The sequence below is a fragment of the Vipera ursinii genome, assembly GCF_947247035.1.
Source record: "Vipera ursinii genome assembly, chromosome: 5".
NCBI lineage: Eukaryota > Metazoa > Chordata > Lepidosauria > Squamata > Viperidae > Vipera > Vipera ursinii.
In genome coordinates this window covers 23,107,252-23,179,340 of record NC_139518.1, presented here as the reverse complement: position 1 = coordinate 23,179,340, position 72,089 = coordinate 23,107,252, and the positions used below count along the sequence as shown (strand labels likewise).

General features: G+C 37.5%; 1 protein-coding gene across 1 annotated transcript; it reads left to right on the top strand.

The window, feature by feature from the left end:
* Positions 1 to 12,721: 12,721 nt before the first annotated feature.
* Positions 12,722 to 58,856, top strand: LEKR1 (leucine, glutamate and lysine rich 1; the record flags this gene model as incomplete). Its single annotated transcript, XM_083364877.1, has 11 exons — positions 12,722 to 12,730; positions 13,469 to 13,683; positions 17,848 to 17,967; positions 18,673 to 18,848; positions 20,226 to 20,411; positions 34,595 to 34,676; positions 38,223 to 38,300; positions 38,983 to 39,186; positions 49,232 to 49,325; positions 54,879 to 55,196; positions 58,664 to 58,856. 10 exons carry the CDS (start codon positions 12,722 to 12,724, stop codon positions 55,182 to 55,184), a joined length of 1,470 nt encoding a protein of 489 aa, XP_083221003.1. The 3' UTR covers positions 55,185 to 55,196; positions 58,664 to 58,856.
* Positions 58,857 to 72,089: the final 13,233 nt, after the last annotated feature.

Below are 72,089 nucleotides of genomic sequence, written 5' to 3'. Positions count from 1 at the left end.
TGCACCATTGTTTCATGTAGGTAGATATATTTCTTTGGTTTCTCATGACCCCCCCCCCACTTGACTTCCCATTAATTATATTTTTTATTTATTTATTACACTTTTATGCATTTAATACTCTAAGAACAAAAGACACAATCTTCTTTCTCTGTTGCCTGTATTATTTAATTATTTTTGCTGTTGGATGCTCTTTACTTATCAATGCACTGATTTTTATTATTGCTAGTGCTTAGGGAGAACGATTAACACAAAGTCACCAACTAGCTTCTGTTTATAAAAGACGATTAGAACCTGGATCTCTCTGCTCCTAGCAAATTAAAGACTATATCATAGTGGTTCTCTTTTTTATAATATAATCCATTCTAAATAAACATTTATCAGAAGTACAGAGGAAGCCAACACAGACTTCTGAAGATACAGTTTATAGAGTAAAAGTATAAGTACAACAGTTTGTAAAAATACATAATAAAATGGACCACGGTGGTTTCAAATTATATTGAATATATTAATATTCTAAAGGATTATCTACTAACATTTATCACTCATGTTAATTTACCATGGTACCAAAATGACATTCCTCTTATACAGCAACCACATACTTCTGACTTGTCAGTTGTCAGATGTGCAACAATTAAAGGAATCACTCCCTGGTTCCTGTTCCATGTTTCCTCAGGTCAGTCATATTTCCACAAGTGCATTTTTATTTAACTTGAATAACAATTATCATCCCATGTAAGCCTATTTTGGTTAGAGAGGCAGGCAAATGGACAAATAATTTAAACTTGCTGATAGGAAAGAAATTAGTTGAGATACATGTTAATACTTTGAAAAGGAAGCCTTATTCAAAAATAAATTAAGGTGGAACATCATCAAAATAATCACATTTTGCTTGATTGTGCAGATCTGTATATATTTTCATCCACTATAATGTGGCAGTGAGACAGACAATCGCATCCTACTAATACTTGTCAAGTAACCAGTGATTCCTGCATTGTTCTATTGGACAGTTCACTGACAAAACTGAACTGCTGTTTCTTTAGTGTGTGAAGTAGCTCAAGGTCTATCTATGCTGATTATTGAGTTTTATTCAGAAACTATCATAAGAAGCTAGCATTAAATGCTATAGCAAAATGCAATTTTTAGCATTTCGAATCATACTATATTCAGTCTTATAGCACAGAGATACACTTTTATCTTCTGTATAATAAAATATACATGGGGAAATATTATCTTGATAATAATGTATTCCAATTATTCTATATCATTTGCTTTATGTGAGTTTGTGAGCATCCAGAGAAGGCAAAATAGGTTTTTTTGAAAGAAATATAGATGACCACATGGTTCTATTTCTTACCGGTAGTTGAAAGTTATTTTGGCTGGTAACACTAAATGTGTCTTACTCAGGCTTGAGTTTATTATTTTCAGATTATCTATATAGGTTCCAAACAGAATTGCTTGCTATCCCAAACTTCTCCCCATCCAGTTTGGTATCTTGCTGAAAGTAGATACATACATTGGAATGTCTGAAATTGTTTATTTTGAAATACAAAAGACGTGGTGCTACAAGAAATCACAGTGTTCTTTTTAGGATAACAGTCTCTCCTTTTCTTTCATGTTACAGTTCAGTTTGTCCTTTTTCAATAAGTAATTTTAGTACTTTGGAGCCTTATGGTATTTATTCTGAATAATAGTTTCATATTCCTGGGCACAGGTTGTTACTGCCAGGAAAAATATAATTAATTTTTCATTTCCTTCAGAGCCATTGTAACTATGATCAGGCTTCATGAGGCAAAGAAGAGTTAGGAGAAATAAAGCCAAGCATAGCAAACATGTATCCAATATCACAGGTACACACTTTATTAGAAAATTGTTAATACATATTTGAGACATGCCAATTAATTTGATTATGGCTTGTCTCAAATAAACATGATTAGTGTTCATTATTTGTCTTTTTCAAAACAACTTGATTTTCATTTTTAACCTTTTGGTAGTATTTGCATATCTTTGCTTTCCTTTTCTCAAGAAAGGTTGTTGTTTAATATCCATCATATCCATTCCCATTTTTTGTTATTTTCTCCTACTCTCTTCTCATAGTTTAAAGGCTTCAGTGTAATATATGGCATGGGTCCGGGTTATCTTAGGGAGCACCTGCTGCCAGCATCAACCTCCCATCGTCCTGTGCGCTCCCACAGGGAGGGCCTCCTCAGGGTGCTGCCGGTCAGGGAGTGCCGGTGGGCAATCCCCAGGGTGAGGGCGTTCTCTGTGGGCGCGCCTGCCCTATGGAATCAATTGCCGGTGGAACTCCGGATCGCCCCCGACCTTCGTTCGTTTCTCCGGGACCTAAAAACCTGGCTTTTTGAGTTATCTGGCCTGCACTGTTTTTAATGTTTTTTAAATTCTAATTTTAAACTTTTTGGGGCTATTGATTTAATTTAATTTAATTTTAATTTTTATATTGTACTGTTTTAATTTTGCCCTGTAAACCGCCCTGAGTCCTTCGGGAAAAGGGCGGTATATAAACTGAATTAAATAAATAAATAAATAAATAAATAAATAAATAAATAAATAAATAAATAAATAAATCATTAACACAATTGTAGTACAATAAACATGTTTCGAGAAAATGTAACAGATGATATTTAATTTAATTTTAATTTTAATTCCATTTATATCCCGCCCTTCTCCGAAGACTCTTTTATATACATTTTGATAATTTGATGAGAAGCACTTTAAATGTGTTTTGAAAGAAAGCAAATACCATTATTTCATTTTAGTAAATCATCAGTGTCTTAATATGTTGTGCAGTGAGTTAGATAGATTAGATTACCCTGTGATGCCCACTGGTTATTTTAAAAGAACATGGCATAGAACTGCCAGCATAGATTACAGTATTACAGCATAGTGGGGAAATTTAGCTGCTGGTACTTGACATAGCCATGAAACTCACTGGGTGACAGGATTTAATATTGTGTTTTAGTCCATCTCTATCTATCCTTCCCTTAGGAGGCAAGAGATTTGTTTGGAAGATAAAATTCAGAGCAAAAGAGACAAATATATTTATTTAAAATATTTGCATTGCTATGCTGCTGCTCTTCATGTTAGAAAAAAGACAGGTATGCAAATAATACATAAAGTCAAGAATCACTCAAGTTGGATTGTTTTGTACAAGGCTCTCGGTGGTGCCTACTTAAATCTTGCTTTTTTCTGTTGCTATCCTATGTGTCATGTCTAAAATCTAATAACTGGGCTTTTTGTCAATTTTAGGTAGCTTTTTCTATCACCTCTATACTATATATCTCATACTGCCCTTCACTTAACTGATTACAACTTGAATTAAACTTTAAATGAGGAGTCATACTTGGCAGCAGAAGATTAGTACAATGATTTTATTATATAACTCAGAAGAATCTCCCTGTTCAGAGGAAAGTTACTTTTCTTTGCCAGTTGCTGCACAAAAAAGCAGTTAACATTACTAACTTCATTCACCTCTTAAAGTGAAAATCATACACTCAGACCCCAGGTCCATATGTATCTAATGTGAACGTGCCCCATCCCTCATCAGGGGTCTGTCACATTGAGAGGTAGGATTCAAGAAAGTCTGCGTGCTCAAATTGGCATATAGTAACCAAGCCAGTATTCATATCAACCTATCCATGTTTAAAAATATATGAAGAGGATTACAGTTATGTTTATAAACTTTCAGAAGAATCTCTCTGACAAGTGAAAATGTAAGCTAATAGCATAGTTGAGTTTCTTTTAAGAATATTTAAATTTATCTTTTTCGCGTATGTTATTTTATAGGTTTCTATGTCACCTTCATTTCATTGTGTAATTCAAGTTGCCATACATGGGATTTTCTAATGGTCAAAGCTATACCCTGTTTAACTTTAGCAAGACAGTTGCAACACTCATCTTTAGACCATTTTCACCATTCTATAATTTGAAAAAACATTGTTAAAAGTTTGGGAAATGTTAATTTAATTTTTATGTGTTGTATGTGCCAATAGTTTTCATTGTAATTGGGTTTGTTTTTGTTTTTTTGGAGTTTAATTTTTATTCATTGGAATTCTTTTTTCCCCTCTTATCCCTGTGTTATTTTTTCCCATATATTTTATTGATTTTTTAAAAAACATAAATCACTTAATAGTTGGTAAACTGTGTTTGCTGGGTTTACATTTGTAAAGAAAAATCATTAACAATTGGTTTCTATAATCCATAATCCACATAGTACATTTAGTTGATTTCCCCTTTTCCCCAAAATATCTTCTTTGCAAGCCTTGAAATAATATACCGTAGTTCTTATTATTTTGATAAGTAACAGTTACATATATGATTTTTCCCTAATATTCCTAGAAATAATCACATCAATATAATATTTCTTTTCTATCTAATCATTCTGGTTGCCTCATATTATATCCTGTTACAGTCCTTATTTAGATTTGTTTCTCCCATAAAGTTCAAAGTATTCTTGCTGGTTAAGATTTTCTCAACAGTTAATTACATTTAAAGATTTAAATCCATTTTTCCCATATAAACCATCTCAACACTTTTACATTTCTTAAAGAATAAGTAAAAACAGTAAATAAAAGGAAAAGAGAGCAAGAGTAAAGAAACATAAAAAGTAAAATACTACTTAAAATATATATTTCTCCTAAGCTAATATATATTCATTCCCAAATGTCTTATTCTTTTTAACCATAATTAAAATATATTTAATCTTTAAATATTCCATTTAATGTGTCTAGTCATCTAAACCCTTAACTCTTATTCAAAATATTTTTTCTTTTTTATACATTATAATTTCCCTAAATTTGAACACATTTAATTATCTAAAACATTTCTTTCATCTAAGCCATTTCAACAGTATTATATTTGTAATGTATTGGGCTTGCTTGTAATACCATGTGGTAACGACTGGTAGGCTGTTTAAGCTGGGAGCTAGCTAACAACTCCCAGCACATCAGACAACCTGTCTCCAGTGCTGCTATTGGTTGCCCCTAGGCAGCAATGGGTTGCTTCAAACCTTTTGGCTGCCACCTAGGGGCCAGGGTATAAATTGCTGCATCTGCAGCCCAGCTCTCTAGTTCAGATCCTGCAAGAAATAAACCATGCTCTTGCTGAACTCACTCACTTCATTCCTGCGCAACGAACCCAGTGCACAACACTGGTGACGAAGGTGGGATCCTGCTTCTTTGTTGGAGCTGAAAGTCACTAGGGGAGAGGCAGCGCATGCCTGGCGGGAAAAGCAATTTCCCCCCCCCCCACAGTCAGCTAGCAAGCCACACTAGTGACCACGCGCTCAGAAGACCAGTCCCTGAGCAATGGAGAGGCAGGATTGGAAGAAGCAGAAGCCAGCCGCGAAGACCAGCAGAATGCCCAAGGTCAGAAGGCTGCGAGAGTTCGACATCAAGAAACCAGAAGGATGGCCCTCGTACCTGTCCCAGGTCAAGACCTACCTTCAGGCGAACCAGGTCGCAGAGGATGGACTAAAGGCTGGCACACTGCTCTCTGTGTGCAGCCCAGCAATGTTCAATCTGGCCGAAAACCTGTTCGCGCCCATGCCATTGGAATCCATCTCCTATAACGAAATGAAGAAGAAGCTCGGAGAACACTTTCAACCGAAGATGTCGGTGATTGCATGGCGCTACGCCTTCGAACAACGAATACAGCAGCTGGGAGAAACCGCATCCGAATACATCGCGGCCTCAAGGCAAGCCGCACGCCTATGCCGATTTTCAGAAGCGACTTCGAGATTGGCTCGTCTGTGGCCTCCACAATCGAGAGCTGTAGCAAAAACCTTTTGCCAGAGAGGTCCTGTCATTCGCAGATGCCCAGAACGAGGTCATGGCAGACAACGCTGCTGGTGGAGCCATCCAAACGATCCGGCCTGCCAAAACGACGCAATGCGAAGAAACCGTCCACCACAAGGACGCCAAACTCACCAAGGAGTCAGAAGAAGACGCCGAAGTCGACTAGCTGCACAGACAGCCCGACCCACAGCACCACAACAGCAAGCAGCAAGAGACTAATTACAAGGCAGATCCCTTACCTAGATGTCCAGGTTGTGGCGGCCGCCACCAACGCTCGGACTGCAGGTTCTGGACAGCCACGTGCCGGGCCTGCGGGAAAACCAGCCACATCGCAGCAGTTTGCAGAGGTCGCCAGAGGGACCGGCCATCGCATCGCCAGTTGGACGATCCGACCAGGAGAGGTACCGGGGCCCTGGGGCCGTTCAGTGTGGGTTTTTGCTCAAGCCACAGAAGTGTATGTTGCACTGGGGCCCGATGCCCCCTTAAACCCAAGTATAGACTCCAGGTGGAGCTGCAAGGGGTCCCCTGTAAGATGGAGCTGGACACAGGTTCCACCATTTCCATTATTTCTCTGCACACATTTAATTCCGTGTGCAGTCGCAATAGGAGATGGGCCAAGCTGAGGCCCTCTGACATACTTTTAACAGATTTCCAGAACGCAAAAGTTGTAGTCAAGGGTGAAGCCATCTTGGCCGTTAAATTTAAAGGGCTTTCAGGGCACCTGGATGTTGTTGTAGTAGGGGGCCAGAGAACAAGCCTAATTGGGCTCGATTGGTTTGATGCACTAGGCATCCAAGTAACCGGTATCAACCGGACACAAGTTGGGAGCCTAGCATCAGTTTGCGAGGACTTCGCAGACGTATTTGATTCAGCCCTAGGAACTTACACAGGCCCGCCAATAGCATTTAAACTAGACCCAAATGTGGTTCCCATCAGGATTAAGCCTCGCAGGGTCCCCTTTGCCCTCAAGCACAAAATTGACACGGAACTAGACAAGCTTGTGGAACAGGGTGTGTTGCAACCAGTAGATGGTGGGGAGTGGGAAACTCCTGTTGTAACACCACTTAAAGCCAACGGGGAAGTCAGAATATGCGCAGACTACAAATGTACACTTAACCGGGCCCTTAAACAGCACGCATACCCAGTCCCAGTGGTGAGCCACATCCTGGCATCTTTGCAGGGTGGCACCACTTTTGCAAAATTAGATTTGGCGCAGGTCTATCAGCAACTACCTGTTGATGAGGCCATGGCTGCAGCACAGACAATTGTGTCCCACAGGGGGGCTTTCAGAGTAAAGCACTTGCAATTTGGGGTCAGTGTAGCCCCGGGCATTTTTCATGGAATCATGGAACGCACACTCAAAGGTATCCCAGGGGTTTGCTCCTATTTTGATGACGTGCTTATTGCCGGAGAATCCACAGAAGTGCTAGCAAGGAGGCTCAGAGCTGTCCTGCAGAGGCTGCGTGAAGCAGGCCTCAAACTAAAAAAGAGCAAATGCAGAATTGGGGTTCCCTTGACTGAATTTTTGGGTTTTTGTATTGATGCCAATGGCATCCACCCAGCTGAGTCCAAAGTAAAGGCCATTCAGATGGCACCTATCCCTAAAACAAAAGGAGAGCTGCAAGCATTCTTGGGCCTCCTCAACTTCTACCACACGTTCCTTCCTAACAAGGCTGCAGTGGCAGAGCCACTTCATAGGCTCTTAGATAAAAAAGCTTCTTGGAAGTGGACCAGCATACACGAAAAAAGTTTTCAGGACCTGAAGGCACTTCAGTCAGTTCCACTATCACTCATTTCAGGGAGTCTAAACCAGTCTGTTTAGCATGTGACGCATCCCCATATGGGGTGGGGGCAGTCTTGAGTCACTTAGAGAAAGATGGAACCCAGGTTCCCATTGCATTTTATTCGAGGACACTGTCCTCTGCTGAGCATAACTACGCTCAAATTGGCCATTGTAGCTGGAGTTAAAAAATTCCATGACTACTTATATGGCAGGGACTTCACGGTCTTCACAGACCACAAACCATTATTGGGGTTATTCACCACAGACAAACAGACACCCCACATATTATCCCCTAGAATGCTGAGATGCTCTATTTTTTATCATCTTACACGTTTAAGATGATTCACAAACCCGGCAAAGAAATGGGCCATGCAGACGGCCTGAGTAGGCTTCCACTGCCACAGATTGAACCAGATCCAGCCCCAGCGGTCCGCATATTATCCATTCAGGATTGGCCAGAGTTTCCCCTCCATGCTGGGGACATAGCTGAAGAAACAACAGCTGATAAGACACTAAGTAGAGTGCTTTCTTGGGTGCACACAGGGTGGCTAGATAAGAGCCCAGGCCCTGAATTTCAGAGTTATTTTACTAGAAGACATGAGCTATCAGCTCACAAGGGTTGTATCCTATGGGGGAACAGGGTCATAGTCCCCACCTCACTAAGAGACAGGGTCTTGCAATCACTGCATGAAGGTCATCCGGGTATTGTCCGTATGAAAGCTTTAGCTAGAAGCTACTTATGGTGGCCAGGTTTAGACAAGGCCATTGAAGCCCAGGTGCATGGATATTACACATGCCAGCAATGAAGGCCTGAAATTCCACATGCTCCAATTCACAGGTGGGAGGAGACTCACACTCCCTGGTCTAGAATTCACATAGACTTTGCTGGGCCCTTTCAGGGACAGCTCTTCCTTATAGTGGTCGACAGCCACTCTAAATGGCTTGAAATAATTCCAGTTGCTAACATGACTACTGCTAGGACCATCCAGGTGCTTAGGAAACTCTTTGCCACACATGGGCTGCCAGACATCATAGTATCTGACAATGGAGCCCAATTTACAGCGGCCGAATTTCAGGCATTTCTGAGAGCAAATCTCATCAGGCACGCAACGTCAGCCCCATTTCACCCTTCTTCTAATGGTCAAGCCGAACTGATGGTCCGGACCACAAAAGAGTCATTGAAGTGTATAGTGACTGGGGACTGGCATCACAGATTGGCAGATTTTTTACTTTGCCAGCATTCCATACCCTGCACGGCTACAGGGAAAAGCCCAGCAGAGCTGCGTTGGGGGAGGTGGCTGATCACGAAACTGGATAGGTTACATCCAGATAGGGTGGCAGCAGAAGCTTCGTGTCCAAAACCCCTGAGGGGGCTGAAAGTGGGCGATGCAGTGTGGGCCAGGAACTATGGGCATGGGAATCTGTGGGTACCAGGAAAAATTACTAAAACTTCAGGCCCCCTCTCTTACGAAGTGGGGCTGGAGGGTGGGCGAGTTGTCAGGCGCCACATTGACCAACTCAGGAAACGTTTTCCAGAATGGCCACTAAGGGAGGACTACGTCATTAGTCCTTACCAAGGCTCACAAACCGGCAGCCAAGCCGGCCCATGCATAGACGCTGAAGGCTCATGTAGCCCTAGCAACGAGGAGTTGGCCGTAGAGGAGGGGAGTCCGGAAGTGCAAAATGGGTCCCCTGATGGAGAAAGCCAACCAGAATTTTATAGCCCCTGTGCTAACTCTGCTAAACAAATGGACTCTGGGGTGGGCCAACCGGGAAAGGCCAGCCAGAGAAACCCAAGCCAGCCTGAATCAATTGAACTGAGAGACACTGGCCTACAGAGCCCAGCGGGCAAGCTGGTAGGCCAGGAAGTGCCTGGGTCCTCCAGGCGTTCCACAAGGGCATGCAAACCTCCTGCTTTTTTGCAAGATTATGTGCTGAAACAATAAAGCTATAATGTTGTATGTACTTGTGTTAACTGCTGACCTACAAGATTGTATTGAACAATGGAGCTATAATGTTAAGTATTGTATTATGCTGCTAAGTGGAACCTATTCACACTGGGGTTAAGTCTTTGTAAATTGTATTACTGTAATCACTTTCTGTGTTGCTATAATGTTGTTTGTTCTAAGGGGGGAGGGTTGTAATGTAGTGGGCTTGCTTGTAATACCATGTGGTAACGGCTGGTAGGCTGTTTAAGGTGGGAGCTAGCTAACGACTCCCAGCACCTCAGACAACCCGTCTCCAGCGCTGCTATTGGTCGCCCCTAGGCGGCAATGGGTTGCTTCAAACCTATTGGCTGCCGCCTAGGGGCCAGGGTATAAATTGCTGCATCTGCAGCCCAGCTCTCTAGTTCAGATCCTGCAAGAAATAAACCATGCTCTTGCTGAACTCACTCCCCTCGTCTTCATTCCTGCGCAACAAACCCAGTACACAACAATATTACTCATATCAAGAAATAAAATTAAAAGGGAAAAAAGCATATAGTATTATTTAAGGAATTCATCCCTCTTAGAATGACATTCAGAATCTTTTCTATTTCTTTAACCATATTCAAACAAATGTTTCTATTTTAAATATTCTCTCTGTTAGATCCCATCATCTATTTTCTTAAGTTTCACTTTGATCTTTTTCCTTTGACCAGTGTCTTTCTTGATCAATGTGTTTTGCTGAATCAAAATGTTTTTCCATATATTCATGACTGTTGCTGTAGGTATAAGTAAATCGAATAAAGTGTCTTTATATGAAGCTTTTGCCTTTCCATGTTTCTTGAAAATCTTTTTCTTTTTCTCCTTTGTTTCTCTTATCACTTCCTTTCTCTCTGATGTTTTCAACATCTCTACATTCCATTTTATTCAATCTGTTTTTTTGTCCTCAGTTTTATTTTGTAGTCTTAAGGGATGAGTTTTTTCCATTTCTTGTACATTTTTCCCCACTAGGATTAAATCATATTTTCTTGCTTTGTTAAGTTCGTCTTTGAGTCTCTATTTTTAATTTTATGTCCGCTTATTTGTTTTGTTTGCTCCTTCTCTGTTGTTGTTTCCTGGAAGTTTTTGTTGTTGTTGTTGTAGAGTTAACTTAGAAATAGATTGATTTATATTTTCAGAGTTATTTTGGATTTCTTTGTGATTTGAATTTAGTGTTATTTGAATTAATTGCAGTATACTATATATCTCCTCCTGAGAGGTATTTATGTTTTCTTGGTGTGTTCTATCTACATGTCTCTGATCCATGATGGACAAAAGTTGAAGTTTTCCTTCATATCTGCAAATAGCTTTAGAGTCTCGGTTAAATAGATATTTGTATTTTTTTTAAAGTTTATAATTCTCTCTTTATCTGCAGCCCAGATTGTTGTCTTTTTTATCACAGCTGTTCTTTGTTATTAAACCTTTGAAGGTCACAAACACAGATTAGCTTTTCCCAGGTTTTGGCAAGTTCTCTATGGAAATCATAACTCTCATAATCTTCATCCACCACTAGGTGTTAGCATCTATTTAGTTTTTAATATGAACAATGGTCTTTAAAATGAAAGTCTTAACCAGTCAACAATTTTAAGCTTGTCCAAAGTTAAATTTTAGCTTTCAAGTTTATAAATTTATTTCACTACCATATATTTTGATCCTCCATGGAAATTTTAATTCGCCGCTTCCATTAGTAAAAGGGTGGGGCAGAAGTCCCCCTCCTTCATGTTTGGAGGTATTTTGCTTCTTGGGGATCTTTTCCAGGAAATTTAAGTGTAGAATAGAAAAGGGAAAATCAGATTCCTCATGCAGTTTCAAGCACACTGTTTACTGTTGTGCTGGTTAGTTCTTTTGGACTTCAGTTGCAAGTAGCTTGGGCTGATCAGTGAAATACAGCCTTTCTCCTGTCGGGTTAGAAGGCTTTCCCCAAGATGAACAGAATGACTGCTGTCATTCCAGAGTTGCCAGTGCACCCTTCTTTCTTTGCCGCCTCTCCAGGGCGTCTTGGGCCCATTAGGGTCTCCAGGCAGGATGAAAATTAGCCGCAGGGGTACGGCGGTCCACAAGCCCATGACCAGTCACTACCGCGCAGGTCCGGAAGTCCTCATTGGAATTCTCCCCTGAGCTGCTTTTATCTCTCTGTATTTGTTTGTTTGTTTAGAGTAGGTTGCAAGAAAACAACAACCAAAGTTGAACTTTTTGGCAATTATAACAAATTATATCTGCTTCTCTGCTTGTTTTCTGTCCTTAGTTCACTAGAACTATGACACCAATATTCTTGGCATTAGTCCTGTGTGCTTCATTAATATTTCAACATATTTTATTGTACATGCTTCCAAGTAGGAATAATCAAAGCATTTGTGATTTATTGGAGGGAATTAACAAAATGGACACTGTATAAAATTGACAGAGCCTGGGAATGAAGTCTGCCTCTTTTTCTGCAATGCAAATTCAGGTTCACTCAAACATGTATTTGTTTCCTCGAATGTATCTTGTTTAAGATTAATAATCACATATCTACCAAACTGTGTGACTCCTGACTCTGTGTGGCTTTTCATCATGTGATATTTTCTTCAAACGTTATAATCTGTTTATTTTGAGGATAACACATTTCAAGATGGTGGTTATAACAGTTTCTTTATTATAAATCATTTTTAAGTTTGGAGTTACAGTTACTGGAAGGAGTCATAGTATAGAATGTTTAATAAATAATTATGTCATCAAATGATAGTATTTCATCCTTTAAGATATAGGATGAATAAAGAATTGATGGAGAAATTTCCATAATTTCTGATTCCTTTTAGCCAGGATTAAAGATATGTTTCTGTCCCCTTACTGTATGAATGTCTCTGTGGTTCTATTTTTTTTTGGCCATCTTTTCCTGCTTTTTTATGACAACTCACAGGTGTTGAAACTAGACAGAAGACTAGATTGTGTATTCAGTATAGAAATTGCTTTTCCTATTCCAGCTCATCAGCATTCTAATTAATACTGCCACTGAACTGTAGATTATCATAGCTTGTAATAAAAATAATAGGCCTACAAAACCTATTTAATTTTATAAAGAACAGATTTCTGCACAGATATTCTTTGATACTCATAAGAACAGATGTTATTTCTATATAGATCTTAACCTAGTTACTTTTTTTGAAAATAACAAATATTCCACTATGTCAAGAGTAAATATCTGTGATTTTCATTTTGTCCCCTAAGGACATTATATCCATTTGGCCCATTTGGAGAATATAAATTTTGCCTAAATTTCCAGGGAGAATGGTAAAAATGATTTTGTGAATAATTCAAGAGTAGATTATTTTGTACTTTAAGGTACGTTGAACCACACATGTTAGAAATTCCATCCAGTATAAGTAATAATAAAGAATTATACAATTGTAACATAAAGGGACGCAGTGGCTCACTGGGTTAGGACGCTGAGCTTGTCGATCAGAAGGTCGGCAGTTTGGCAGGTTGAATCCCGAGTGCCGCATAACAGAGTGAGCGCCTGTTACTCATCCCAGCTTCTGCCAACCTAGCAGTTCGAAAGCATGTAAAAATGCAAGTAGAAAAATAGGGACCACTATGGTGGGAAGGTAACAGCGTTCCGTGCTCCTCTGGCATCTAGTCATGCCGGCCACATGACCACGGAGACGTCCTCAGACAAGCGCTGGCTTCTTCGGCTTTGAAACGGAGATGAGCACTGGCCCCTAGAGTTGGAAACGACTAGCATGGATGTGCGGGGGAAACTTTACCTTTACCTATACAATTGTAACTTCAGACTCCGTGCTGAAACATTGGTTGTCCACCACTGGAATAATGTGCTAAGTGGACATTATTCTGAATCCATATAAAAAGTTGCTTTAATTAATTTTTTTAAAGGATCAGGGTTTTTTTTTCACATGTTGCTTATTTTTTTTTAGATGTCCCGAGATGAAACAAAATGTAAATATTGTGGAGTCAGTTATTTGGTGCTTCATGAATTTAAGCTACTGGATGAGAAAGTAAAAGCAATGGAAAAGAAGATGAAGTTTTATGAGGGCAGTGTGGAACGGGAGAAAATACTGCAAGAAAAACTACAGTGTCTAAGTCAAGATTTTGAACAATGCACAGCAGCTAGTGAATCAAAAACAGAAAGGTTGGAACTTACTAGCCATTCTTGCTTTTCAAATTAATATGTCTATTAATATCATTCGGAGGCAAGCATGCTTTAGCTCTTTTGCCAGATTTAGCTTGCATTAGGTATAATTTCCAGATGAATTCATGTTAATCAGTCATAGTTTGAGCTACAATTTATAAGCCACTATTTACTTCTTAAAGAAACAAGTGTAATATAAGCTGTGTTATTTCCAGTACTGAAATGATAGCTTAATATGATGCACAAACCAGACAATTATAATTTATAAAACATGCTTTATAATTTGGTTCATATATAATGAAGCCACCATAGTTTCTTCTGTAAACCATGGCTTAATATAGTGCATGAACCGCCATTTTGTTTATCATAATAAGATATGGATGTAACTCCGTTACAACATCAGATTCTAAAATAAACTTTTGATGATAGAGAAGATTTGCTATCCCATAAGCAATAAAAGTCCAGAGTGTACAGAGCACTTTATTTTTTTTAGCAGTCCTTAAAACATGTCTGTAAAGTAAGATTATATTATGAATAATTCCTCAGATTGCCTTTCTAACCTAATTCTAACGTAATTTCTAATTCTTTTTTTCCTGGAGTATGTTAGGTTGCTATCTGATTTTTAAACTTAATTTAGCTGCTTTGATATCTTAATCTAGAGAAATAATACCATCAAAAATCTTTGAGGAAGCAAGAGAGAAATAGCATAAATTTACATATCATTGACTCTGCTGTGTGCATGCAAAACAGGAATTGCAGGGCATTAATATGTAAAGAAGAAAAATTATAAATAATAAATAAGTTTTGTATACATAAGATAAGAGGTTATTGATCAGTTTTCTTGAATATTCAGTATTGCAATTCCAAGTGTTCGAATAAGGTGTGGACTTTTTTCCAATTCTCAAAAAAAAATAACCAGCTTGAAAGTCTTTGATGCAAATAATACATGAAGCTTGTGTTAAAAATATTGAGGTGAAGAGGTGATGGGTATAAAAAGAATTCGGGAAAGAAAGGGGCAGATGGTAAGAGATAAAATAAATGTGGTTGAAGCTGGCTAGCAATGGAGGGTTTGTTTGTACTTCCATTCTCAAAACAAACCTCTGATTACATTCATAGTAGTTGGATTAGATGGTGAAGCATAATAAGAGTTTGCATATCTTGAAGCCATAGTGGGATACTTATTAGCTTTTGGTTGAAATACTTTAAAACTAATGAATCTAAAGATAATTTAAGACTGATTCAGTTATGGGCTGGATCAAGTTGAAGACAGTCTTATTGGGCCTGGGGCACAGTCTGATGCTTCCAGAGCATGTATTGCACAGTGTTAAAGTGGGGGCAGGAGTTTAGAATGCATATTGGCTTCTCTGATGTTTCCATTTCATTATTCTTGTCTCCCCTCACACCACCCCCTTGATTTCTCCTCTGTTGAGTGTATAACCGTATTTTGGCTGTGATAACAAGATTTTCAGCTTCACAGTTTATGCAAAATGTACAAGTGCCGAAAAGATCACCATGTTCTTTTTTTTTCTTTTAGCTTCTGCAATTAATTAGCCATGGAACTTAGGATGTTTTCATAATTCCACGTGTTAAATATTATCAGTGCAGCCAAGATTTTAGTTCAGATTTTGACGAATAAAATGCAAGCGAAAGAAACTACCTGTGTTAGAAATTTTAAGAAGAATTCATTTTAATTAATGCTGATTCTGCCTAAATAATAAAGACAATCTAGTCTGCTTGTGCAGGGGCCAAACAGATGCTTATTAAATCAGGAAATGAATACAGTGGTAATAATTTGATAGCTTTTCCCACCAATCTGTGTTCAGGATGTCTCTGATCCTGGAGGTAGTGCTTGGCTGTGATGGTGAGGGTTCGTGCATATCGTCATAAATTTATCTAGGACATAAGTCACTGCATGTATTTGACATATTGTGAGCATGTTGGAGAAAATGGCTACCATTATGATTTGTCTGATCATAATGATAAGATAATATTTAGCTACATTTAAGACAGGATGTTTTTCAAGCCTTGATGCAGCTAGTTTATCAGAGAGAAATGGGGTGAGACAAACAGAGAAACAACAAATTGTAGATTAGAGTTATAAAAGATGCTAAATAGTAAAAATACATGGAAATGAAATTTCAAGGAAATTGTTAATCAACAGGACATAAAATGTCAGACCAATAGGACAATTTCCATGGGATAGAGATAAACAGAAAACAAGCTAACTGCAGATTCCTATTAATTTCTGTGGTGAGAACGAAGGAGCAGTAATAGGAATGGAGGAGCAGTAAGAGTTCCAAGTCTAATATTTTGTGACTGTGTATTCCATTAAGGGGATGTCTTTGCAAGAAATTTATAAAGGGACTAGCCTTGAAATGGACTACTTGCTTGATTTGGAATCTGTTCTCAAGCATCAATTATCCAGTACAGAATAAAGCTTTGCAAAGATTTCTATGTTTGTTGGAACTCAGTTGGGTGGAGCATAGAAGGCTGAGAACCCCTAGCATTCCTTGAAACAACAATTTCACCTCTATTTACTAGAAGGCAAAGTAGTAAATATCTATCTGCCATTCCCCACCGCCTCCATTATGTTCCTATTGCTTCTTTACTGATCTGTAGGCACTAATCATTTTAATGTTTAAAGACTGTATTTTCAGTAGGTATACCCAAGGTATGAAAATCAGCAGAAATATAGCAAAGTGCTGTAAGTGGATGATCATTTTAGTGACAATGGCAAAGGCATCATTTCATACTGCACTGGAGAAGGCAATAATAAACCACTCCTGTATTTTTCAAGGAAATCATGTGGATAGACAAGATAAAGTGATTGTCAATCTATTGCTAGATAAAGGGCCTCTTGAGTCAGATGCCACTCAACATACTGAAAAAAAGTTGAGAATCTTTCAGAGTGCTAATTGTGTTTTTGATACAGTTATATTTATTTCCGGACTATTAGTTGCTGATGTTATCTGAAGCTGCAAAGGCAGAACTACAGTTGGAACATAGAATGTAAGAAGCAAGTACATAGGAAAACCTAACACAGTGAGATGAAATAAGTTAAATACATATTGGTATCCTATTGATACCAACTGATACCAAAAGGTATCAATTCTGCCTTTTGATCCGTTTGATTGCTTGTTTGTTTGTTTTTGCCAGTCATCTCACTGCAAGGGTCCGGGTGATTCACAGCATCAAAATAAAACTATGTATTACGTATATATACAATATATACAAAAATATATAAAATCACAATAAAAATGTAATAAAAATAGAAATTATAATTAAAAGTAAAAGATGAGGAGAAAAAAGTTGGAGAAAACAGAACAAAGAAGTTACCGAGGGAAAATGTACTAAAGAATAACACTGTTATCAAAAAAAATATTTTAAATGACAAGCTGCCTAGGCTCTTGTTTCATGCATTCATGTGTTCATAAAGAAATAAAACACTATTGCATCATTTGATTATTTAAAGATGCTACTAATTGCTTAAATATGTTAATAAGAATATGACTTTTCTAATTAAATGGGTGATATTTTAGGAAATTTGTAAAGGATATATTAAGAAATTCTGAAATCTTGGGCAGGGGGACTTATTAAATGTAACGTTGGAACCAAATATTTAGCCAAGGAATATACTGTATTCATTTATTAGCACTGGTGTCAGCTGTTTTTTAAGTGTGAGCATCAGGCTTCATGCTGTGAAATATTTGTAACTATATCAAAATTGGAAAACGTATAAATAACTATATATCCACATTACATCGCAGTATTTAATGTCTGAAGTGCCTACAGCTTGAACTCCAGACAGTTCGTTGTGCTCTGCTGTACAAAACTGCTTGCACCCTGTCATTTTGATTTACTCTGCAATAAGGAACTAGTTATGCTCTAGTTATTATAACATACTTTGCACATGTGTAAGAGATTTAATTTACAAGCACGTTAACAATTCTGTACAAATAGATGCTCAAAATGAAGCCTCCTCTTTTTCTTCATTTAGCAAGATGAAGTAATTTTCTGATCCTCTATTAAGGATAAATAGTCCTAACTATGAGAAAAGAGGCTTTCCTTGAACAGAAGGGCATCATGGGATCCAAGGCAGGAATTAATGATTCTCATTACTTTTTTTAGGTAAAAGATTAATACTATATGTTTTATTTCTTTCAGAATAAAAGAATTAGTTACAGAACTTGAAAATAAGGAAACTGCAATAGAGAATCTAAACAAACAGTTGAGAAGCTTACACAAAGAAAAGGAAGATATATGGAGACAGTCACAACTAGTTCAGTAAGAATTCTCACATGAGGTCATTTGTGGGGGAATTTATTTTCTAATAAAATTGTTGGTCTTTCTGTCTGTTATCTACCTGAAAAATCTGTTTTCTTGGTAATTTTTAAAGCTGTATTAAAAAAGTTATAGTAGTATATACAAAGATATACCGGTAAGTGTAAATTCAGATTTATTGACCAAACTAATGGCCCAATGTTTTAAGAATGTGTAGGCAAGATCCTGATTTACCAATAGTTCTAATGATTCATAGCATAAATATATCCCCTTCCTGCACTGAATGTCATAGATCAGGGGTCCCCATCACCCAGTCTATGGTATGCTAGAAACTGGGCCATGGAAATAAGTAAAGCACCATCTGCGGGAAGCAAGCAGCATGTGAAACCACGCCCCCTCCAGTCCACAGAAAAACCTCTTCCTACTGGACCAGTCCCTGGTGGTCCCCAAAAGATTGGGAGCCGCTGCCATAGATCATTGTATTTTCTTCTCTTTTATGCCAACTTGAAAAGGAGATAAGTCTTCATTGAACAACAGGAATTTCTTTTGCTACATAAATATTTATCTGAACTTGTGTATTTGTGTTAGAAAATTATTTTCCTTACATTAAGATTGATTTAAATATTGATTTAATCTTTCAAAGAAATATAATTCGAAATATTATTTTGATTTTAAAATCATAACCATTTTTTCTTCCTTTTTTGGCAGGAAAACATTGCAACAACATAAATTTATCCGAAAGAAAACCTTTAATCTTATTCCCTTTATCAGGGGAGAACTAAACAAGCTTAAAGAAGAAATACTTGGTTTTCTCAAAGAATGGATTTCACTAAAAGGAGAGATATTTTTACAACTAAAAAACATTAATAAAATAGGACTGGCAGGTAGATTATCAAAGCAAAGCTTTTCTTAGCATGTTCCACTTTCAGACTGGATTTACAGTTCACATATATTTTATTATCAAGGCAATGATACATTGAATTGATACTTTGTTCTCATTGAGACATGGTTATGGTACTGTATGGTGTGGGGATTAGAAAAATATTTTCCGTTCCCATTTTGATGCAATTTACCAAAATCAGTATGATTCTTGACATAATTTCATTTCTCTGAATTTTGGGTTACAGTTTTTGCTTTAAAATGCACATAAAAATGTTTCTTATGTAAAGTGCCACTGGAAGCATAAATAATAATGACATATCACACAAAAATGGATAATCTTGGAAAAATTAATGGAAAAGCATATATATTAAGAAAACAGTTTTAGGATCAACCTGAAAAATATGTGGCATATTTTTCAGGTTGAAAATTGATCTGAATGTTAACTTGTAATTTTTTTCAAGACATTAACATACACTTTAGCGTACAGTGAATACTATTAGGAGATATATTTGACCATTACCTACGTATTAGGCTGCAGGGTGAATTAATTAAGTTGACAAAGTCTTTACAGGACTTTTATCAACAGTATATTGCTTGTAACATTTAGCTTTTCACTATGAATTAGAGAAGATTTGAATAACAGAATAACAAGTGTTGGAAGGGACTTTAGAGGTCTTCTAATCCAACCTCTTGCTCAAACAGGAGACAATTCCAGACACATGGCTGTCCATTTTTTTCTTTAAACCTGCAGTTATGAAGCACCCACAACTTCTGAAGCCAAGCCTTTCTACTAATTAATTGCTCTCACTGTCAGAAAATGTCTCCTTATTTCTAGGAGTAAATCCATTCTTTTGTTGTTAGCTGCGAAGTCATGTCTGACCCATCGCGACCCCATGGACAACGTTCTTCCAGGCCTCCCTGTCCTCTACCATCTTCTGGAGTCCATTTAAGCTCATGCCTACAGCTTCAGTGACTCCATCCAGCCACCTCATTCTCTGTCGTCCCCTTCTATTGCCCTCAATCTTTCCCAACATTAGGCTCTTCTCCAGTGAGTCCTTCCATTCTTTTAGTTTGTATCAATTAACTAGATGGCAAGTTGAAATAATTTTAGCATCCTAATAACTACAGATACCCATTCTCTTTTCTTATAGAATACATATCTGTAGTAGAATATCCGTGTTTTTGTTTGTATCAATTAGTTGAAAAGTTGAAATAATGTAGTATCTTAATAACTACAGATACCTACTCTGTTTTCTTATAGAATAGTATAGCAACAAATAAAGATGTTTTTGGATAATATTATGAGAGTACATAAATGTTATAAAAGTTGTAGGATGGATACATCTATATTTTTGTTTTGGCCTTTTATCACATTTCAGAAGTATCCGGTTTGAACAAAACTTTAGGTGAATGCCAGAGGAAAAATCTAATACTTCAGGAAGAGGTGGAACACCTAAGAGTGAAGTCAGATGCAGCTGCACTGGAAGCTAAGCAACTTCAGGCTTCTCTTTTACGGGAGAATGAATTACAAAATAAATGTAATGAATTACAAAAGAAAATGCAAGGTAAGAATATGGTGTTAATTTTTGAAAAAGTGAAGAACAGTATATTTTGAATACATGTATAATTGCAGTAGGTACTCTATAATGGAAGTAATGGGGAACTGTAAATTTTCTATTATGTGTATAAATGTACATGAACCACTGATTCACGCAATCCCTGCATCAATATATTTTTGCATAGCTCTAACGAAAGGAGTCACTTCATTTTTAAAGTACCCAAGGTTCACATTTTTACCTCTATATGAACTACAATTTCTTTTAGTTTGAACAATCCATGGTTGAATTATATTTTCAGATTCTGCCTTATTTTAAAACCCACAATTCCCAACTTGTCATCAGAGTGCAATTTCCAAATTAGAAACTCATGCTTCTTTTCTCATAGCGATATAAGAAGAAAGAAAAGTCCAGCTCACAGTTCCCACATGTAGTGGGAAATCATTGTCTTTCTTTACATCTCAATGCACCCAAACAACATTAAAACTCACTTCATATTTGTCTTTTACTAATCTCCCCATGTGCACATATATGCTTATTTTCTTTGAAATTTTATGGGCAATTATTTCCTTAATAAATAATGGACTTGCAAAATGATATATATACACTCAACTGCTTCATCTTATTTTTCAGAAAAGGGATATAGTGTCTTGAAAGGGATTATAAAGAGATCTGTAGCCTTTTTTAGGAGATATACAAATAATTCATGTATTGTATTTTTTGGGATCTCAAATGATTTATTTGCAAGGAGTAAGCAGTAGGTGAAAAAAGTATATTGTATATTCAGACATGCACAAACATACTACAGTAACCCTGAACAGCAGAAAAAGGAAACAGATCATCTATACAGCATCTTCCAACAAAATGTATATCTACACAACTTCGTCAAAGTGTCTGACCACTCAACCCAATATAGCACAACCAAAACAAGCCGTAAAAAGGATAACACAGCCATACATCAAAAACCACCAACAGACTATTACAACTACATGGAATCACTGTAGCAAGTAAACCAACTAAAGCCCTTCAAAATATTCTACATAAACCAAAAGACCCAGCAGTCCCAGAAGAAAAAAACCAGGAGTCATCAATAACATATGGTGTAAAGACTGCAACACCCACTATGTAGAACAAACAGACAGAGGACTGGCAAATGCATCCATGAACACCAACTAGCATTAAAACCCTTTAATTTCAATGCATATGGACAGACTTAACCATAATTTCAACTGGGAAACTGTGACCATCCTAGACCAAGCCAAGTCCAAAAACTCTAGAGAATTCTTGGATGCCTGGCACTATGACAAATTGGCCATCAGTAGACATATAGATATAAACAACATCTACATACTGTTGTAAAAGAGACGAATCAACAAGCCAAAAAGGGAACAAAAAGACCAAAACATCTCCCACCAGCAATCAGATGTACATAGATTAACACCAAGTTTAAGATCAGACCAGCAATAAAAAAAGAATACTCCAATCAAGGAACTGTCAAACAATCTAACAGTAAACAGCCCAACCAAAGAACCTCCAAGATCACTCCAACACTGACAGGGCAAGCCACTAGAATATATATTGACAGCAAACCCCATTCCTTAATAGCACTGATGATGCTATATAGTTGGGGTCATGAAACATCTGCAAGAAAACAACCAAGCTCAGAGAACACCATAGATCTCTAACATCTCTTGCCTGTCACTTCAAAGTTTTAATGGGTATCTCTAGAGAAACACTCAAAAGAAGGTGATAGTGGTTTTACCGTACAGGGTAGGATATCGGAACAATTAATGGTGCACACTTTTCTCCATATTAAACAATTCATCATTGCCATGCCTTGCTTCTTTAAGATCATAATATATATTACTTTTCTTTTTCAGTATTCAAAGTACTTCATGTATGGTTGCAGTGTTCAAACTGTATGGTCCAGGAATGGATCATTCCAGTGTTCCCCAGAGTACAATACTGTACAGCCAGTCTGGCAGACCATGGATCATTTCTGAGGTCAAAGGAATCACTTGCAAAAATTGCCTCCAAAATACCCAGATCAGGAGAAAAGCAGTGTTCTACAAAACACTGGAATGTTAGATTTCTGGACCACAGTTTTCCATTCAGCTAGTTGTAATCTTTATAAGCACTTTATAAAACATTTCAGTATTTCCCATATTGGACAGATGCCTAGGCTTGTTTAAAATTATCTAGCTATGTTTTGGCAGAATGTAGATTCAGACCAGGACTCCCTGATTTTTACTGTATTTATCCAACAGCAAAATAAGGCTCCACTGCATTCCCCCATAATTATTGGATAATTGAGGTTATCGATAATTAATTTGTGGATTGGAATACAAGAACCTTTTAAATGCAAAGTAATGAGCATGAGATGTTTTCAAAGAAAAACAAGAAAATCCAGTTGCCTCTTGAAAAAGCACTTTTGGGACATTATTTTACTTCTTAGTGTACTCAATGGGTCCTTCACATTATAGAAGTAAGATAAAATGAATCCAAATGAAAGATGCATGAAACATCATTCTGAGTCCTACCATCTTCAGCAAACCTACTTTGACCATTTTTTATTTTAATGGGTGGCTGCTGCAATACAAGAATTGGCAGCACCTACTGACCTTGGCTAATTGCCCCTATCCTAATCATAGTTAGATCTGTTCAGTATTTGGGTAAGAGACAATCAAGTGTATAGGTTAGACTGGGGAGCTAATGAAACGTTATGGGAAAAGACTATGGTTTTATTTATGTATGATTTTAATTTGTGAAGCCACTCCCTCACCATCCACTCTTGTGACTCATTCAGAATTAAAAATAGTTTAAAAAATTGGAGAACAATTCTACCAAGGAAAACAAACTCAGTTGATTACATCTATATAGCAGATTCATATATCACTTAATAGGCAGTAGGGCCAGGGCTAGATAGACCTCAAGGGGAGGGGGATTTTGTTCATAAGATCAAGTACAGAAAAGGCACACCTCCTGGGTCTTCTTAGATGACATTGTTTTATTGACAGGATCTGGCGCATGCAAACTCCTTCAGATTTTAGAAACAATTGGAGAAAGACACTTCAGTAAATATCTTAGTGACCACAAATGTCCATGTGAGAACTTGAGCTTATTCAAGAGAATCTTTATCTTCCTGCTGCTTAGTTTAAGTTGCCACTTGTTTGTAAATATGGCAATAATGCCCTTGGACAAATTATCTTAGGTAGAAAACTGTGTAATCATGTAACACTATTCATTTGGACATTGTGACCAAAATTTAAAAAGAATGGAAGCTGGGCTGTTCAATAAAGTCAAACTATACTTGGATGCACAGGGACACGGTGGCTCAGTGGGTTAGGACGCTGAGCTTGTCGATCAGAAGGTCGGCAGTTTGGCGGGTCGAATCCCGAGTGCCGTGTAGCAGAGTGAGTGCCTGTTACTCGTCCCAGCTTCTGCCCACCTAGCAGTTCGAAAGCACGTAAAAATGCAAGTAGAAAAATAGGGACCACTCAGGTGGGAAGGTAACAGCGTTCCATGCTCCTTTGGCGTCTAGTCATGCCGACCACATGACCACGGAGACGTCCTCGGACAAGCGCTGGCTCTTCGGCTTTGAAACAGAGATGAGCACCGGCCCCTAGAGTCGGAAATGACTAGCACGCATGTGCGGGGGAACCTTTACCTTTTTATACTTGGATGATGACTTTTTTTTTAACCTAAGCCATCTTGTGATAATGCATTTTGTCTCAAAGAATTGTATTTTTATTTTCACTCCAGAATGGCGATTTTTCTTCTCCAGTTTTCATAAGGGAGGAATGTTCCCATAAAATATGAAGAATTTCATCCCACACAAACGAAACATAAAGAGAAGGACAAGTTATCCTGTTTCCTCCACTTCCCACCCCAACCTATTTTATTATTGCACCATACAGAAATCTCAATAATTCCTACTGACATTATGGGGAAGTAATTCACAGATTTAGGATTTAACTAAGTTGGGAAAGGTGGTCACATTTTTTTTCTTCCTATGACATCCCACTATTCTTTGAAGTTTTAAGCAGTTAACTGGAAGTAATTCTAACTTGTATTTTAATGAATGAAAGCTATGAGGTAATTTAATATGCAGATTCTACCAATTACATTCCATTAAACTTATCAATGTACTAAGTAATAGGCAATTGTATTATGTTTTGACTGACAAGCTGAAAATTAAGATGTACTATTTGTTCCCACTGAAATAATTTTAAATTTTCAAGCATGAAAAAACTTGTTTTTTCCTAATCTGTCTTTTCCTTCTTTGAGGTCAGTATGACCAGAAAATTAGTAAAATGAATTCCTGTTTTCCCCCAGGAAGAGCTCAGTGCTCTCCTATTTTCAGTAAATAGAAAGACACTATGACCAGCAGTGGAGCAATTAATAATAATAATAAAATAAACAGAATTCCTTTTGAAAATAAAAAGGGCCAACATACCCAAATGCATTTATCCACATGGGCAAATATATATTTTAATTTGTCTTTAAACTGCAGTTTGTCTTTAATTTCAAAATGATTTGCTCCTGCTGAATTAAAAGATGTGAACAAGAAGTATTATTCCATGGAATATAGTCCCAAATAGGAGCCAGTCACAGCAATTTCCCTTGCATAACCTATTTATTGATACTGCATGTAATTTTAGAAGAATCTAATATATGTATTCAGTATGTCTGTGTAAAAAAAATGTGCATTTCTGAGAAAGGGTTATTTAGTTTCTGCTTGAACACTTCTCAAGAGGAGAAGGCTGAAAATGAAATTTCCACCTCTCTGGGTAATTAATTCCACCGTTGACCTGCCCTTAATGCTAGGAAGATTTTTCTAATGTTTGGTTGGAATCTGCCTCCCTGTAACTTGAACTGATTTATCTATATCCTGCATTCTGAAATGATGAAAAGTAACTCTCGACTGTCAGTCTGTGTACTTTTTCAGATATTTGAAGAATGCAATCGTGCCCGAACTCAGTGCCCTGCTCTCAAAATTCAACATTTTCAATTCCTTTCAATCTTTATTTTGATCATTGTTACTGCCTTTATTTGAGCTAATTGGTCCATATAGCCCTGGCAGTAGGATCAGGGCAGATGAAAATACATTTTTACCATGATTTGGAAGGAAGCTTCAAATTGGATAAAGCCAAAAATTGCATTTTCTTTTAACAACCATGTCACATTGTTGACTTATATTTAACTTGTGAACAACTTCAGTTCTAAGTTCCCTTTCACATTTTCTGTTACAAAGCCAAGAATTCTTCATCCCATAGCTGTACATTATATTTAGATTTAAATTTTATTTATATTTATATCATGTGTTTATTATTTTTACAAATAACTCAAGGCAGCAAAAATCCTATTTTCCCCACAACAGCCCTGTGAGGTTAGTTGAGCTAAGAGAGAGTGACTGGTCCAAGTCACCCAGCTGGGCTTTCATGGCTATGGCGGGACTAGAATTTGGTCTCCTGCTTTCTAACCTGATATTTCACTTCCATCTTATTGAAAGCAAAACTATGTCCACGACATTCCCATAATGCATTAAGAAACTACCTTATATAGAGAGAATAAGCTTAGCCTGATAAGACATGTCTTTGGCAAATCCATGCTGACTTCTAGTATTCATCGTTTACAAAGTGTTTGCAGATTGTTTCATTACATACTTTTTGACTCATTGTTAACTATATCCTCCTTTTTCTGATTTGATGGTATCTGTTTTCCCCCATTTATCAGCAACATCTCTATAATAGTGGATAATATTAAGAGAGTAGCATTAATGTAATACATTGTCCCATTAAGCCTAGCCCGTACTACTGAGGCCGGCAGAGAGGGCCAACTGCGGATCCTGTTGGAATCCTAAAGGAAAGCCTTCTCTGCCGCAGCTCCTGCCCTTTGGAACATTCTGCCCTCCAGGGTGAGATCTGCCTAAAGACCTGGTTCTGCAAGTTGGTCTGGGGACCCAATGGGCCAGTTCAACTCTGGCTACTAAATCGATAGGAGACTTCATCGATGGAGACTTCACCTCCCCCCTCCACTCTCTGCTCCCACTTGTCCATCTTTTTTTTTAACTAATCATATGGATGTGTTTTCTTTGTTTTCTTTTTCCTTGGTTATTTTATTGTTCTATTTTACTTTCACTTTGTTTAAAGTTCCTTTTTATTTCTTCATCTTTTTAATGGTTGTGAGCCACCTACAGTAGCCCCGTGGTGAGATAGGTGGCAAATAAATTTAATAAAAAGAAAGCAAAGGTAGTCCCAATAGTAATAGGCGCCTTTAGTGCACTCCCAAAGCAACTGGAGCACCGCTTGAACTCCATCATTATTAACAAATTCATCATCAGTCAGTTGCAAAAAGTGGCTTCACTCAGAACAGCTTACATCCTGTAACAATATCTATAACATCATCAGACATCTACATCTCCCTGTCCCAGTTCCTTAGAAAGGACTTGATAGGTGGATTAAAATGCCAAATCCAGTCTAAACATCTGGCTGACTGCAATGAACCATAATAATATAGATGCATAATTATAGCCCTTCTCAACCTGCCTCTCTCTAGATGTGTTGCCACAGCTCTAGAACACTGAGGATTATGGGTATTGGAATTGCATGCGGAGATTGTCACTTTGGGCAAAGTAGAATTTGTGGAAACGGTCAGTATAAGTAAACTTAGGAGCACTTGTGGGATTTGCAATAACACAGGTTTTGATTATTTAAATTCTATTACTGTGCAATTTTAAGAAATGTCATCAATGTATTTTTATTGCACAAGTTAAAACAGGTAATTTTCTATGTTTGACAAAATCCTATGACACATTAATTCTTCCATCTGGATTATCTATTATGTCATACTGAAACAATTACTGAAATGTGTATCGAAATCTTTTTATATAACTGCTCTTTGCATGTTGAATGCAATTTCTCCATAAATGTAGTTTACTGAGAAGGTCAGCTTTTTGATGTACAAGAGTTCCTTTGAAATTATTTTTACATTTGATATGATTATGTGGAATCTCTCCCATGCCTATAGGAAAAGGGTCACTGTGACCAGTTGTGTTATACATTTTTGACATAATCTAAAGTTGTGCTTTTTGTCATTGCCTGATTTTTCAGGTATGTATAAAGAATGCCAGGAGGGATTAAATTAATGTAATTTAGTACTCTGTACAGAAACAAAAATCATTTTAACATATGAAAAAAGTAATTGAAGACATAGTTCTTCCCTCGGGTACTGGGTCAGGATGGGAGGTGAACATAGCATTTTTTGTGTTTTATTGATAAAGTACTGTTATTGCTCTGATGGTTTGCTAGAGTTTTAATCTTGTGTTTTATTATTGTTATTTCATATAATACAGATGTACCATATAAATTTATGAAACAAACCAATAAAATAAATAAAATTTGGCATGTATTAGGACTCGCTGGGCCATCCTTGATTCAGAAACCTAAATAAGCCAGGGCTCATTACTTTTTGGACAGAAAGTACTAGAGAATGTCAGGACTGTGGACTAGACTGAGAAGGGGAAAAAACAACCTGGAAGGAGGTATAAGAACTGGTTCACGACGTAACCATGAATAGAAGGATGGCAACCTTTTTCTGTTGCTTTTCAACATTTATTTATTTAATAATAATAATAATAAGTTGGAAGGGACCTTGGAGGTCATCTAGTCCAACCCCCTGCTCAGGCAGGAAACCCTATACCATTTCAGGCAAATGGCTGTCCAGTCTCTTCTTAAAAACCTCCAGTGTTGGAGCATTCACCACCTCTGGAGGCAGGTTGTTCCACTGGTTAATTGTTCTAACTGTCAGGAAGTTTCTCCTTAGTTCTAGGTTGCTTCTCTCCTTGACTAGTTTCCATCCGTTGCTTCTTGTCCTGCTTTCAGGTGCTTTGGAGAGTAGCTTGACTCCTTCTTCTTTGTGGCAGCCCCTAAGATATTGGAACACTGCTATCATGTCACCCCTCACCCTTCTCTTCATTAAACTACACATACCCAATTCCAGCAACCGTTCCCGATATGTTTTAGCCTCCAGTCCACCAATCATCTTTGTTGCTCTTTTCTGTACCCTTTCTAGAGTCTCGACATCTTTTTTATATCGTGGTGACCAAAACTGGATGCAGTATTCCAGGTGTATAAATATGATTTATTAATCATATTTATATGGCCACTTATCTCATGCAATGTGACTCTGGGTGGCATACAAAACAATCATAAGATTTTTAAAAATGTACAAAAGAACAAAGAATATTGTTGTAAAAGGCTAAGAGGAGGCATCAGGTTTTAAACAATAGAGCTATCATCAAATTTCTTGTGATTCCCAACCCATTGACACACGTGAGCTTTAAGGGATTTCCAGAAGGTTGGGGGAAATGGGGAGACCTTATTGCAGACTGACCTGGAATTTAGTAGCAGTGGCTAAAAGCCAGGGCTTCGGTGACTTCCGGTGGTTCCGCGGCGCCGGAGACAGCCTTCCCGGGCTGCCCGTGGCTCAGCTGTGTGATTTTTCGCCCGAAACAGCGCCGATCAGCTGTTCGGGCGAATCTGAAGCCCCCTCCTCGGGAGAAGAGGAGGGGGTGAGCCCCCAGGTAGGGGTCGAGTTCTCCGGGGCCGCCTGAGCTTGGAGCTTGGGCGGCTGAAGGATTGAACTCCCCCGTAGCCTGGGCTGCTCCCAGCTGGCTAGCGTCTCTGCTCCGGACTTTATGGAGCAGAGCCAGGCGTCTGCGACCATCCCTGCTTGAAGGAGAGACTATGAAAGGAAAAGAGCAGGCAGAGCAGTACAAGAGGGAAAGATGAAGAGATGAAGAGGATTATTTTATTTTACTCTCAAGCTTGATGGACTTTGCTTAAAACTTAAAGTGAAAGTGCGTCACAATTGTAAGTAAAAGATGGCGGCTAAACCTCCCCCTAGAACTTTTCGGAGTGCTGGAAATTCTCCGGTGCAACAACAATCATTACTGCAGGCGTTGCATTCTCCTGATGTATTGACATCGAAGGATCTTGAAAAACATACCCAGTTAATTTTGGAGTCAATGGGTGTTAAATTTGCACAGATGGAGGAGAAATTGGAGAAATTGGAGCAGAGAATGGAAGAAAGGATGGAGCAGAAACTTAGAGAGATGAAGGTAGACATTTTGTCCTCAGTGCATAAAGTAGCTAAATGTGTGGAGGTGCTGGATGATCAAGTGGAAGACTTGACTCAAAAGAATGCTATATTAGAAGCAAAAGTATTGGAAATTGAAGATTTAAAAGACAAAATGGATAGCGAACAGAGTTTGGCTCAATTTTACCAGATGCAGTTTGCTGTTAGAATTAGAGGCCTAAAAGAGAATATTAAGGAAGATTTAAAGCAGCTGGTTTCTGAGGCTTTTGAGGGGGTATTGAACCATCCAGCATCTGAAATAAAACAAGGCATGGACAAAGTGTTTCGTGTGAATTCGTGGATTGCTAAGCAGAGAAAGTTGCCTAGAGATGTGGTGGTTTATTTTGTAAAAAGGGAAATTAGAGATGAAGTTATACAAGCTGCCTATGATACTAAAGTTGTGATTGCTGGTCAAGAAGTTTTGGTTCTAAAAGAAATTCCTCCAAAGATTTTAAAGAGAAGGAAGGACTTTATATTTCTTGTGCAAGAGCTCAAGCAAAGAGATATAAGGTTCAGATGGGAGATCCCAGCTGGGTTAAGCTTCATGTATGATGGCAAAAGGTACTGTTTGGGTACTGTGAAGCAAGCGCATGATTTTTACAACAATGTTTTAAAAGCAACCCCATCAACACTTCTGGAAGCTGCAGAGGGATCTGGAGAAGGAGAACATCAAGAGGATGAAGATGGACAGATAGACGAGAAGGGTACAGGAGGAGATCAAGCTGCAACTCTTTTGGATGATCCTAGAGAACAGAGGGTGACGCGTGCTGCCTTAAAACGCTCAAAAAAGATTAAAAAATAAGACTAGTAGAAATCTATGGAACTTCCACAATATACTTATAGTCAAGTGGTAGTTGTGTTTTTAAGAGTTTTGGGATGCTATGTATGGTAACAGAATTTTCAATTTGGAATTAATGGACAATTAACTACAGAGGAAGAGGAAGAAAGTTTTGTGGGTTAATGCGGGTTAATTTGTGTAAGAACTATCTATTATAGCCTATTTTGGCTAGAGAGGTTAATAGGGATAGGTGCTTGTGATGTGTAAGTGAGAATATGTCTAGGTAATAGTGAATTGTGGAAGAACATAGATGGGAATGATGCTAGTTTTCTTTTATTTTAGTTCTTTATACATATTTAGTATTGTTAAGGATTGGTTTACTCTATATAAGCTAGAGAGTGATGGATTTTAGAGTTTATAATTGTTAGTATATGATTGTTTATGATTGCTTTTTAGATATATACCTTGTATTTTGCTCTGGGAAGTCGGGGGGGAGGGGGGGAGGAGGGGAAGTAGAGGGGGGGCAGGGGAGGGAGGAGGGAGAGGGGGAGGGGGGGAGATAGGGGGGAGGTAGGGAGGGGAGGAGGGAGGGGGAAGGGGGGTTTTTCAAAGGAAAATTGTATTTTAAAACTTTTCAATAAAAAAAAAAAGCCAGGGCTTCGGAAGATCAGCTGACTGGACACCAGGGTTGAGATCAAAGAGCTGGAACATAAAACCTGTAAGACACTGGGCCCATAAACTGACATTTAAGGTTTGTGTCCTCTGATTAAGGTAAATGAAATTATTAATACTAATCTTTATTGATAGGCCACTCTGCATCAGTTTATCTAGTGCCCTTCTAAAGTCTTCTAAATTGATGTCCATTAGCAAATTTGCTGGCAGTGAATTCCATAGTTTAGATATGATTTCTATAAATAAATACTTTATCAGTTCTGAATCTCCCTGCATTTAGATATCTTTCCCAGTTATTTCGGTTGCCATTTTCTGCACAATAATTTTCTTTGTCTTTCTAATACAATTGTTCATGTAATTATTATATTTTTACTGTTCTGTATATTAAAGTCTATTCAAAATCAAGTTGTTTTTCCACTTGAGAATAAAGTATTTCAACCTATATAAAATATATGCTAACAGAACTGCTTAATTTCTGGATTATTCAGCTTTCAAGTGTTTTCCCTCAATGATTGGTCCATTAGTGAAAGAAAGTGGCAAGAAGGTGACAAGCAACAGGGAGAAAGCAGAACTATTCAACTCATTTTTTTGCATCTGTATTTGCACAAAGGGGAAAAAACCAGTCCAACCTATCAAAAATAGTACCCTAAAAACAGATTAGAAACACAAGTTAAAATAAGCAAGAAAATGGTAAGTGAGCACCTGTCCACCCTAGACGAGTTGAAATCTCCAGGACCAGATGGACTACACCCCAAGGTTCTGAAGGAACTGGCAGATGTGATCTCGGAACCACTGAACTATATCTTTCAAAGATCCTGGAGCATTGGGGAACTCCCAGAGGACTGCAAAAGAGCTGAAGTAGTTCGCATCTTCAAAAAAGGGAAAAAAATGGATCCAGGAAACTACAGACTTATCAGCTTGACCTCGATACCTGGGAAGATCTTGGAAAAGATAATCAAGCAACAAATCAGTGAACACCTAGAGGCAAACAAAGTCATTACCAAAAGCCAATATGGGTTTGTCAAAAACAGATCATGACAGACAAATCTTATTGCATTCTTTTACCAGGTGACAAAATTAGTGGACCTGAGGAATGCTGTGGATATAATTTACTTGGACTTCAGTAAGGCATTTGATAAAGTAGACTACAACCTACTACTTGATAAGATAGAAACGTGGGTTAGACAGCATCACCACCAGATGGATTCGTAGCTGGCTGACCGGCTGTACTCAGCATGTGGTCCTCAATGGAACCGCATCTACATGGAGGGAAGTATGTAGTGTGTATTGTTTAGGGCTTTGACTTAATTCTGTTTTAATTTTTATACCTTATCTGTTATTTATAGTGTTTTAATTGCCCTGTACACCGCCCCGAGTCCCTTCGGAGAGGGGCGGTATATAAATCCAATAAATAATAATATAAGGAACGGTTGCTGGAATTGGGTATGTCTAGTTTAATGAAGAGAAGGACGAGGGGTGACATGATAGCTGTGCTACAATATCTCAGTGGCTGCCACAAAGAAGAGGGAATCGAGCTATTCTCCAAAGCACCTGAAGGCAGGACAAGAAGCAACGGATGGAAACTAAACAAGGACAGAAGCAGCCTAGAACTAAGGAGAAATTTCCTGACAGTTAGAACAATTAATCAGTGGAACAACCTGCCTCCAGAAGCTGTGAATGCTCCATCATCATCATCATCATCATCATATTGTTATTATTATTATTATTATTATTATTATTATTATTATTATTATTATTATTATTATTATTATTGTTATTGTTATTGTTATTGTTATTGTTGTTATTAAAATGTCCCAGAACTGTGCCTTGATATTTTGGATGGTTTTGTATTTTTTTATATTTCCTTGAAATAAAGATTTTCTTCATTTAAGCTCAATTCCTGATGATTTTATGGACATATCCATATAGAACTTTTGGCATCATTGCAGAAGTGATTTGTCATCCAGACTTTTTTTTTTAAACTCCCACATTTGGTTTACATCCAAGGATATCCTAACAATCTTCCATTCTAATGTTTGTTAGGTCTGACCTTGCTTAGCCTTTCTGAGATCCACCAAGGACAACCGGGGCTGCCACTTGCTGAGTCACAATTAGTTGGAAGGATTTCAAAGAGGGGAAACAGCAAGTTTTGGAGATGTGCAGCCTGAGGCTTACAGAAGAATCTATTGTTTACAGAATAACAATGTTGGAGGGACCTTGGAGGTCTTCTAGCCCAAACCCCTGCTCAGGCAGGAAACCCCTACACCATTTCAGACAAATGGTTGTCCAGTTTTTTAGAAACTTCCATTATTGGAGAACCCACAACTTCTGGAAGCAAGTCCTTCTACTGATTAATTGTTCTAACTATCAGGAAATTTCTCCTTAGTTCTAAGTTGCTTCTTTCATTGATTAGTTTCCATCCATTGCTTCTTGTCCTGCTTCAGGTGCTTTGGAGAATAGGTTGACCCCCTCTTCTTTGTGGCAGCCCCTGAGATATTGGAACACTGCTATCATGTCACCCCTAGGCCTTTTCATTATATGTGCAGCAGGGGGCTAGAATGAAGACCATTTTGTAGCCATATGTGCTGATATTTTTTCCCCCTGGATTTATTTTCTATATCATTTACAGTAAATACTTGCACAAGCCCATTGTAATCAACAAATGTTTTTGTAAAACCGTTTGTAAAACCAGTGATAATCAGTTTGCAGTGTTATGTAACTCATTTTCTTCCGATATCATTACCTAATGATATGAAAACTACTTTTATTGCTTGGAAATTCTAGAAAATGGTAACAATATAAAATTTTGGTCTGGGACACACCTGTTTCACAAATTATGATAAACTGTTCCATATTTTTTCAAACTCTTGGTAAAATTAATCCAGAATGTTCCCAAAATCTCTTCCGGAGAATTGGGAGACCATCTGGTGCATTGTTTTGAGAAGACATGGAGAAAGAAAATAAAAGCTATGCCGTACAAAGGGATGCGGTGGCTCAGTGGGTTAGGACGCTGAGCTTGTCGATCAGAAGGTCGGCAGTTTGGCGGGTCAAATCCCAAGTGCCGCGTAACAGAGTGAGCGCCTGATACTTGTCCCAGCTTCTGCCAACCTAGCAGTTCGAAAGCATGTAAAAATGCAAGTAGAAAAATAGGGACCACTACGGTGGGAAGGTAACAGCGCTCCATGCGCCTTTGGCGTCTAGTCATGCCAGCTACATGACCACGGAGACATCCTCGAACAAGCGCTGGCTTTTCGGCTTTGAAACGGAGATGAGCACCAGCCCCTAGAGCTGGAAACGACTAGCATGCATGTGCGGGGGAACCTTTACCTTTACCTTACAAGTGAATATCTGCTTCCATCTCCTATATGAACTTTAGGAAGTATTTTAGATTATTTTTATTATATTGTACATCCACAATAAATTTTATTTTGCTTCTTATAATATTTTATCACTAAAACATTAACACAAATACAGGAATTATTTTTTATAAATAATTGACATTATAAAATGTTACATGCTATAATATATTGTAACTGACTTGAACCTTGAGGCGGAAGGCACAGTTGAACTAATGAAAATGATAAACAATAATTTGTTATTACAGAATTAACAGATGAAATAAAGGCAACTGAGCTCAAGTTCCAGAAAGCTGCCGGTGAAATTACATATTTTAAAGAATTAGTCGTGTAAGACACTTTATTCATACACAATACTATTCTTTTTTGCTTAACAGTTTGTAATTATTTATGTGAATGCTACAGTAATTGAAAAGTTAGAGTGTATCTTAAGGTTAATATATTCTGCATTTTTGTTTGAAAAGTATCCCGTGTACAAGTATTCACACATACACATACCGAATCAAGTCAAGATCCAGCCTGTTTCTTTTAGTGGCCAACTGGATAGTTCCAGATAGTCCACTCAGAGGACTTAAAGGCTTAAGGGAACACCTGAGGGAACACCTGCTGCCGGCATCGACTTCCCTCCGCCCTGTGCGTTCCCACAGAGAGGGCCTCCTCAGGGTGCCACCGGTCAGAGAATGTCGACTGGTGGCCCCCAGGGGGAGATCCTTCTCTGTGGGCGCCCCGGAGCTATGGAATCAGCTACCGGTTGAGCTCCGGACGGCGCCCGACCTTCGCTCCTTTCGCCGCGAGCTAAAAACATACTTTTTTGAACAAGCTGGCCTGGCCTGATGAGGGGATTGGGGGGGGGTTTGCTATTGTTATTTTATTAGGTTTTAAAGATGTATTTTAGTATGTGGGCATTTATTTAATCTTGTTTTAACTTTTGTAAGTTGTATTTTTATTCTTGCCCTGTTCACCGCCCTGAGTCCTTCGGGAGAAGGGCGGTATAGAAATAGTATTAAATAAATAAATAAATAAATCCTGTTTATCACTGTTTCCCAATAATGCCCATGATTTTCAGATAAGCAATAAAGACAAGATCTGACTAATGCATTGGTGGAGAAAACAGTGTGACAGTGTGATTAACTAGTCCTATCCATTTTTACCATTTTTACTATCAGAGATATATTAGTGGGAAAAGATTATGTAGTGGATTGTGAAAGTTATAGTACTCATGATTGGATTAGGTTAAAAGAAGCCTTTACAGGTAATGCTTGCGTAACAATGGTAATTGGGACTGGCAACTCCATTGGTAAGCAACACTGTTGTACAGTGTGATGTAATATGACTGGGCCAATTTACGATGGCAGTGGCAATTCCACCTGCCCTTGTTATATAAATCCCACAAGGTCAAGCATCCCGTGCCTGCATCATTGCCCTTTGTGATCTCCTGCTGTTTTCCCCATTGATGTTGCTTCTCAGAAGTGAAGGATGCAAACGGTTATCCTGTGACCACGAGACCCTGGGACTATCATAATTGCAAGCCAGTTGCCAGCACCTGAATCATATTCACGTGACTTTAGGGATGCTGCGATGGCTGCAATGACAAGGAACGGTTGTAAGTCCCTTTGTTCAGTGCTGTGATAACTTTTAATGGCCACTGAATGAGTGGTCGCTGAACAAGAACTATCTGTAGAATATCCTTTGGACATTTTCTTAAAATTTTTGTATAGATAATAATACATCTATGTTGATCCACATGGGCCAGAATCCATTTCCATCTACTACTAAATTGCATACGGGTAGTCCTTGACATACAACCATTTGTTTAGTGACCATTCAAAGTTTTAATGACACAGAAAAAAAGTGACTTAAGACCTTGTGCTTATAACCGCTGCAGCTTCCCCACAGTCATATGATTAGAATGTGAACACTTGGCAACTGGCATGGATTTATGAGAGTTGCAGTGTCTTGGAGGGTCACCCGATCACCATTTGTGACTTTTCCAGCCAGTTTCTGGTAAGCAACGTCAATGAGGGGAAGACAGATATGCTTTACAACTGTATGAGTCACTGCATGGCAAAAAAGTTCATGAGATCAGGCATGTCTCACTTAACTGCTTTGTTTAGCAGTGGAAACTCTGGTCCCAGTTGCAGTTGTAAGTCAAGGACTATCTGTATATAGAAGCACCAGCTTCTCTGGCTTACTGGAGAATATCAGACTGATTCCTATTGAATCAGAACCTGGGTCCGACTGGCAGCTGGAGCAGTTCTCCAAGAATTTGGGCAGGGGACTTGTTGCGCTTTAAAAAATATTCACCTCAGGCTGTTCATTGTGGTACATTGTCCAACTATGACTTGAATAACAAATGTGATTTGTTTGATTTTAAAATATAACCCAAACTTACTAGTTTCTGTGGTGGTAGTTGGAATAGAATAAGGTAATACATGTTTTCTTTTGTGAATTCATAGTTCTAATCTGGAATATATGTATGCATATATGTATATGTTTGTATATATGTATACATACATGCAATTCAAAGGAATCTATATTGGCACTAAAGTATAATATTATTAAATGAAAACTTCATTTTTGTATCAAATATAAATGGTACTTAACTTACTGCTCCATACATATTTGTTACTGCTAACCAGTTCCAGAAATCAGCAAATTTCAGAAGTCATTCCTTAGATTTCAAAGATGTTCTTCCATAGTTGTAAGTTTACTTACATGTTCTTTGACAGTAAACAGAAAGACAGATTTATGATTTATTTGCTTAAATATATAAATAATTGGACAATTGGCAAATTTTACCCTTGGATTCTTCACTAGAAAAAAAAATGGAATAAAAGCTTTTGAATTCTGTCAATACATACAGTAAATCAGATCAGCAAAAGATATTGTAATTGGCCATATGCTTATATTAAAGTATATATCTGCACAAAAAGTTTGTTACATAAAAAAAGTTTGTTACATAAAATCGTATCAAAGAGCAAAAAGTTGAGGTGCTAAATGTTCTGCACTGTTTGTTTTTGATGGGAAGCAACTCGCTGAAACTTTTCTATAGTAAGAAAATAGTAAGGAAGAAACATTTCTTTTATTCTGTCATCTGCACCCAAGAAGCTTTTTCTCATTTAAAGTTGCCCTGCAGAGCTGCTTTTTTTCTTCTATGGGGAAAAAAAGGACAAGAACCTACAAATAGAATCAGATAACATAAAGAGCCAATAGGGCTCTCTCTATTCCGGTTTTTAACACCTCCCCCCCCATCTTAGAGTTCTTTCTGATTATGCTGGTACCTTCTTTTTTATCTGTAGTCTTGATATGGACTGTTTTATTATAGCATGAATAACCTATTACAGGGTACTATATATATTAACTTTCTTTGAAGTGTTCTAAACCATCTACTGAGGTTTTCTCTATTACATGTTATGTTTTCCCCCCAGTAAATAGGAGAGGAATTTATTAGAGAACTTATTTTCAAAAAACACCATGGCTATAACGTTTGAGCTTTTCTAGTTTAATACTTATCCCTATTTTAGCTTTTATAACACATGTGCACAGTTCAAACAAAAGAGGAAAAAAACAGTTAGGGTTTTTTTCTTGATGCTAGTTGGCTGTTAATACTGTCTAATCTCAGATATTTGCATAGTACAATTTTGGTTTGAGAACCATCTAGTATATTGATGATAGATTTATTGCTTGCTTGCATACATTTCTGAGTTTTCTCATGCCAACTTATAAATAAAAGTGTATATTAAAACAATATTTAACTTTGTGTAGTTTTGCTGAGGTTTAGAACAAGCATTAAAAAGCTAAGGCACTTTATTACTAAAATTCTCTTTCTTTTTTAAAAGAAGTAAAATTAAAATAATTCCATGTTTTGTATTCCAGAAAGAAATCAAAGGAATGTGAAGACCATCAGAGCGAATTTCAAAAGTTGTCATCTGAAATCGGAATAGCTAAATCTCGGTATGAGACATAATGGTTACAAATATATGAAATGGAGGTGGTGTTTATAACTTCTATTTAAATAATTGTGTTCAGTGTCGTAGCACGTTTCATAGTTGTTTCATATTTCATGATTTTTATTTATTTGTTACATTATTTACTCTGCTTTTGCACATACTAAAAATTTATTTATTTATTTATTTATTTATTTGATTTGTATACCACCCTTCTCCCTAAGGACTCAGGGCGGTGAACAGTGACATAAATATCAAAATGCACAAATACAGAAATTGAAAACAAATTAAAACCTATGCTAAACATAGAAGATTTGTCTAATTTTCTTAACCTAGATTCCTAGTCTCTGTTTCCTAACCTGTTTATATTATACTTCTTTTACTAATTTTCAATTTATTCGGATCATAAGTCTGTTATAGAAAGCTCTATCTTCTCTTTGTACAATTATTAAACTTTTAAAAGTTTCTTTTAATTACATGGATTTGTATTTTTATAAATATATATTTCTAGGTCTCATTTTGTTACATTTCCTGTAATTCATTTGGACTCTTATTTAATGAAGAGAAGTTCTTCCCATAAACGTCAGTTCCATTTACTATTAAGGGCCATTTAAAATGAGAGAGACAGAGAGAATGTATATGTGTGTCTGAATATTTCAGTTATGTTATTTTTTTTGTTTTACATTTAGGTTTACTCATATAGTGACAGAAAAAGAAAAATCGTTACTTGCCTGCCAACAAATGTATAAATGTTTACAGGAAGAAACAATTGCGAAAGAAAAAAGAGAAGATAATTTTAAAAAGCGAACAAAGATTTTGGAAAGTGAATTGGAAACAATCAACAAGCTTCTGAAACAGCAAGAGGAAGAAATAGTCATCCTTAAGCAAGAAAGGTAATTAGAAATGTCTTGGCTATAGGTGTAAGTGTTTTTGCTAGGTTTTCTTTCCACATGCAATACTCCTCACTCAAAATAAATAATTACACATGCTGTTAGTGTGTAATAAAAGAATATTATTTTAAATAAAAAGAAAAGTATTTTGTACAATCTCAAGCATGTTTACTCATTAGTGATTCCCATTGAACTCTACAGGTCTGCAGTGTATATACCTAAGATAGAACCCATAACCAGCCAAGAGTAATAACAAATAGCGGTCCTAACTGAGATTAATAAAGCTTCAATACCATTCAGGTCAATGGAAGAGGTTAACAATTTTTTAAAAATCTATTTACTTTTATTGTGAAGACTGAATGATTAATTTTCTCTGGTATGCCATACCCAGCTTTTATTATAGACATTGGAGAAATGAAAATGCCCAAAGCATTGAATATATTTTATCTAAATTGTCATTTCAACTTCTAACCAAGTAGCTTGATGACATGGGATGGAGAACTGTATAGTACAGTATAGCTGACTCAAGAATTCTGGGAGTTGAAGTCCATGAGTCATAAAAGAGCCGAGGTTGCCTACCCTTGGTATAGTAGATGCTGTTACTGCTTTTTACTTAGTAATGTTCAAGAGAAGGGGCTCATATTGTCCCAGGCAGATGACCCTAGCAACCAGAGAAGAAACAAAACTGGGTTTCCCACAATTTCACTTGCTATTTAGCTGTGGCTATTTATTTACTTCCTCACCCACCTTGCTAATTTGGATTCCCATACTGTTGAAAGGAATTCACATGGAATTTCATATGAATTCAAGAGTAATATGAGATTTAAGCTTGGGGTGCGATGGCTCAGCAGTTAAAGATGCTGAGCTTGTTAAGTGGAAAGCTGACAGCTTGTGTTTGAGACCTGAGCACTGGGTGGGCTCCCGTTACTTGCCCCAGCTCCTGCCCACCTAGCAGTTTGAAAGCATGCAAATGTGAGTAAATAAATAGGTATCACTTTGGTGGGAAGATAACATTGTTCCATGAACCTCAGTGCATATTCATGCTGGCCACATGATCACCAAAATAACTTTGGACAATGCTGGCTCCCTTGGCTAAGAATTGAGATGAGCATGGCCCCCTAGAGTCAGAAGTGACTGGAGAGGGGAAACCTTTACCTTTTATGAAATTTAAATAGTAGTTCTTATTTCATACTATATACTATCATCGCATTATATGAATTCTCAACTACATTATGCCTCTGAACGTAATGCATGCCTATCTATTTTTTAAGGGGGTAATAGTGTTATTATGTTATGATAAAAATAATTTTCTGTGTATTTTTCTAAATATGCTATCCTATGGGAGATCTTTGCTGCTTTTGTCTGGTAAGTGGGATCATCAAACGAGCTTGCAAACAAATATGAAACATGAATCCACTACGCTTAGTTGTATCACAGGTTCAGCATCATAAGATCACAACCTTATTACAGTAATTAAATTTTTTGGGTAACAGTACCTTGTTCTTTTATTTATTGATTTGATTTTTATAGCTGCCTGTTTCAACAAATGACTCTGGACATGGTACATTATAAAACATAAAAACAAATTAATTAAATAACTAAAACAGTACAAAATACATACTAGTCACCAAGTAGAACTATTGTCATGAATGAAAATGCAGCCAAGAAATGGGGCCACTCAGAAATCCAGCCCCAGGCATGTATCCAGGACCTCTTTCCCTTATGAAAGGCCAACAAGATCGGAATCATCCTTATCTCCGAAGGGAGAATGTTCCAGAGGGCAAGGGCTATGGCAGGGAAGGCATGTATCCTGGTTCTCACCAACCAACATTCCTTGGTTGACAGAACCCATAACATGACCAACCTGCTGGACTGAATTGAACAAGGGGAAACAACCTGGAGAAAACGGTCTGTTAGGTAGCCCAGTCCCAAGCCATGAATGGCTACAAACTGATAACCAACACCTTGAATTGTACCTGGAAGCACGCTGGCAGCCAAGGCAGCTCACATAACAGTGGTGTTACATGTGTCAGATATCTGACACACGTTAGTCCCCCTGCAGCTGCATTCTGCACCAGTTGAAGCTTTTGAATGCTCTTCAAGGGTGACCCCATGTAGAAGGCATTGCAGTACTTCAGATGAGAGGTCACAAGAGCATGACTGTCCATGAGCAAATCCTCCTTGTTTCTTAAGTCGTTTGCTGTGAAGACATTTCCCCAATTTGTAGATGCCCCAAATCACTCTTATCAGTGAGATGGGTGGCATAAATATTTAATAAATAAATTATGGCACACGCATACACATGCTGGATTCATGCAGGCATAAGTGTTCCTGAGATAACAGAGTGTGTCTTAGACAAATGGGAGCATCACATGGCTAGGAATGGCTAATTAATCATTTATATATTTCATTACACTGTTTTTCCAAGGGACTAAGTAAAAATTCAGGTTTTTTTGCCCTGAATTAGGGCTACAATATTATATACCTAGGCAGTTTTAATATTCCAATATATATTCCAGCCTTTCCCAACAATATGTTTAGATTACAAATCCTATCATTTCTCTGTGAGCATGACCATGTAGCTGGCCTGAAAAGTAGTTCCTTATCTCAGATAACTGTGGATTGATGCCCAAGAAGTTCTATGTAGATATTTTTCTTTAATTTTTTTGAAAGGTAATTAATTTTTCACCTTGGAATTGGTGTATCGGGATTGTGGTTAATTCATTATGTAACATGCTAGTCCTAATATGTATATGTTTGTATTTTAGTATAATGCTTATCAATGTCATTATTCACAATTTTAATAGGCGTTAGTGAGGTTTGCCTTGCTCTCCAATATTCTTTAATCCAAGAACATAAATAGGTTCTTAAGATCTATAATTGTTGCTATTTTTCAATAGATGGGATCCAATAATATAATTTTCCTCTTTCCTAAGTGTTCCCAAATAGAATTACAAAGTGTACTAATTGGTGATAGGTCAGGATTTGATATGTACAATCAGATAATTCTCCCATATCTACTATTTTCTAAAAGCAGTTGCAAAGACAGGAGCACAGGCAAAAGTCAAACAGCTGTGCTTATCACCTGTGTACTTTTTTCATTCTAAAGTGAACTCGCATATATGTTGTTTCCCTCTGGGGAAAATGTGTCCTGATTTTTGAAATATAGATTAGGGATGCAGGGAAAGAATTTATTTCTTCTCTTTTAGTGGGATGTCCAAGTTTGGTCCCTGTTTATAGCTGCCTTCATTTTAAAAAACACAAAAGTTTTAACAAGTATTTAATTGCTTTAATGTTTTAACTTTAATGTTATGCATTTTTAAAATTATATTTTATTATTTGTTTTGAACTGTATTTTTCTGTTTTAATTACATTTTTGCAAGCTGCCTTAAGGAAGGAAACAACATGCAATGCATATACATTAACACCATATTTTTATGGACAATTACATCAGCTATGCACTACTTCTGATTGTTTATTACGGTAAATGCAGCAGTAAATTACTGTGATGACATAATTACTACATAGGTAGTCCCTGACTTATGACTACAATTGAGTCCAAAATTTCTGTTGCTAAGTGAGACATTTTTAAAGTGAGTTTTGCCCCATTTTACAACCTTTCTTGCCACAGTTGTTAAGTGAATCACTGCAGTTGATAAATTAGTAAAATGGTTTTAAGTGAATCCGGCTTTTCCATTGATTTTGCTTGTCAGAAGGTTGAAAAAAGTAATCACATGACCTTGGGACACAGGAACTGTCATAAATATGAACCAGATGCCAAGCATCTGAATTTTAATCACATGATCACGGGGATGCTACAAAGGTCATAACAGTGAAAAACACTCATAAGTCACATTTTTCAGTGCTGTTGAAATTTGGAACAATCAACAACAACAACTTTATTAATTAGCCCTTGGGCCATATCAAAGTGCAAAGTTCCAGCAACAAATTGTTACTAAAGTTTAATAAAGGCAATTTAAAATGGAATTTGATAAAATACAATTTAAAATGGAATTTGATAAAATACAATTTAAAATGGAATTAAAATAAAATACAATTTAAGATGAAATAGTAATAAAATACAATCTAAAATGAAATTGTAATAATGTACAATAATTTAAGATATAGATAAAATATGATAACATTATATTTCGGAGTCACCCTTGCAATCTACCCCAATCAGTCCAACATATGCAGATCTCAACCGGATCATTTTGTTTAAGTACTGTGCTACGTTAAATGTTATTTTCAAGTTCTGGTCGGACATAAGGTAAGTTATTTTGATGTGGGGATCCCAATGGGCCATTCGTTTGGTATATAGACCAAGATACCTGTCTCTCATCCTCTTATACAGACAACAGTCAAATAGGATGTGAACTAGGTCCTCTACCTCTGCCACTCCGCAAATGCAGACGCTCATTGTATGGTATAGCATGAAATCTCCCATATCTGACCATTGTGTCAAGCTGTTCGAATCTCGCTCTCGTAAATATCTCCCTAAGATGTTTTGGGAGTTGTAACTTCAAATAACAGTCCACTTGAAAAGTACGTTTGTATTTACTCAGCCATTTCAAGTTACCCACCTTACTAAGTATAACTATATCAGTTTGTGCTTCTATATCCTTAATTCTTTGGGCAACTCTTTTTTTAGATTGTTCTCCTGTTACGCAAGAGACAGGAAGGCCACAGCTTCTTACAAAATTTGTTAGTTTGGTGATCCAGGAGATTTGTGATTGTAGTTTTATTTGCTCTAGTAGGCATAATTTTGGGAGTCTATCAGTCTCCATTTCATTAACTTTGCACCAGTAGTTATAAGCTCTAATTTTAGATAATGCCTGAATTGTATGAATTCCCAATTCAGCTCTAACTGCTGCAGCAGATGTTCTTGGATCTACATACAAAATACATCTCAAATGCTGGGACTGTGTTTGTTCTAGGACTATGGTTGAGTAAAGACCCCAAATTTCTGCTCTATACAAGAGCATTGTGGTAACCTTATCCTTATAAACCTTGAGTAATGGGGCTAGGGACCCTGGGTAACTATGGTTCTTTAGTTTGAGCAATAAATTCAAATGGGCTTTTGCTCTAAATGTACTCCGTTGATGATGGCAGGCCCAAGATCCAGTCTTGGAAAAAGTTACGCCCAAATATACAAAGGTATTAACCTGCTCAATTGGTTCACCATCTAATTGCCACTTATGTCTCTGATGATTTCTTCCAAACACCATTATTTTCGATTTAGATTTGCTAATGATTAGGGAGTTATCCTGGCAATAAGAGCTGAATCTTCTTAATAGCCTACGTAATCCTACTTGTGAGTATAATAATAAAATCATATCATCAGCATAAGGCAAGCTGTTACAGTAAGTATTTAGGATCATCGGCATGTGTACCATGGTATCCTTCATTAACCCTGGCAAGTTATTGATGTATAAATTAAATAATAATGGGGCCAGGATACACCCTTGCCTTATCCCTTTATTTGTGTGAATCCTGTTAGTCAGGGCCCCATTAACCCCATACCGCACCCTCAAACAGGTACTTGTGTAAAGGGCTTTAATCAAAGCCAGGAGCCTGGGTTCTATTTTAAGAGATGTCAATTTACTCCATAGTACGTCTCTATTTACCATATCAAATGCTGCTGTAAGGTCTATGAAAGCAGCAAACGGGTCTCCTCTTATAGGCATATTTGGCAATTAGATGGTTCAAGACAAAGCAGTTATCAATAGTAGATCTGTTTTGTCTAAAACCTGCTTGTTCTTCTGTGAGGATGTTGTTTTCCTCTACCCAGATTTCAGTTCTGTTCAAAAGGTACCTAGCATATATTTTTGCTACAATGTCAATCAGGCTGATGGGCCTATAATTACTAGGATCCTTTGTATTCCCTTTTTTATATATGGGGACAACTATTGCCATCTTTCACCCATCTGGTATATGGCAGGTGTTATTTATGTGTGTAAAAAGACCTGCTAATACAGGGCCCCACCAGTTGGAAAATTTCTTAAATAATTCTGCTGGTAAAAAATCCTTGCCTGGGGCTTTATTGCTCTTTAAGCTTTTAATGATGGACTGTATCTCCTTTTCTGAGACTGGTGGCCAAGGGGGGAGAGTTCTAGGATTTACCAAATCACTGTTTAAAAATAATATCTTTACCGGTTCGGTGTGGGCAAACAAGCACTGATAATAATTCTCCCAGTCCGCAGCAGAGATTGGTATGTCAAATGCAAATCTCCGTTCCTTCAGGATACCTGCTACAGAGTGCCAAAATAATACTGAGTTATGACTTCTGGCAGCCAACTCAAGTTCTGACCAGATTGAAATGGCAAAATGTTTTTTCTTTAATGTTATAGGTTTTTTTATATTCCCTTCTTGTGTGCAGCATCTTAGCTTGTATATGGGCAGTAGGATTCCTCTGGGCAAGCCTCATGGCTGCCTTCAATTTCTTTTTCAGTTGCTGGCAATCAGGATCAAACCAGCAAGGTCTACCCACTTGGGCTCTTTTTGTAGTAGGTTTAGCTGTTAGGTGTTTCTTCAGTATGTTACAAAGATTGGAGAATGCATTGAAGGCTGACATCCAGTCAGTAGTAGATGACTGTATTGTTCTAGCCCACTTAGTAGCATTCTCTGTTTTAAGGCATTCTAATATTGCCTTAGTACCAACTTTGGCCCAAATTAACCTTTTATTTTGGTTACCACTACCTTTTTGGTGAGCCATCTGTCAGCCATGTTATTTGGTCTTAAATCTGAGCGGCCTTGCAATGTCACACTTACAGGCTGATGGTCGCTATTGTCGCTAAGGTGTAGTGTGACATCCGAGAAGAGGTCAGCCTTATCTCTAGACACACAAAAGAGATCCAGTACACTACTTGAATTGGCTGAGTTTTATGTATAAGGGCATGTGTAATTCTTGTCCTTACCTCCCAAAATTTGGAGATTACCCTTAAAAATTAAGGAGACTAGGAGCAGGCCAGCGGCATTACTTTTACAGTCTCTCGAGAGTCACTGAGGATGGTTATCAAAGAACTCCCCTGGGATTCCCTTCTTCTGGGCAAGCTCATACAGAGAGGGACCCAGTCTAGCGTTCAGATCTCCTAATAATACCACTATGGACTGAGGGTACAGTATAGATATACCTTCTAGGATAACTTCCAAGCCCATCCAATATTCGGAATTATAGTGCTGGGATGTGGTTGGAGGAATGTACACATTTACCAATATTAACTCAAACTGGTCATATTCAAATTTGACAACTAGAAAGTACAGATACTTATCTTCGTTATATAATTTCTCTCCCTGCCATTGCAACTCTTGCTTTATAAGAATGCATAGCCCACCAGAGGGTCTCCCTTTGTTCTTTGTTTTTAGGGCTGGGGAGGCCCATCCCTGAAAGCCTGGCAGTTGTAGTGGTTTGTCCACTTCGGTTAGCCAGGTTTCTTGAAAGGCTATTATGTCAAATCTAGAGAGAAAGCTCATTAGTCCACTATCAACCATCCCTTTCTAGCCAGCTATGTTCCAGGTCATCAACTGTATGGGGTTCTCAGAGGCAAGGTGGTCTGGCTTGGTTGATTGGCTAGATGGTAAAAATGCCAGATGTCAACTTGACATTGGAGATGGGTCGATATCATCTAAGCTTCCCATATAAACACGTTGTGAGGTTCGATATTTCTCCTCATGGGTTGCAGAACTTGTTGTTGCTCCTCTATATCTCGGTTGCCAATGTGCCTCTGCTCTTGCTCCAAGAATGATTTTTTTTCCAATGGGCAGGTACTCTGGCTTAAGTCTATAAATGTAGATTTATGTCCATTTTTGGAGAGGCTTAGCTGAGGGTTCATCTTGTGGAAAGATGTTGTGGGAACTTCTAAATCGAATGAGGATGGAAGCTGGATTATATCCTTAGTGTTTGTCAGCTTAGGGGGCACTGGGTGATGAAGCCCTTTGTCTTTCAGTTGTTTCTCAGAGGCTGGGTCAGTCAGTGCAGTTACCTCACTCTCAGCCTGTGTGACAGCACCTTTTTTTACTATTGAAGTAAAGGCAGATTGTTGATTAAATATCTTGTCACAAGGTTGTGTGGTTAGTGAAGCCAAATTAAATAGAGGCTTTACTGTAGATTGAGTTGTTGTTGGTGCCTCTTTTAGGTCATCCAATCTTTGAATGATGTTAACTTGCTCAGGTTCTGGCAATGCACTGAATAGGTCAATCAACATTTCCTCTGGCACATCCTCAGCAGTTCCTGCAGCTGTGGGTAACACAGTTTGTATATTGCTTCTTTGCTTTCTCAGGGTCAGTTCAGTTGCAGCAGTCTCAGGCTTAGTAGTGTGAGGGCTGTTGCAGCCTATATTTAAAGCGACAGTTCCCTCTTGGTGACGCTGTTTCAGGAGTGGGCACACTTTTCTGAGCAAAAGACCCTTATTGGAAATATTGAGAAGGTGCTCACAAAGGGCTTCATTCTGAAGAGCATGGAGGGAATTGCGGGCTGCTTGAACAATAGGAGAATTCTCATACATTGCGTTCTTGCTGGCAGCCACTCTGCATGTAGTAGATCTATCAGGATGAATTCAAAGCGGAGCAGCTGGCTCAGGGACAGCCTAATAGCTTCTCTATTGTTCCAACGCCCTCTATTTACTCTCTTGTCTAAATTTGCAAAGTAACCTGGTTAGCTTGCAGACTGTAGTTATATTGGTCGTCTCTTAGGCCTTTGCCTGATTGAGTGTTTTCTCTGTAGGTGTTCAAATTTTTGGGAGGAAAACAAGGTCCTTCTCTAGTTTCATTTTCTGAGTTAGCCATCCCATGTCTGTCCATGGTTATCCTCCCAAGTCCTTCTACAGTATTTCGGTGGCTCCTATGCAAAAGATTCTTTCAGGCAGTCGACCTTATTTATGACAATTGACAAAAGATCATATATTGAGTTTACAGTTTGAGCTGTAAGCAAACATTGTCTAGAGAGGAAGTCTGTCACATTTTCCCCCTTTAAATTTGTTACATCTCCCTCCTGTGCAAAAAAGGCTGTTGCTGGGTTCCAAGGATGGGAGCCACTCTCGGAGAGGGAGGAGGACAGCTCTACACGCTGTTTGCTCTCCAGTTCGGTTTGTAAGTACCACTCTAATGAGTCACATAAATTAAATTTATCTGATAAGGTGCCTGCGAATGAGTTACTTACTGGAGCAGACTGTCTGTTTGCAATATAATCTTCCATTTTCTGCTGCTTCAAAGGCTTGGATAAACTCTCTGATGCAGAGTACTGTCTCTTCCTTCTTTTCCCCATTCAAGTTTGTTAAAACAGGTTTAAAAATAAGTTTAAAACTATGGTTTGAAAGGTTAAAATGGGTTAAAAATGGGTTTAAAAAGTTAAAAAGGGGTAGGTTAAAAATACAATATTAAAAGAGGTTAAAAAGTTAAAATAAAAATAAAGTAAAATAAAATAAAACTTACTTTTGGAGGAGCTCTTTACAGCCTTTGCTGCCTCTCCACCATCTTGGCTCCACCCAACTGAGGAAGTCAGTATTTGTAAAAGGGTCACCACGCCTCAATTTTCTATTCAGGCTAGGGCAGGGGTCGGCAACCTTGGCTCTTTTATGACTCGTGGACTTCAACTCCCAGAATTCCTGAGCCAGCATAGCTGGCTCAGGAATTCTGGGAGTTGAAGTCCACGAGTCATAAAAGAGCCGAGGTTGCCGACCCCTGGGCTAGGGCCTAGGCAATACATAGGAAACATCCTTTTTTCTTCGTTGGCTTCAACATATTGGACTGGAACAATCACTTAAATGAACTGTTGTAAGTCAAGGACTACCTGTACACCAATTACTGTATCTTATGTTATTTGTGGAATAACATAATGCTATAAATTCCTTCAGACGTATAATTAGGGTACCTTTTGATGTAGTGTATTTTTTATTTTGGGAGGTTTTCTAGATATAAATATGATCTACTGCTTCAAAATCTGCTGGACGAATGCCAGAACTGAAGAGAGTCGGAGAAGAAATCTCATTTATCTCTTTGGCTAGATTGGCTAGAATGCATCTTATGTATGATTTTTTTTTTGTACAATTAGGGAGTCTGTACTGGTTTCCCATAAGAAGATAACAGAACAGCTGCAGGAAACAGTAAGGCAGAAAGTGCTGAATGAAAAGAATTGGCAAGAAAAGGTAATACTAGGTATTCCAGGTATTACTATACTTGTGTGTTTTCTACAACTTGCTTAGTTGTCAGACAATGCATCCAAATGTTTGCTCTATTATACTTTAACTTTTGTATTCTTTGCTCAAAGTTAAGATTAATACATATTATAAAAGAGTTTCCTTCCTTTGATTTTATTTCACAGAATCCCCTGGATATTTACATTTTTAAAAGCGTTTAAAATTTAAAAAATTCTGAAACAAAAAAATATTTTTTTATTGAAAAACAGAACAATATTGTACATAAAACAATATAAAGTACCCTGGCTAGCTGAGGAATTCTGGGAGTTGAAGTCCGCAAGTCTTAAAGTTGCCAAGTTTGAAGACCCCTGATCTAAAATATAGATTAATCTGTTAAACTTTCTTCATTTTATCCCTATAACAACAACCCTGTGAGGTGCATTAAGCTGAGATGGAATTAGTAGTTCAATCAGTGAATTTCATTGGGTGAGAATGAACTCAAACCTGCATCTTCCCAGTGCCATAATCCAGTGCCATAATCCCTGCCCTTTCTTTTTTCCCCCAGTTAAACTATTTAGCCGTGATGTTGCTCAGCAGCAAAACTGGGCCATTTTATTGTGGGTTTCTTCACACACATATCTAGACTCAGAAGCCTGCCTACATTGAGAAGATGAGCTGGGAAGGATTTAGCACCTAAGGCAATCTGCGCTAGAAATTTTTCTACCAAATTCCTACTTAATCCTGACTGGCTTTATCTCAATTAGGTCCCCCTCAGTTGCAAGGCAAAGGGATTTGGGGGAGCCGGGAGGAGGAGTTGCACTGAAGAGGCAGGCAGGTGGACAGTGTAGATCATATGGCCAGCTGTACTTGCTGCACTTGCCGTCTTCTTGTCTTGGTTTAGCTTCTTTAAGAATGTATTTCTACTTCTGCTTGGCCATTAAACCTCAGGCTGTGAATACTTGGTTTTCAGATGTCCCACTTTTTCCTTTCAGCACAGTTTCTCAGAGACAGGATATAATTTTACCATGAATTGGTCTGTTTACACAGTTGGTATCTGTTATGCAGCTTGGTATTCAACATAGGTAACCAACTAATAGCAATAAGAGACAGCACTTACATATTTGCTGACAACTATTAAAATGTGCCGAATGTCAAGTGCTCCAGAAATGCTCTCCTCAGACTAAAGAGATGATGCTGTCTTGTTCTTGGGTCATTGTGCCACTATATGGGAATAAAATGTTCTTTTTGAAAAAAGAGGGGGGGGAAATCAAATAACGTGTACCCTAAATGGATTATAAACATATTGTGCAAAAACGAAGAAAGAAATTATTGCTAGACAACTTGGACAAGATAATTGAGAATTTTATTTTTCAGAATGCTCATTATTATGGTTATTAATTGCACGGATTTCATGTGTTAGTTTAATGGGAAATATTTTCATTCTGAGATCAGCTTCCACTTGTGTCAGTACTGCTGACAGTGGCTTGAGAGTGCTTTAGGACTCTTTATGATCTATGTGCTTAAGGCTTACAAAACACTTTTGCCACATGTCATGATTGATGATGAAGGTACTTAAAAATGATGCCTGAGTAGAAAAACATCATTACTCTGATGCAGCAGAAAGAAATGTGTCATTAAATAGATGCCAATTTCCTAAGTTATAAGGTCAGATCTAGTCACTGAGATTGTGTTCTAACTCAGAAGCCTCCAACCTTTTGGGCACAAGGGACCGGTTCCGTGGAGAGAGTTTTTCCATGGATCAGAGGGGGCTGCCTGCCTCCCATGGATGGGGCTTCGCTTGTTTGCATGGCACAGTTTCTGGCATGCCACGGACTGGTGCCGGTCCACAGACCATAAGGTCTATGATGGATTGTGTTACCTAAAGTAGCATTTTCTTACCATGGTTCTAAATGCTTATGGGATAAAGACTTAACAACTGTCCATCAGCAATTATTAAGAAATACTGTATAGCCACAAGCTATTGAGACTAGACTAGAAGCTATTGAGAATTGTAATCTTAATTAGTTTCCCTAATATTTTAAAGCTATTTTAGAGCTATTCAGGTTTGCAGCTGATTTTTCTTGTGAAAGAAAAATATTCTAATTTTCTAAAATAACAAAAAATAAACAACTGGAGGAAGCATTTAACCCAACTGGTGCATCACTTGACTTCTTTCTTTTGGATAGGGATTCACATTTCAACTATCCTTAAAATCCTTATACTTATGAATTAGTAAATATTACAGTACTATACAACTGTAATATTCTGTTTTAAGGATGTGTAGGTAGACAGGGACACAGTGGCTCAGTGGGTTAGGACGCTGAGCTTGTCGATCAAATGATTGGCACTTTGGCGGGTCGAATCCCGAATGCTGCGTAACAGAGTGAGCGCCTGTTACTCGTTCCAGCTTCTGCCAACCTAGCAGTTTGAAAGCACTTAAAAAATGCAAGTAGAAAAATAGGGACCACTACGATGAGAAGGTAACAGCGTTCTGTGCGCCTTTGGCATCTAGTCGTGCTGGACACATGACCATGGAGACGTCCTTGGACAGGCGCTGGCTCTTCAGCTTTGAAACGGAGATGAGCACCGGGCCCTAGAGTTGGAAACGACTAGCACACATGTGCAGGGGAAACTTTACCTTTAGGTAGACAGGATTTATCTTTTTCTTTCTATACAGGGGTTTGTGTGTGGATGTGTGGGTATGAGTCTGACAGAATTGTACACTGAACCATGTTATTTTGCAATGCAGCTTTAATAATTTATTGGCAGCGATTATTTAAATATAATTGTATGTTTAGCTGTACTTACATTTACTTTTATCATTTTATTATAGCTTTTACACAAAATTGTAACTAGTGTATAAATTTAGAAGAAAGAAAAGAAAATGATTAATATCCATATATATTGGACAACATTATTTGTTATATGTTTATACTGTCTTTAAATTGTTCAGAGATTCTTGCAGAGATTTAAAAATGTCCCATGGTGTGACACTTTGATTGAAAGCTAAGTTAATGAAATCATTATTTTATATTGGCTGAAGAAATTCATCTTTAAGTTACCATTGGAAAAGTGCAATAAAGTAGTCTGAAAGCTGATTGTCTCATACAGGTTTCCATTTCAGGAATCACATCATATTTTAGAATCTCTTACAGTAGGGAACAAGATAGAAGAACATGCACAATGAAAACCAATGGGTTTATTAAATAATTTTAGATTCTGGATATAATGCATTTATTTTGAAATACCTGGCTGCGTTTGGACCTCATTTCAACCCTGAGTTATAAATGTTCTCCTTTATTAAATAAAACATATATTGATTAGAGTTTCATGCATTAGAAATGAAACACTTTTCATGGTAATCCTCTTTTTCTAAATCTTTTATGAATTTTTATTGTGTTCTGTACTATTGTTATGGTTTGTATTCCAAAGTAATTAGTGTCAAATGCTGTACACTTTTGTGTTATTTGTACATTTTTATCAAAATTGTAAATATAAAGATCAGGCTGCATGTCTTGACCAACTTAAGTCCCCTTATTTCCACAAGTAACATTGTACACTGTGTCCATTGAACATTGTGCCTATGTAAATTGAACAGAGTCTTAACTGATTTCCAAATGTTTGCTTTCTAGGTTGAAACCGATAGAGTGAAAGAGCACACCAGTCACAAAGAAGAGATTGCTAGACTCAAAGAAGAAGCCAAAATAGAACTAGATATTGAGAAACAAAAGCATCAGGAATTAATTGCAAAATATCAGAAAGATCAGTATGAGCTGCTACATGCCAAGGTTTAAGCAACTGAAAATAAGCTATTTGTTAATGCATAGCCTCAAGAATAATTTAATTTCATTCTTTATGTCATAGGACAAAGGGTCACAGAGTTGTCCCATTTCTTTTTAGATGTTAATTATTTAGTAAAGGTAAAGGTTCCCCCGCACATGCGTGCTAGTCGTTTCCGACTCTAGGGGCCGGTGCTCATATCCGTTTCAAAGCCGAAGAGCCAGCGTTTGTCCGAGGACGTCTCCGTGGTCATGTGGCTGGCATGACTAGATGCCAAACGTGCACGGAACGCTGTTACCTTCCCACCGTGGTCCCTATTTTTCTACTTGCATTTTTACGTGCTTTCGAACTGCTAGGTGGGCAGAAGCTGGGACGAGTAACAGGCACTCACTCTGTTATGCGGCACTCGGGATTCGACCCGCCAAACTGCCAACCTTCTGATCGACAAGCTCAGCGTCCTAACCCACTGAGCCACCGCATCCCTAATTATTTAGTACTGATATTAATAAGCAATCTACAAAATTAGCCATTCTTGTTGGAAGTGAGCAAATGGTCTCGTGTTTTAGTCACAACTGTTCAAAATGCACATATTTATACAATCAGAATTCAACTGTATGAACAGTAATACAGGTAGTCCTCAACGTATGTCCACACATGAGCCCAAAATTTCTGTTGCTAAGCAAAACAGTTGTTAAGTGAATTTTGTCCTATTTTATGACCTTTCTTGCCACAGTTCTTAAATGAATCACTGCAATTATTAAGTCAGCAACTTGGTTGTTAAAGGAATCTGGCTTCCCCATTGATTTTGCTTGTCAGAAGGTCACAACAGGTGATCACATGATCCCAGAACACTGCAATCATCATAAATATGAGTCAGTTGCCAAGCATCTGAATTTTGATCATGTTACCAAGGAGTGCTGCAATGGTCGTAAGTGTGAAAAGTCACTTTTTTCAGTGCTGTTGTAATTTCAAATAGTCACTAAATGAAAGTTGAGGACTACCTGTATAATTCCAATTTCTGAGTATTTATCCCCTTTACAAAATTATAACATTACAAGGAGTTTTCCTTACTGATATTTCTTGAGTCCTTCAGAGATGTTTTGTAGGACCAAGAACCCCATGAAACAAAAGTAACAGTTATTATATTTATTTCATACTAAAAAATCCCAATATGGGTCAAGATTTGCTTTAATCCTTTAAGAGTCATCCAAGATACTTATTTGTAAAAGCAAGTTTGTCTCTCTTTGTTGTGTGTTTAAGAAGACTTATGCAATTCTTCATTTGAAAATAAAGATTTACTATTTTAATTTAATTTAATTTAATTTAATAATTTGATTTCTATACCGCCCTTCTCCCGAAGGACTCAGGGCGGTGAACAGGGCAATACACAATAAAAATCGAATACAAAAATTAAAAACCCATTAAACATCATGCCCATAAAATCAATACATATTAAAGTTTAAAACTAGTTTTAAAAACCCAACCCCATCCCGTCAGACCAGGCCAGCTTGTTCGAAATTATATTTATTTCATTTATGTATTCAAGTTTAATGTTTTTAATCACTCCCAAATCTTGTGTCCTCTAAGAACTCCACTACTATAGAGTGCTTTTTAATATTCATATCATGCTAAGTACAAGCTCTTTATAAGTCTTACATGGAATGGTGTGATGTTTCCTTACCTTTGTTCTTCCAAAATCACTTAAAACTATTTAAATCTACTTAACCAAGGTATGTTTGTCAAAGTTCTCTGAGAAGAATTGAATGTCAAATTTGTTTTCAGATACCTCTGTTGATATGTAATGCTACTAATAAACTGAAGGTTGAAATGGAGACACTTGAAAAGAAACTCCATGAAGCAGAGAGGAAGGTTAATGAGAAAGATCACAAGAGGGAAAAAGAATGGCAAAGCCTCAAAAGGCAAATAACTGAGCTTGAGTTCCAGCTGAAGGAAGAACAGAACATTCATAATTCAGTGACAGAAGAGATGAAAGAAGAAATTAAAAAGAAGACCTGTGAACTGGAGAAACTAACTGAGGAACAAAAACAATTGATTCAGACAATGAATCAAGTTCAAGAGGAGGTATGAACTCAACCAAAGGTCAGACCTGGTTCATTATACGATATCCATTTTTATATTTTGGTTTGTTTGAGATACAAAAATTCTAACCTAACAAATGGTGGATATTTAGACAAGGAATGAAAATATAAGACCAGATACCATTTCAGTTGCTCTCTCTTTCCCATTATGAACAAGGATATCAGCACATGGTTTAGTGCCTGCTAAACAAACCAATTCTAGATCTAAGATTATTAAGTCTAAAGCAAGCTATTCTCATCAAGGCATGGAAGAGAATCATGATATATTAATTTCTCTGCATAGAACCCATTTTCTATAATATGTACTGTATGTATAGGACTTTCTCTTTATTCTCTTTTTTATAAATGGGATTTCTGCTTGGAAAGAGAATCTTATGGGCCACATATTTCATAGAGGCAGGCAATTGATTTGAATATAAAGTTAGGAATGGGCAAAGTGCACATAATGCCACTCCTGTCAGGTTTATGTAGTATAATAGCTTTCTCATCATGAATTTAGAATAAATTTTAAAGTATTTAAAATTTTCAAAGCAACATACTGAATTTGTTCCATTAATTACCCTATAGTGAGCATGAAGACAAAAGGGGAAAAAATGAAAAATAAAGAGTTGCAATTGAATAGTAGTATATTTAGCCAAAAGGCATTTGAGAAATCAAGTCAAAAGAGTTTAAAAGAAAACAAATCAAGAAAAATAAAAAAAATATAAGAATGTAACTTTTTTAAAGATGTAAAAGAGGAAGTGAAACCTATTTTTTATGGAAAAGAAGTGCAAGGAGGATTTGCATTTGAGTGGTTAAAATTATTAAAAAATTAATGTATGTACTTGTTCCTTTGTTGGGCGTTATTTTTATACTGTCCACTTAAAATATTCTTAGTAGTTGTTTCTTCATGGGAAATTCTGTAGTAGAGAAAACAGTCCTGTTCTTCAACAGCAAATCTCAAACCTCAGAGCCATAACATATTTCTGGAACACTGCTTTCTGAAAACTGGCAGGACAGAATGAGAACAGTCTCCTGGCCTTGTTGATTTGTTTTTTAACTGTTGTGCTGAATTCCTTTCAGTAGAAGGAATTACGTTCAGAATATTTGGAAATCTGGTCTAAATTTTTGAAACATTGGGAGTTATACTTTAGTTACCCAAGCCTGGCTAGGCCCTCAGGCATTTTTTGACATTGGTGGGGGAAGGAAAGGGGGAAAACAAATCTAATTATAGGATTCTCATGATATATCCCTCTGATTCAAGAGGCAGGAAAGAAAAATCTAATTAGCTGTCTGCCTATGGAATATCCTTTCCTAAGTTTTCCTAATTGAATTGCATCTTAAAATAGATACACTTGTCATAAAAATCATGCTTTATTATAACTTTTTGACAGTAAGCTGTGCATATAGATGAACAGAAATGATTGGAACATGGGCATTGTTTTGTGTTCTGTCAGTGGCTGTAGTTCAGTTTTTAGTTATTATCGATACATTCATTATTGTAATCTTTATTTTGACTGCATATAGTCAATCTATATACCCCACTATGCTACATACCCCTTTATATTGGATATGACTTTATTTACTTTGATTAAAAAAGAGAAATGATGTCATGCCTTACTTAATAAGGTTTCTCTTGGATTAATCATTAGTGAAATCGGGCTCATATTATTTTTGAGCCTTCACAATTGCCCCTGGTTCATTTTTTAAAATCATTCTAAAATGCAAAAAGCATTTAAATCCTTTAAAGTAGTGGACTTTTAATTAAAATGATTAATATTTCAGTGGCAGATTTAATAGTTTTAGTGGGTACATTCAAATTTGGACTAGGTTTCTGCCATGAAGGCCTGCTACAATGAGGATGCCTTGATTTATCTTTCCACTTTTCCATTCTAAGGCTTGAAGCAAGCACTAAAGACATTTCTGGTCACTGTGGTTTTCCTGGGAAGCAAAGTCACTACTCCTAAATGAATTCAATCTCTGAAGCACTTTCATAGTTAGCTAATAATTAAAGCTAATGTCCATCATGGAAAGCAAGGTGTCATTTTAGTGAGATAAAGCAAAGTATGTTTTCTGTTGAGTTGTGCACCACGAGTCAAGGAAAAAATATTTTATGAATGAAAATACGGGTAGTTTCCCATAACAATTTAGCTTTTTTCACTTAATCCACTTAATCACAATATATGCCTTCTACATATATTAGACCTCCACTGCAGTAATTTACATCTGACATGGAGTTGGGAATGGAAGTCCAGCAGTCTGGCAAGAATCAGCTCGGAAAAGCTATCTTTGAGAAAGTTTGTCGAGGAAAACTGTTGAAAATAAAACAGGCAATTTGAGAGACAAATTGGGCAGTCCTAGAAGAGATTGGAATAGAAACATAGAAAAAGAGACCAAAATTAGATCATCCAATGAAATCAACCTATTTTCAGAAATAGAGACTTATTCCTTCATGCTGCACATTGTTCATTTAAAGAGGAATGCCAGGTGGCTTATTCAACTGATTTGTTTTAATGGGTGTTTCTCTCAGTAAACATAAAGACAGTGTTTATATGTGTTTTGGTGTGATGCAAATCTTTCATTCTTTGTTGTTGTTAGTTGCGAAGTCGTGTCCGACCCATCGCGACCCTATGGACAATGTTCCTCCAGGCCTTCCTGTCCTCTACCATCTTCTGGAGTCCATCTAGGCTCACGCCTACTGCTTCAGTGACTCCATCCAGCCACCTCATTCTCTGTCGTCCCCTTCTTCTATTGCCCTCAATCTTTCCCAGCATTAGGCTCTTCTCCAGTGAGTCCTTCCTTCTCATTAGGTGGCCAAAGTATTTGAGTTTTAGCTTCAGGATCTGGCCTTCTAAAGAGCAGTTAGGGTTGATCTCCTCTAGGACTGACCGGTTTGATCGCCTTGCAGTCCAAGGGACTCGCAGGAGTCTTTTCCAGCACCATAGTTCAAAGGCTTCAATTCTTTGGCGCTCAGCCTTTCTTATGGTCCAGCTTTCACTGCCATACATTGCAACTGGGAAGACCATAGCCTTGACTATACACACTTTTGTTGACAGGGTGATGTCTCTGCTTTTTAGTGTGCTGTCTAGATTTGCCATGTGGATTTTATCTTCATATCTAAAGAACTGGGGGGTTGAGCAATGGCAAATTGCAAATTGATTGTGATATGACATAAGGCGATGGTATTCTAATTATACTTTTAAAGCTGCTTAGTATATCTAAAATATAGTAACACTTTAGATGTCAGGCATAATATTTTTATTAACCACACCTATGATGAGAAACACAGTAGTTAATAAGAATAATTGTCACCTGGATATGCTGGTTATCTGTGGCATGGTTGTAACCATTTCAGTACACAATGTGTTGACTGCACACGCTGTTCTGAGTACACTATGTTTTGAGATGCTAAAAACACCCAATATTTATATATCTGTTGTTGTCATCTCAATAATGTCTTATGAAATATGTCTTTCTTTATCCTCATAGAATGCCCTTCTCCAGGACACTGTACGCAGGGAGTGTGAGGAACGCTATGAGCTTACTGAGGCTTTGGTTCAAGCTAAAGAACAAGTCATGGAACTAAAAAAACTTGGTGGAAACTTTCCCTTGACACAGTGTTCCCTCAATCAGGGCAGTTCAACTTCCTCCTTGACTTTGATCAACAGTCAGAGGTGCCCAAAAGCTTCTAAAAGGATGACATCTGAGATTTCAAGGACCACTAAAGCAGTAGTGTGTGGTAGGAATCAAAACAGCTTCAGTGTTAGCTTGCCTGCTCTACCTACATTGCAGTCACCTCAAAGGAGAACGTCTCTAGATGAATCCAGGAGAAGGATCACAGCAGTTATACAAAGACAAATGAGTCAGCTATGATGAGAAAAGAATTGCTACCCAGGATCAACAACTTTATCCTGGGTACATTATCTAAGTTTCTTAAAATGAGCCTTCTAGAGGTAATGTTACAAGAAAATACATTTGTGGGAATAAACATGTTTTTAGGGATGAACATTTTTATCCTGACAGCATGCTATTAAGCTATGAGGCCATGCTTTGCTTACCAAGCAGTTTGAATTTTATTATACAATCATGCTTCCTCATTTCAATCACAAAATGGTGATGACTTCAGTATAGTGGTTTCTGGCTTGCCACTGCAGGCAGCAAGGTCCAACGCATAAATCTTCCTTCCTGTTAGACATTCACTTAATCTAACAAAGTAAAAGTCATAAAGAAACATCCCAGTCTAACTTTGTAATACCTCATTAAAAAATACGATGTCATCAAAACTAGACTAGACATATTCTTGTGATTGCCTGCCTGGCTACATATGATTACGGGAGCCACCCAGCTCAATGTAAATTAATATATGCATCGTGTGTATATGAAGTACAACAAATTAATTTAAGTGATTTCCTTTCTTTCTTCATTTCCCCATCCCCTGAACATAGACCCACGGATTCCATTTTGCAATGGTATTTTAATTCACTCGTTTCCATTGTTACCATGTTAATAAAAACCTTCTGAATTGTTTGTACAATTGCCAGTTTTCTTCTAAAATCCTTACCTATATTGAGGCTCGTAGAGAGAAGCCATCTATGGCAGATAAAGTACAAAAGTATCTCAAGTAGAGCGGGATGTTTGTCCCAGCAGCCAATGATACTCCTGCATGTAGCTCTGTGGGAATATATCTTCCCCAGCCATTACTTTCAGCCACAGTATTTGTCTACAGAAGAGGGCCTAGATCAGGGGTAGGCAACTTTGGCTCTTTTATGACTTGTGGACTTCAACTCTCAGAATTCCTGAGCCAGCCAGATCCTATTTAGGGTAATCACTTTTATCTCTGGGTGCTGGCACCGTTATAAAAATGATGAAAAGAAAACATCAAAAATTGTGATTATGTTGAAAAATGGTTGGGCTACAATTGTAGATGTTATAATTAGAGAAATGCTAAATGGTTGGTGTAAGGAGCGGCTGTATGGTTTGTCTAATGAGTGTAAAGGCTGCAACCTGTGCCCGATAACTGGAAAAATGCTATTATTGCTCCCTGTACAAAGGAAAAGCTAGCAAGAATGAATGCAAACACTCCAGGGAAATTACTTTGTTATATTTTCCTGAGAGAAGATTTTGAGAAGAACTCTTGGAGGAAAAGTCAGAGTGTTAATCTAAAAAAAAATAGCCAACTCACCAACAACTAGTGAACCATTCAGTGAAAGCTCTGGAAACTGTTGACTCTAGTTTAAATCGATATCTTCAGTCTTGAAAAAGGCAGTTGGGTGGATTACGATGGCATTTTCAAATATCAACAAGGTTGTGCTGTAATGCAAAAGAAGGCTAAGACCTGTCCACTATTATTTTGAAGTGCAGTGATCTTCATACTGTTTCATTCAAAATTTTTATGTATCTATATATTTATTTAAAGCATTTATGTAGCCACCCATCTTATACTGAACTCTAGGTGGCTCTCAATCAGGAAAATAAAGAGAATGACCTCAAACTCATTGTGTAGAAAGGCAAATACTATTTCACAGGTATGACAGACCAAGTGGGATGAGTCTCCTAATGGCAATAGAACAATTGAAGGATGCAATTTGCCTCCAAACAGAAGCAATAAGAAAAGGAGCTCTACATTATGCTTAAAAACATCCATATGGTGCTGCTGAGAGAATCTGTTACAATAAATAAATAAAATATTACAAAGAAGAGCAAAGTAGTTATAATAAGGAACCTTAATTATCCCAACCTTCCCCCCAATTTAATTAGACATAAGTTTGCCAAACTTGGTCTTTTTGAGAAATTCCTGTCCTGGTTTGCTGACAGCAGTCTCCTTCAGAAGGTAGACAAAGCAGAAGGAAAAGAGCTACTTTTTGCCTTAACAGGATCAACTAATGAAGAGGTGGAGGGAATGATGATCAGATTGGCAGCTGACAAAAAACAGAAAACTGACGGGATGACTAATATTCTAGAAGCACAAAGTTGAAAACTATGTTGACGGATGATGCTGAAAATAAAAGAAGTTTAACAGAGGCAAATGTAAAGTCCCTTACTTAGCAGAAAGTAGAGTTGCACAGGTATATAAAATGTATGATAACCTGGTTGATACTAATGCACGTAAAAAGCTTCAGTGTGCAACTTTAGCCTGGTCAATGGAAGCATATTTAACTTTCCAAATCATGGGAGATAATCATTCTACATTGATCAGAGGACTGTGTTCAATTTTGAAAGCTACATTTTAAGAAAGATTCAGAGGAACAAACTGGTGAAGATAGCCAGGATGATGAGGTAATTGGAAATTAAGTCTGAAGAAAATGGGTATGTTTTTCCTTGAAGAAAAAAATATGACTGTGGATATGCCCTTTCAAGTATCTGAAGAAATGTCGTAGAAGACTTGTTCTATATAGTTTGAGACTACAGGGATGGAATAAGGCTCTGTAATATTCTCAAACTGAAGAGTCAACCACCGCAAAGGTATTAATTTGATTTTCTGTACTATGATTCTGTACATGGCTGTCTTTGCTGTGGACATTTTGACTCAATCTTTATATATACCGCATTTATTTGTATACAGTAGCTTTGGAATGACATTCATTATGAAAACCATATTCAAATAACATTCTTAACCTTGTTGAATTTACTCATTTTCTAGGCTTTTGTAATATATAAAAACATCAATCTGCCAAACACTAAGACACAACAAGTGTTTGCCCTACATGTTCAGCACAAAAAGGCACAGTTGTCATTGTCTTGGTTTGCAGGTTGTACAATATATTTGCTAGATCATTAACTGATTAGTTGGTGTGTGAACCCAGCCCCTGTGTGGATTCAGGAGCTAAATTAGATGTTTTTCAAAGTTGGCAACTTTAAGCTGTGTGGACTTCAACTTCCAGAATTCTCCAGCCAGCAAGCTTAAAGTTGCCATGTTCAACAAACATTGATCTAGAGACTCTTCTTTTTCCTGACTTGTGCTCCTGAAAGTTTTTCTGTAGGGCAGCATTTCTCATGGAGTCAAGTTTCACATGACAAGGTGAATACCAATTTTGCTATGTGAGTTGCCTTTAAATGTGGGTTGATGAGCAGCCATAACATGAACTTCAAAGATCATCCTCTCCACAAACATTCAACCTATTTCAACCCACATTTAAATCATTCAATGTTTTTATTCCTAAGACCGAGTTATTGAGTACACAAAGTTCCTAGTAAAGTGCCTTACACTAATCAGACTTTCTAAACTCAATAAAATATCTTGTTCAGCTAAAACTTTGCTGATGTGAAAGCTTCCTTTCATATGAATGCTGCAAGTGGATGACAAGCACTTGTAAATGTTGAGTTTGGAGGTAGTTCTCAATCATTGATGACAGCACTGAACGAAGGGAGGTATGCCCAAAATTATGGCTGTTGCAGTGCTCCCATGGTCATGCTGTGTAAATTTGAGCACTTGGCAGCCTGCCTGCACTTACAGCCTCAGAGGCACTGCAACTCCCTCCACCCAATTCCTCCCCCCCCCCATTCCAGTCAACCACCCAATCCATCAGTGCAAGCAAAACTGCCTGGGTTCAGTAAGCCTCACTGTCCACCTCACCCTCCAGCACAAGTAAAGTTGCTAAGGAGGCTTCCAAAACACCACAAGAATGGAAACTGCTTGGGGAATGGCACAAAGCGTTAATAAGAAGGCTGTGCTTAGCATAGGTTGTGCATGTCTATCACTAGCTAAAGAAAAAAGGCAAAGGTGGGCTGGGTGGGCAGTGAATCTTTTCAGACCATGGCAGCTTTGCTTGCGCTGATGGGCTGGCTGGGTGGTGAATCTTCCTGGTTTAAGCAGCTTTGATTGCACTGGTGGGCCTGATGGGCAGTGAAGTTTCCCAGGCCTGAGTAAGTGCACTGATGTTTCAGATGGGTGTTTGAGCTTTCAGGGATGGCTGCAGCTTTGTACTGTACTGTGGCACACACACACACACACACACACACACACACACACACAGAGCAATTTGTGCAAACCCTGCACCTGGCATCCTAGGGCCTCCTTCACTTACCTAGGACTCTGTCTGCTTAATGCCCCACGAGATCATTTAATGACCAAAACCAGGACTACCAAAATTGCAGTCAGTGAGTAAAATGATCATGTGACATCTCATTTAACAACTGTTTCACTGACCAACCAAGATTCCTCTCCCAATTGGTCGTAAATCAAGAACTATCTTAGCACTTAAGTATTTTGCATTGTCCTACTATGGTTTAATTTGACAATCACAATGATCTCATCTAGGATGAATTGTGAAATCAGCAGAAATTATAGCTAAAATATTCCCTTTAAAAAACCCACAAAATTTGGTGGATATTTGAAAAAAGGCATTTTACTTCCACTTGCAGCATAATCCCATTTGCTTTAAACTCTAGGATTATGGAATGTTTAGTCTAATCAGCATACTAGGAAGCTGCAGTAGGTGGATTTAGTCACAAGAAGTCATCTTAACTACATATATCTTGGGGGAAAAATCCAATATGGTATAAATATTTATCATAAAGTTGCTTTCATGTTAGTGGCCTTTTAACATTGCTGCAGCTTTTCTTTCTTTTTCTTTTTTTTTGCAATCAGCTGGAAGAAGAATTTTTGCAGTGCCTGTTTCTGTAGCTACAGTAAGATCAATTTCCAATATCTGCTCAGAAATAATTTTCATTTAGCAAAAGTTGCCCCAAAGGTCTCAAAAGTCCTTTTTCATAAGGCAACTGGACTGCTTTTTTTTTTCCTTGAGGAAGAACAACAAAATGTTTGTTGTTTGTTGTTGTTCTTTCTAAAGGAAAAAAAAAATAGTCCAGTTACCTTTTGAAAAAGCATTTTGAGACAATTATGATTTGGATGACTGAGAATCTCCAGAGACTTTTGCCCCAAAGGCGCTTTTTCAAAAGGCAACTGGACTTTCTTGATTTTTTTTCCTTGAAAATGTTTTGCTTCTCATCCAAGAAGCTTATTCAGTTCAGAACTGAAGTGCTTTCAAGGAGAAAAACACAATAAAGTCCAGTTGCCTTTTGAAAAAGCACCTTTGGGACAACCATTACCTGGATAACTGAGAATCTTCATAGACTTCTAGCAGCTCCTTCTTGCAGTCAATGCATGGCAATACCTATCCATTACATAGTTTAGTCAATAGGTGGCACTAGCTGTAGTTGTACCTCATGCAATCAAGAAGATCCTGTTATTGTTCTATTCATGTTAAAGAAGAACAAAACAAGTAAGTTTTTGTTTAATATCTGATGGTTAGTTCTTTAAACTATTCATGTCAACAGTGATGAAGTTCTTGTCCTACAGAACATGTATTACATATTGGTGATTGTTCCATAGGACATAGGTCCGCAATTTGACCCTGAGATTCACATTTGCAACAGCACAACTCAGGAGCACTCATAAACTACTTGGTTTGATAGCAAAAACCGAGGGGAAAAATAGTCCCACGTTCAGTGTGGGAAACTATAAATGGAAATCAGATTGACTTTCTGACTAACCTGGTTATTGCTGATTAATGGGAACAGAACAATGATATTAACTTCCCTTTTAAACTTTCTGATGAGCAAATTAAGGAAACACACTCAAGCTAGCCTTTAGCAATTTTAGGAAGCTTTTAATTGGTGCAAAATGTGGCAATTAGGTTGCTAACTAGAACATGCTTCATTTGCCTTGTTGGTTGACTCCTCAGCACAGTTTAAGGTGTTAGTTTTCATCCTAACAATGAGAAGAATGCCACTACCACTGCCACCACCAATATATTAGATCTTGATATAACTCTGCATGAGCAGGAAAGACCCTTCTGAAGACATCCTTACATTAAGATGTCCATTTGTAGAGACAAAAGAGATGGCCTTCTCCATTCCTGAACTATACAATCTATTCTTCTGAGTGTGGCTAAGCCAATACCTTCCCCCTTTAGTCAAAGTCATGACAACTCTTTAGCCAGTCTTTTAAAGATGGATTAATGATTAAATAGTTATTGTTTTTAAAAGATTTCTATTGTTTTACTTTTATTTGATAAATCTTATGCATAGGTAAAGGTAAAGGTTCCCCCGCACATGCGTCCTAGTCGTTTCTGACTCTAGGGGCCGGTGCTCATCTCCGTTTCAAAGCCGAAGAGCCAGCACTTGTCCGAGAACATTTCCGTGGTCATGTGGCCGGCATGAGTAGATGCCAAATCTTATGCATACTAAGGACTAAATTTTAAACATAAGTGAATAAAATCTATCAATGTTGCATAAACAAATCTTTAGTTATTCCGCAAGTCATAGATAAATCTGTCATATTAGGTTGTTTCAATTATGTTTTTCAAAATAGGTTTTAAGGTTTTGCTATGATGTGCTCAGAAGAAATACTTACCTGCATCAATTTTAGATTTTGTGCAGATCCTGAAAGCCAATTTTATAAATTTATATTCATGCCCACTTTTGCTTTCTTCTTCGTGTTGGAACGACAGCACAAACTATGACCATCACCATCTTCTAAAGAGTCTCCTTATTGAAAACTCTTTGCTATAGGCATTTTGTCTGAAATATCTGTGTGCTAGAGATATTTGTGCAAGATTAATCTGCATGCTGGACAGTGTGTTACAAACTCCTCCGGGATTATTAAAACAAAACTGTTCTGACAAGGCATAGAACTTTTTCATTACTCTTGGCCCTCAAGAGAACTTCTGCCCACCGAGCATAAGTAAAATGACAAACACTTTCCATCATTAAGAGCTTTCCATCCAGAGTTTTGCCTTTATTGTAAATTTAATTCAGTGCCAGGATATAATGACCTTGCATTCCCAATGAACAGCAGGAGTCTTTCTTTGTACCCACAAACCAGCAAAAATTCTGTTATCAAGGAATGACACACAGTTCTTCACGCCTGATTATTCAAACAGAACAAAATGCAAAGAGATATAAACAAAAGCCCAATCATGATGTAATGTTATTTTGCAAAGGTTTTGTTAAGTTCTCCGTTAAATATGAATTTGATTAATTTAATAGGGTACAATAGTGGTAAGGTTAAAAATATTTCACAGGGATCTCAAAAGAAATTTCTTAATGGAAAATGTCTGAATGTGACATAAGTCAAAGAAAAAACCAAATGTTGGTAGTGAACCAGATGTACCCGGGAGAGGACAGACTGCTTTTGTTCATTAGGCTGTCTAAACTCCTGACCCCTCAGGGTTTGCAATACAGCACAGCCTATCCAAAGACACCTAGTTCTGGACTCTATCAGCAGGAAGATCACAGCGTACCGCATTATTAAAGCAAATTGCTTCACACACAAAAATGCCGACTAGAGTTGACTGCAAAATCTTGCAGACAGTTAAGAAGATTGAAGGGTTGTGTTATTTTTACAGTTTTCCACTAGTTTTGAATAACATCCTGTTAGTTTTGGAGTGCTGGTATTTGTTTTTAAGACGTTAATTTTTTAAAAAAATCATTATGATTTTCCCTTCACAGAGAAATTGTGGAGTGATCCATATTTCACATGCCCAAGATATCATCATCATCATCAAACTGTTATTTGCTATTAAAATTATTAAACATCAACCTTTGGGTATTTATTATGTAGCTTCTTCTATTTGAAATGTTATGTTCCAACTTTTGCCATTCTAAACCTTCCTGATATGAAACTGGTTCAAGGTGTACTAACAGTGCTGTTAACCTCAGGCAGGGTCTTCAGAATTTAAAAAGTTGCAGTCAAAAGACCCTGTTGAAAGCTTCTGAATTAATCATTTTTACCTAGCAGAATCTGTGCTGCACTGTCTACTTCCCAAGGCACAACTTGCCCAGCAAAATGAATATCTGAAAACACCCTGCTTGAAGTCCCACCAGTGTGTGCAGCTTGCTGTCAGAGAGAAGGAGAACTTTCTTGGAAACAGCATCCCAGTTATGGAAGACTCCTCTGAGATTTGTTTGGTTGGCCCTACAAACCACATAAAAAGGGGAAGACATGCCTCTTTATTAGGTTTCTATTTGCCTTTTATTTGTATCCTGCCTTTATTATTTTTACAGAAAACTGAACACACCAATACTCCTTCCTCTTCGTCTTTTCCCCGCAACAGCAACTCTGTGGGGTGAATTGGGCTAAGACAGGATGACTGGCTCAAGGTCATCCAGCTGGCTTTCATGGCTAAGCCAGTACTTGAATTCAGTCTGTGGCTTTCTAGCCTGTTGCTTTAACCGCAACATCAAATTGTTCTCCAGTTTAATTACTTAATTAATCCATTAATAATTAATAGCTAATTAATAAGTTATTTATGGAATAAAGGTACGATGACCACCATTGGGACCCAGAATTTCCATTGCCATTTCCATATTGTGTTGTTTCTCTGTGCCATATAATATATGTGGGTATATGAATAATTCTGTATTTATTTATTTATTTATGTCATATTTATGTAGTGTACATTGGAGGTGGTGACCCTTTGAGAGCTGTATGCAATGAAATTTCATTTTAATGTATGCCGATTAGTGTACATTCAAAGTGACAATGAAATCATTATTCTAAGCAAGGTGGTTGTTAAGTGAAACATCTGATTTTACTATCTTTTTGCCACAGTTGTTAAGTGAATCAAACTCTAGTTAAGTGAATGTGGCCTTCCCCATAGACTTTTCTTGTTAGCAGCTGACTGAGAAGGTGATCACGTGACCCCTTGTAAATACATGCCAGTTGCCAAGAATCCAAATTTTGATCATGTGACCATGGGGATGCTGCACAGGTTGTAAGTAGGAGGGCAAGACTTGTTTCAGTGCTGTTATAACTTCACACAGTCGCTAAATGAAGGGTTACAATTTGAGGATTATCTGTAATGATACTGAATTTTAACAGTTTACTGTTATAAGATGTCCAACCCCCCCCACCCACATCATTACAGAGCACAAGAATGCTGTAAATAAAATAAATGTGGCATCCATCTATGTGTACCACAATCATTCTTAAAATCAGGACTTTGTGGTTGTGATTCAAAATACAGCATCTTTCTGATAGAAAATCAGAAAGGAAGCATTGTCTTTTAAAATCATGTCAGTCTGCTGAGTGTTCAAGTCATGTCAGTCTGCTGTCAGTCTGCTATGTTCTCTAGTATGCCTTCAGTCTGATATTTTAAAAATTATAATGGGAAGTCATTTGTAAGTCAACTAATTAAAAAAAACCCACCAATGTGTTACTTGTGCTGGAAGCATGTCTAAAACCAGGGTGATACCATAGATCCATAAACATGTCAAACATGCAGACTTTGCAGGTCTGCACTGTCTGTAGTCCAAAACCAAAAATATAACACAGTCTGGTTCTTTCAGGGTATTACTTGCTAAGAAATGTCTGATTTAGTTCTCACAGAAGCGAGAAACACATATTGATTCCAGGCATCAAGGTGTGGGGCAGGATCCATATTTACAGCTGGAGACTTTTCAAAGACACAAATGTCTGAATTGCAGCAAAAGTTGAAGAACAATTTCCTTTAAATAGGCATTTGATTGCATTAAACCCATTCAAAATGAAAAGGCCAGCTGCAGTGCTGAAAAAGGTCTCTAGCATTTATGTCATTTTCTGATTTTTTTTTCTTTGCTAGGCTGGAACAACTTTTCAATTGGAGAACTGGATAGGAAAGTCAGTGTGAACTAAAAAAAGGACTGATTTTAAAAAGTCACCACCTGTCCCATTTATGAGGCCTGGCACTTGCCACCATTGGAGGACAACAACCTGAAGATGGGTCAAGATTTCTTTCCAGCTATTACTGTGAAAATCAAACTCTTTCTTACGCAGATGCTCAGCTTTTGTCCAAAATCTCCAAATCCTTTTCAAGAGAAAAGAAAAAAATGGCAGTATAAAATGGCTTTAGAAAGTATTATCATGGCCTGATCCTAGAAAATTGTCAGCATAATCACTGGTGCTACACCACAGGAAGGCCTCTGGCCCACCAGTACTGAATGTAGCATGCAGAAGGGGTACTTACCTAATAAGTACTAGTCACTTAGCATCAAATCGGTTAAGCATAAAAGCACTTCTAATGATTAAAAAATAAATATAATACTTTATATTTTACAGCTTACCTGGAAGGCATTTGGTCCAAAAAGGTTGCAGGATAGCAGTGTGTTACAATGAAAAAGCCTTTTACAACCTCATGTTCTTTAAGTATACTGGATTATAATTTCTACTGCTCCCTATTATTATAGCCAATAATTGACTATAGACTAGTGCTTTGGTACCTCGTAATCTTTTCATGGTGCAACCTTTTTGCAATTAAAGACTGCCAGTAGTTGTTTCCTAATGATTTATTCTTGTTAATAAGAAACAAAGACCAGAACTAGTCCACTTCAAAGCTTGTTTTCAATCTTTGTTTTATTGAGTCCAAGGCATATCCCCAAAAGATAAAAGACCCACTAATGCTCTAAAATAACGGTGGTGTTCTCCTTCAGTGCTCTAAAATTTTGGTTTGTAGATCTGGAAAAAATGTTTATTTCTGGCAGAGAAGGATATGATTGACCAGGATTTGGAGATAAAGTATGGATTCCTAAATTGCAGCTTTATTCTTAATGTAAAAATAAAACTAAGTGGAAGTTTACTTCTTTTCACCAGTGGGCTGGATCACACTCCATTGGTGAAATTCATCAGAGAGCCCGACAGACAATATTTTGAACACTGAGTTCTGGCCAATACCCTTTTCTAAATTAGTATAATATATGTAAGCAGTTAAATTAGAAAGTGTAGTTTCAGAGAAAGAACAAACCCAAAATTCCTTTTGGAAAGGCAAAAAGGAAAGATAATCAATAGGAATCAAAACACATAAATCATGACTCTGATCCCAAGTAGAATGGAGCCAATATCGTTTGTATTACTTAGAAACCCAGCATTTACAACTGGAAAATACCTACTCTTCATGTATGAAATTTACTTGTGAAAAATAAGATACCTGAAAATAAAAACTAAGTCTGCAGCTCTATTTTATTACATTATTTAGAGAAAAAAGTCTACCTTCTTATACTATTCTATTCTATTCTATTCTATTCTATTCTATTCTATTCTATTCTATTCTATTCTATTCTATTCTATTCTATTCTATTCTATTCTATTCTATTCTATTCTATTCTATTCTATTCTATTCTTTTCTATTCTATTCTATTCTATTATCTATCTATCTATCTATCTATCTATCTATCTATCTATCTATCTATCTATCTATCTATCTATCTATGCAATACTCTCCTTGCAGGGAAGGGCAATACTTGGTGCCCTACTCTCCCAGAAAATTGGCACAGCATATCTTTTCCACCATCTTCTGCTACATAAATATATTAGTTTGTGCCTTCAAGGAAGTGTCGACTCTGGTGACTCCCTAGGGCAGGGGTAGGCAACCTTGGCTCAGGAATTCTGGAAGCCATAAAAGAGCCAAGGTTGCCTACCCTTGCAGTTGGCTTGGCAAAAATTCAGAAGTGGTTTAACATTGCCTCCATTCTAGGGTTTAGTGAGAACATCTGGTCCAAAGTCACCCAACTAACTTTGTGCCTAAAGCAGGACTAGAATCATGGGCTCCAGGTTTCTAGCCTGATGCTTTAAGCATTACACCAAAAACTGGTTCTGCCAAACACAAATATACTAGATCTTTATTTATTTTTTGTTACTTAGGTCTACTACTGCTGTTCTTATTCCATTTTTTAAAATTCCATTTATATCCCGCCCTTCTCCAAAGACTTAGGGCGGCTTACAAGCTTAGCAGTAGCCTTCATTCTATGTATATGCCTGCTTATTAGGGCTTTCACACACACCCCAAGCGGCATTATTACAAAGTCAGCTTAATTGCCCCCAACAATCTGGGTCCTCATTTTACCTACCTCGGAAGGATGGAAGGCTGAGTCAGCCTTGAGCATGGTGGGATGCGAACCTGCATTTTACAGCTATAAATTCTGGTTTTTACCAGCCTGATATTTTAGGTCTTACCACTTAAGTGTATTACATGTGGACTACAAAAATATGAAGGATTCTATTTCCAGATATGTCTAAAACATGTGTACTCTGGCAACAAAGAAATCTTTGAAAAGGCCTCTCTTGTGGTTCTAAAGTGTCTGTATATCTTTCTAGCAAATAAAACAGTCATTCAGATGAGCCCTAAACTGTTCAGGGTTTTAAATGTCAATAGCAATACTTAAAATTGTTCCTGGTAGACAGTCAGCAACTACTGCACTAATTAATAATCAACCTATTCCATTTTGCATTAGTTGTGTGCAAATCATGTAAATGCTTTGCAGGAATAACTGCTGTAAAAATGTTGCAATAATTCTGAAACAAATAGCACAATTTAGGAGAAATAATATTTCCTGCCTTCATCTCTGGTTTGTTTTGGGAGGGGGGGTTTAGAAAAATATTTCCCATTTTTTCTTATTATTTTCTCTTCTAGAGTTTTATCTCTTTATATAGCAGTAATGAACAGTAATCACCAACAAGAGTTTTTCCACATCAGGAGTGTCAGACTGGATGTGTCATGCACAGGCCATGTCTACCCCAGCTCTTCAAAGGCAAAAAAACATTGTGATAAGTCATGATACATCACGTGACGCAATCAAGTTTGAAACCTGTGCTTTACATGAATTACTTTGACCCTACATCTACCTCCTTTAAAAGCTATCCAAGAAGGTAACCACTATTACATTGTATTGTACCTATCTTGAACTCTTTAATTACCGTACTTAAATCTTATATAAACTAAAGCTGCCAAGTGTTACTTAATTAGATAGCCAAAAAATTCTCATAGTTACATCAGTGTGGAATTTCATCTTTCATTACATGTGACAGTAAGACAATTTGCACACACTCATTGGAAATGCAGGAAGGTTGAACAATGGCTTTCTCCAAGCAGAGAGTTGTTTATTGCGGAGAGATGAGTCTCTCTTCAACATATACAGTACTTACCACTGTCAACCATTATGT